This window comes from Cucumis melo, chromosome 12 (genome assembly GCF_025177605.1).
Source record: "Cucumis melo cultivar AY chromosome 12, USDA_Cmelo_AY_1.0, whole genome shotgun sequence".
Lineage (NCBI taxonomy): Eukaryota > Viridiplantae > Streptophyta > Magnoliopsida > Cucurbitales > Cucurbitaceae > Cucumis > Cucumis melo.
This window is the reverse complement of record NC_066868.1, coordinates 12,251,206-12,322,770: the sequence shown is the minus strand read 5'-3', so window position 1 is coordinate 12,322,770 and position 71,565 is coordinate 12,251,206. Positions and strand designations below refer to the sequence as shown.

Genomic DNA, 71,565 nt, shown 5'->3' with positions numbered 1-71,565 from the left:
TACTTTACCCTCAATGGGAAACCCCTTCTCGGTTCCACTACGTTTTCTCTTATTCCTCCTTTTTTCCCTTAATCTTAAGAACCAGGGTCCTTAGAGGTGGTGGCGATGGCGGTGCAACAGGGGCTGAGTCGCATGACTGCTACCTTAGTATGTACGCAGAGAAGAAACCCGTTAAGGCCGACCCTGACGAGCAGAGGTTGTCCAAGTGGGTGAATTGTGCTCTTTCTAACGAGCCTTTGAGGTAACCTTGTGTGATTGATTGGCTTGGAAATGTTTTCAATAAGGAATTGCTTGTTCTGGCTTTGTTTCAATATTCACCTCATCTAGGAAGTCAGACTTCAAGGAAACATTTTCTTGTAGATTTCTTCCACTCGGTCGAAACTGATTGGTGGTAAGAACTGCTTAGATGGGTTTGTGGCAATTCTTCTATTATTGTTTGTATTCGAACCTTCATTTTCAGCGACCTTCTGTGCTTATTGATTTATGTCTCATAGTTTCTAATTAATGTAAGATGTTAGTTTACACTTTACAGTCACCAACTGATGTTACTCTGTTGAATTGTTTTACATTTGTAGATGACTTAATATTGATGAAACACTTGTGCTGATCTCAATCCATTAACATTTAGTAGTACAACGTGGTAACAAACTGTTGACAAATTGGTACCATAAAACTCTTCTTCCAGGCTTTATCACATTAATCTGATGCCATTTGTGGATGAGTTAACATCTAGCAGTACAACGTGGTAACAAGCTAGTACCGTGAAACTCTTCTTCCAAGCTCTATCACATTAATTTGATACCATAATTGTCACTCTACTTTTGCTTGTATTTGTTCTTCAGGTGTGCAGTCTGTGGAAGCTGAGATTGATGCTAACAAATTTTCGGTATTTTAATTATACTAAATCTTTTACTCATTTTACATGTTGTGTTTGCTCTGTGTTTGATACATATGGTATGTTCTTGTAGAATTAGGTGAGTGGGATAATGTAATTGTAGATGTCAATGTATGACGACATGAACGTGCTATCCAATATCATAGTTTTGGTAAACATTCTGTGGTAAAAACTTGAAAGGAAAACTGTGTGAACTTATCTAAATTATTTGACTACATGAATTTTCCAAAATGTGTTTGTGCAGTAATGTATGTAAGATTACCTGTTTTAGATTGAAAGAGATGTCTGAAAATCAATGAACAAACGCGTTTGCCTGATGGAGTCTAGTCATTGCCCCTATGTAGTTTGACCTTATGCATGTGTTTAAGGGGCTGTTTTGGAGGAGAATGTTAGGAACCATAGAGTTACCTCCCACGTCGGTTTGAATGAGATGACCAATGGTACCTAAGTGGCTTGGCTCTCTAGTCTCACTTCAATAGCTCGTTTTTGGGATGTGGTTATTCAAGGTGTGTAATTTCGTCAACAATATCCCTTATCCATCTGCCCTCTCTCCTCTTATCATCATTCATATTGTTGGCGACATCCTTGACTTTCCTCTTCCTTTGAAATGGGTGCTTAATCTTGATGTTTAGATCTTCTTCCCCTTATTTTTCTTGTTTAAATATGATCCTATCGGGGGATAGATCATTGACAGAACCCACAGATCTCCATGTAAAATTTTCTGCTTGAATTGAATTTTTGTACGTGATTTTGAATTTTGAACTTGTATTATGATGATAATTCCTGGATTGTACTTTAGCTATTAAAAGGCTTTCTTGTTTTATAAATTTGTATTGCATTTCAACTAAATTGTAGGTTCGAACTTGCTCAGCAAAGATACAAGCTCTTTTAGGTGAGAATTAGTTGATAAAGTAACTCTTTTAGATTTTTCATTTGCTTTAGCCTATGTTCTCTTAAACAAGTTATTGATTTTGTTTAAAACAAAGTCTTTTTTTTCTAAAAAAGGCATCTAAGTACTATGACATTCCATGTGTTCTCTCTTATTCTTTTGATAGCTATGTGAGCAACCATCTACTAATTCTTAAAGTATGTTTGTAAGCTTCCAATACTTTATAGAGATCCTACATTTTGTTTTTATTTCAAGGATATAATTCTAGTGTCAAAGTTCTTAGACTTAAAAGTTAGAGTTCTTGGTTTTAATGTTGTTCTCATTTTGTTCATAGATTTCAAGGAGTTGATGATAACAATCGATGAGACTTTGAGTTTTGTGTTATCTAATAGTGTGGTGCTTTGAGGGTGATGTCTATGTTTCCTATTATTACATGTACTTATTGTTTTATGATTAAGAATGATGATCATATCTTGTTTTGTAATATGAATAAGGATGATGTTCATAGCTTTTCATAACATGATACTTGAAACATTTGCATAGCTTTGTAAGAAAATGTTCCATAGCCACAAGCAGTCTTAAACCTCTTCGTCCGAAGATAGAACAATCAATAAGAAACAATTTTTGCTATATTCCTCCTCATTTAAGGTATAATATATACCCTTCCTCATGGACCATAAATTATAAGCTCGTCAACCCTACCATCAGAATGGAGTTAAACCACATGTATACAATAGGTCTCATGGAATATTTGGGCTAGCAGAAAACATTTGAAATCATGGAAACATTTCCTTTACTTTCATAACATGTCAATAAATCATTCAACATAGCATAACTTTGAGAAAATCAGTTTAATAAACATTTATCATTAAACATTTCTTGATGATCAACTTGAATAGCTTAAAATCATGGTTAAATAATAGCTTTTACAACAATGTGTTACAGTACTTGAATGAATACTTTGTCGAGAATTTCCTTCACAACCTTCTTAATCTAAAAAATCCACATTTGATTCCCAATTAATCCTTTGATCATGAAAATATAAAAAAAATTCGTTTAAAATTTTCCAAAATACCAAAACAACCCAGAAATGGCACATCGAGGCTCACTAACATGGTGGATGGAGTTGGGCGTGGCCTGGGGACCTTACTGCGTGCTAACCTCTTAGTGAAGGGCAATGCCTACATCATGGTTGCATACCTAGTGTCCATTGTGTGCCTCGCTTTGTCAAGACACGTGGCAAGGTCATGCGCGCATGCCTTATCGCTTGGCTATGCCATGACCTTGCCACGTGTCTTGCAACATGTCAACTAACCTCTATGACCCAAAACGTCATGCCCATCACGCCTATACATAAATATCACACGACCACTACCCAAAACACTATTTTTAGCTTAGAATCATGACTTGACTTTAAATGCTTCTATCTTTAAATCTTCAACTCTTTTGGAAAAACTTCCTTCCACAAAGTTTCTCTAAATTTTCTTAAATTTCTTACCTCAACATTTTAGAACCAAATGCCCATGGACGTGCTCTGTAGCTCTCTTGAAGTACACCTTGCTCAAATTCTCTTCTAAAATGACATTTTCACCTTTTCTTGGTCAAAACGCCTATCTTCTCGCCTCCAATTTTTACCGCAACCCTCTTCTATAAAATAGACTCAATTACTAAACTTTTAAAAGTGGTTTGAGAGAAAGTGCACGAGTGAGTTGTGAGAAATCCTTATGTGAAGTTAATATTTATAGGAAGTCTTGCATAAAAATGAATTGACACTTAAACCTTATTTAATTCCACCCTTAAATTTCCTTAAGACATCTCCTGCTTCCATTCTAGCTCCAACTTGACCGTAAAAATACATGTAACATGTTTAAGATGCCTAGATCAGCCTTAAATCGATTGCCCTTAATTAGCCACATAGCTTGCCAAAACACCTAGCTAACCTCTAAAGCTTTCTTGCACAGCATAACCTCTATGGCCTTTTCGCATAGCCTTTCCTAAACGCCTAGCCTTCCTCTTTCTTTGCTTCTAGCCCACTAACCTCCATAACTCTTTTCTCATAGCCTTTCCACCCAACACATAACCTCATAATGCTTTTTCGTCAAGCACTTATTCAAGTCAAACTAACCTCTTATGCCTTCTCGCCTAGCACATGACCATCAAAACCAACCCTTCCTAACCTCTCTATCCATCATCTCACCTAGCATGTCCAAGATTGTCAAGCCATCCCAAAATGCCTAGACATGTCCTTGTAGGTTATTTCCTATGATTTTGGTCACCCAACACATGTCCTAAACGCATAGCTTAAAAATTCTCAACCTTCTTTTGCTGCTCAATGGGTGTCATTTAGAGATTATTTAGTGTCCATTGGCTGCCTATCCTAACCTCTAAACGCCTAATGTTTCTTTCTTTTACACTTAGCCAAATTTCTCTTTTCCAATAACCATGACACACTTTTTATGACACTTTTATCCTTAACTTCATTTAACACCTAAACTTCCAACCACTTCAAAGAACTTACATTTTCCAATGGTCTTAAAAAAATACGGGGTTTCACAGGTGTGACAGGGTTTCTTTAATTATAAGACTTGTCATTTTTAGCCTAAGCTTAATCCTAACGCCTGATTCTCTTCAAGAGAAGGAATCAAGCACTAATCGCCAACTACTTGAGAGAGTAAGTAGGAAAGACCTCGCTAAACACGCGAGAAGAGAGTTTAGAAACAAACTTCATTATGGTATTTTGTCTTCATCATTTGTGTCCCAAAAGGAGAATAAGTGTGGCATTTAGGCACCGAGAAGTTGCTCGCCTTAATTAGAGAGGAAACCTAGATATATATCGTGTGATTTATCTTCACCATTTATGTCTCGAAAGGAGAATAAGTGTGGTGTTTAGGCGTCGAGAGGTTGCTTGCCTTAATTAGAAGATGGTTAAACGATCTATAATGCATCAAGGAATCTCATATGGCTTTAATTGCCTGCAGTCCATAGACCTTCCTACATCTTTCTGTGATTCAAGTTAGTTCACATTCCACAATCATTCCATTTGCTACAAAAATCCTCGGTGTAAATAATAAAATTAAAATGCATTACATTTATAATGTATAGATTTATGCCACTTGAAGTTGAAGTAGGTATTATAACTGAGATTGATAAGAAATTTCTTGTGCTCGATCCTACCTTATCCAGGAAACCTCTCACTTCGCTTACACTCAGACAAGTGAGAAAAACTTGTACTCAAGCAGACTTAAAATAAGTAGCTAGCATGGCGAGGATATATACCTTTTATAGCATGATCCTCGCTTAGAGGCAAAGTTAGCACCTTTTATCGCGTAATCTTGTCTCCTCGTGTTACAAGTGGCATAATAGAACCTTTAACTGATAGATGGTTGTTGCATAATTTTCCATTAATAATATTGCTTCGAAGATATCTCATGCTAAACTCTAATTAAGTGACTTAGTAGGCGACTAAGATCGGATGGTGCGATAAAAGATGCATGTCCTACTTATACATTGCTAATTTCTTAATGTTATGCATGTAGTACAAGTTTTCCTCTCGATAGTCAAGTGTAAGCGATGAGAGGTTTTTCTGATAAGTCCAGTGTTGAAATTAGAAAATTAGTGTTCTAGTTGAGTTTATTGCACAGCTAACTCTATGTGGTATACTTTATACAATATAAGTATGCACAATATTGTTTTCCTACTTATATACACTAAGGTACAATGGCGATGCAAGAGGAAAATGACGACGAAATGTAATTTTGAATTGTGAACTCATATAGCAGACATATAATGAAAGAATATTTAACTAATTGATTGCAATGTATTGTATATTAACACTTCGAGGTGATACAAAACATCTGTTAACTTCATAATTAAGTCGAGCGTCCTTTTCGCTCCTTTGTCATACTTGCTCATCTCTCGAGATTCAAATACTAAAGTTAAGCTATAATTTGTACCTAATCAAATTGTGTGCACGATAAGCAATTTATCCTATTTTAAGGCGAGCATCCTTTTGATGCTTTTTGCCACACACATTGGACATTTATGTAACCTATACTAAGGATGAATTTGGCGATGAGATTTTGTTTCTACAATCTGTTGGTCATTCGATTAGTTAAATGCAAGCTTTCACGTGTCAAGTGATCACAGTCAATATACTTATCTTTCTTTCAAATAAAACAATGTATTGATATCTGCATTTAGCTAAGCAAAACTTATAATACATACATCAAGATTCTCTAATATGAATAACACATTACATTGTTTACTAACTAATTAAATGAGATGAAAGTGAGAAGTCAAAGAGATATGGGAAAATAGTAGAATAAATGTATTAATTTCATAACTAAAACTTTAGGCCTCTTAGCCATATAGTCAATATTACAACTTAATACAAAAGAAATATAAAATGGAATACAAAGAAATGAATCGAGCCTCAAAATATAATTTCTCATATTCTTTGGCTCTGATTTTTGCATGTTGTCATTTGTGGCATAATCCTTTCCCACAAAGACATTGTTTTTCATTAAAGTGAAAAAGATGCGCCTATGTTATCTGAGTAAAGCAAGGTTTGTCAAGGAGATAGCTCAAGATCAAATTTTTTATCTTTGAGTTTGTGCAAAACTTATTTTAGTGTGATGGTCTTTCTAAAGGTAAACCTAAGCTTCACTTCCTTAATACTAATAACCTTCATCAAGTGGTGATCTCCTAACATAATATTTTTATCTTTAATCTCATTTTAAGTTTTGAAAAGACAAAAGTAGTGACAGACATGACACGTAGCTCTAGTGTCTATTCACCGTCCTTTAGAATCACCAATCACATTTACTTCTGTGATCATGGCAAGTGACTATCCTTCTAACAAGTTTGTCTGACTAGTAGGACAATTCATGTTCCTACAGTTCTTAGTCGTATGTCTAGGTTTGTTACAATTATTCATGTTCCTACAGTTCTTAGTCGTATGTCTAGGTTTGTTACAATTATTCATGTTCCTATAGTTCTTAGTCGTATGTCTAGGTTTGTTACAGTTAGAACAAAGAAATTGTATCATTTCTCCTAAGGGGTGTTTCTATTTCTTCTAATTCTGTTGGCTACTGGACCCTCGGTTTTGGCCTTTCTTTTTTGTTTCCCTTATGCTTCTCTTCAAGTTTCACAGTAGCTAAAGCAGACCTCATGGGTACAAAGTTAACCTTTTACCTCTGGTATTGCTTCCGAGCTTCCTCCTCAGTCTTTAACTAGGTTATTAGACTTTCCATGGGAAATTTCTTGGTTTCGTGCCTCAATGTAGGATCTTGAGATCCTTCCACAAAAGAGGCAACTCGTCAATAATAACATCAATTTCAGACTATTCATCAAGGGACATACCTTCGTTAATTATTTCATGAGCTATCTTCTGCAATTCATGGACTGGAACTTCAATGAACGTCGTAGTTAACAGGTTCCATATCAAAAATTTAATTTCACCAATATATTGATATGAATTCTAACGTAGAGTTGATTGAGGGTAATTAAATTAAAAATTTAATTGTGTAATCACAATAAATTACCTAATTTAAGAGTAAAGGAAGAAATGAAAATTTTAATAATGTAATTGTACCAAATTCATAACTTAAAAACAAACTGTGTTTTTAAAATAAAAAGATTAAAATTAACTAAACTCATAAATATAGAAATTATAAATGAGAAGTAGTTCATTAAAGCTTTCTGAAACTACATAGAAGCATTTACATCAAACAATTGCATCATCAAACAATTACATCATAAAATCCTATAATACATCCTAAAATTAGTGTCTTGAAGAAGAAGATGCACGTTAAGGACAAGTACGTCTGTTGTGTCCTTCGACTTTACAGATAGTGCATCTGAGTGATTGACCAGACTCTTTCCAATCCATTTCATTATGGATCCTTATTGTTCTCGGTCGATTGAGTCCTTTAAGTAAGTCTGCATTTGGGCGAACTTCGGTGAATGACAACTCAGGCCAATAATCTGGGTGTTGGATTGGATGGAATCGACTGGCATATACAATAACCTAAAATCAATATATAACTAATAAATACAAATATATAAATATCTAAAAATAATATATAACTAATAAATAAATATATAAAACATAATAAAACTTACCTCACACTTTGATGGAGTTTGATGGAGAAGAAAGGTAGAGGAGATAGTTGAGGAGTAAAGGAGAAGAGGAAAATGGAGCAAAATTTCGGAAGATAGTGAAAAAAAAAGAAGAGAGGAGAGGGAAATTTGTTGAGAATGGAAGGAAGGATGAGGAAATGAAATCGGGTGGGGGGTATTTATAGGCGCGGAAGTCGTGTAAATGTACACGACTTCCTACATGAATGACACGTGGATGTTCACGTGAAGGAAGTCACGACTTCCGCACCCGGACAAATTGGCAGTCAACGTTACTGTTGACTGCCATTTGTCAGTCTGCACGTACGGAAATCGTGTACGTACACGATTTCCCTGCTAGCCGACAAACTGGCAGTCAACCTGACTGTTGACTGCCACCTGTACGAAAAACGTGTACGTGGTACATGACTACAGTCAGAAGTCGTGTACCGTGCACACGACTCCAGTCAATTGTCGTGGCCCGCGTTCACGACGCCGACCCGAATCGTGTACCACTCCCACGATTTTGTGGAAGTCGTATACCGGGTAACGACTTCACTACCCCATTTTTGACAATTCTTTTCGGTTGGCCCTATTTTTGATAATATTTTTATAAACTACATTATTTAAAAAAAAAATTCAAGGATCTATAAACGTGAATAGTTTATTATAGATAGATTTTTCTATATTTACAATTTTTTAAAATATTGTTTTATACTTAATTATTAACCTTAAAATTGTCACTAATTTTACTCATATTTAAATTTAGTGGGATATTTTTGTGAAAACAACCCATTGAAATTGAGTTTTTTTTTTAAATAATAAAAAAAATAAAAGAACGCTTTAAAGGAAAAAAGGATAAATATTTTATTAACTTTACTATTTTGACAATTTCCAGCTAAAAATTTTGTTCAGTGAGTGAAGGTCTCTCTCTGACTGCCACTTCTCTCCACTCTTGCTTGTGGTTTTTTTTTTTTTTTTTTCTCCTCCACTACTTTTCTCACTCTAAATTTTGATTTCTTTTTGCAAAAACAAATTAGATTTTGAATCAATTTTTTTACTAAAATAATAATTTGAAAAGGAGAAGAACAGATCTACCTTTTTGCTTTATTTTAATTTAATGTTTTAGGGCCTCTCACGATCTCTTCTCTTTTTGCATCCCTTTCCATCCACAATAGACCAAGCCAAAGGCTGTCAATGGAAACTATGACTTTCTGTTATCTATTTCAATTTTTTAAAAAACAATAATTAAGACAATTTTTTTTTTTTAAAAAAATAATAATAGGCCCTACCTTTACCCTAAAAAACAACACCATTTTTTCCTCCAAAAGCAGCTCCTTCCTCTTTTGAGGCTATGTCCTCAGATACCATAACAAAATCTTTCTAAGTTTTTTTTTTTTTTAGATAATAGAGGAAATAGTGAAAGATGGAGACAATTTCCAGATCAACATCCTTCTACGACTTGTTTAACACTCATTCACATAAAAATTCTCTTTCAAAACATTCCATGAATCAATTTCATTGGGATGAAAAATGCCTTCAAAATATTAAATTAGACATGAAATCACTTTTCACAAATTAAAAATGTCTTTTTAAACAAGTAAACTGCGATATTAAATATTTCAAAATTACTTTCATATTTGAAATATCTTCCTTTCAAATATTTTTTTATTTGTTTTTAGAAAAAAATTATTACGAATAGGAAAAAAAATGAAACTATTTACAAAATATAATAAAAAATTTAATAGACTATAAAAAGTTGATGAATGTTATTATATTTTGTAAATAATTTCAATACTCAGTTATTTATTAAAATGTACCAAAGATAATTGTGTTAAAAAAAGATATATATATATATATATATATTCATTTATTGTTCTTACAGAATTTGAAATAAAAGTATAATTGAAAAGTAAATCTTTGAAATACTTAAAGAAGATTGCAAAGAGTGATTTTTTTGTTTATGTTTTTGAAACTTGAAATAGAAAATAAATAGGAAAAAGAACATATTATTTTTAAAACATATTTTTGTTTTAGAAAAAATGAACCATGTATAGAAATATAGTTAAGGAATAGTTAAAACAAATGTTGGGGTTGAAACATGTCTAAACAACACATGTTGGTCCACAGAGATAATAATATTGCAGTTTAAAAATGGTTTAAAATAATTAAAAATATTGGTAAAGTCGTAATTAATTAAGTAAAAGAAAATGAAGCAGTGAGGTGACATTGAGGGAGAACAGTTTTGCTTATTTATTTTTCATTATGTTTTTGTTTGGGATGTATAAATTTTAGACAAAAAACATGTATTTCCAAGGGGAAAGGTTGTGGGAATAGAGGTAAAAAGATGGGAAAGAAAACCCTATGATTGGGGGTTTTTGCTTTTATGTTCCACATTCAAATCACCCATTTCTTAAATTCATTTTATTAAACCCCAACCCAAACAAAACCCTCATCTCTTTTTTCCCTTTTTTCTTTCACATCCTTTACTAGTTTTGTTGAAACATATTTTTTTATTATTGTATTCATCCCTTTTAATTTTGATTTCTTTTTTCTTTTTTTTTTTTACGTCTTTTATCATTTTTATTTTTATTTTTCAATTTTTTATAATTCATTTTTGCCTTTGAAGATTTTGAAAAGTGATCATTTTATTCCTTAAATATAAAATAAAAATAGAAATAGAAATAGAAATAGAAGAACAAAAATTAAAAACGAAGAATATTTTTGAAATTATAGAAACTAAAAAGTAAAAAAAAGAGAGAGGAGTGAAATAAAGATTTTGAAAATATAAAAAGCAAAAGAAAAAAACTAAAAAGGAGGAAAATAGTATTATGTATTTAGTTTTGACCCCCAAAATCATCATCCAATAAAACAGCTCAGGCGGTTAGATGAGAGAGAGAGAGAGAGAGTTGAGTGGAGTGGAGTTGGAGTCAGTGATATATATTCATATTCTAAGTGCCTTCCTCCAACTCCAACCAAGTGCCTCCCTCCCTCCCTCCCTCCCTCCCCAACTATTTTTTTATTTACTTCTTTCTCTTCTTTTCTTTCTATTCTTTATTATTTTATTTATTATATTACTATTTTGGACTTTATCCTCCTCTTCATTTCCTCGTTCTCCTAAAACATTCTTATTGCTCTAAAAAAATAAAATAAAAATTTAGATTGTTTTATTCCTTTGATCAATTAGGTTGGATGTTCAAATCAGTAAAACTTTTTCTTAAGTTAAATTAGTTGATGAGTTCAACTATAATAATTTGAACCAATCCACTATCGGAGTTGTTATTGTTTTTATAAACTATTTTTTTTCTTAGCTTAACACATACTATATATATATATATATATATGGATTAATTTTAATTTTAATTTATCTTCAATAACTTTTAAGAAAAATTATTGCTGAAAAGAAATTTTAGTTATTTTATGTAATGTTTCTTTTCTTTGACATATTTACACAAAAGTCATAGAGTTGCATATTATTTCGTTCACAGCTTTTCAATTTTAACTTTTGATCACTTTGACATTTTCACCATTATCTCGACATAAATTTTTTAATATTTAATTACTTTCAACATAATTTTTCTTTTATTTTTATACATTTATTTCCAAATTAACGTTTCTTTCTCGGTTTCACATATTTTACTCTCTACATTCCTAATTAGTCACCTCTCTGTTGACAAGTATATATCAAAAATACATATACTAGAAACTAGAAAGTGTAAATATATATGGCATATTACTTAATAAGGTTGTTTTAGTTGAAAGAAACTCACAAAACAATTGGATTGAATTTGTATAGAATGTTGAGTCCAATCACCCACATTTTTTGGTACTTTTAATTAAAATTTTGCACTCACATGTTGTCGAGAAAAACATTTTAAGGGAATCTTACTATATATATTCTTAGCCCCCCCCCCCCCCCCCCCCAAAAAAAAAAAAAAACATTTTAAGGAGCAAGATTTTACATTGAAACTAATATAAAATGTTTTCCATTCTAAATTTAGAGGTTTGTGTGTGTGTATTATTATATGTTAAAGACGAAGTTTCTCATCTTCCCTCTTTGTTATGATCTTGCAATTGCATATATAAACAGTTCCCTTTTTGGTGAATCGTGATCATTCTTTTAGATGTTGTTTTAATTAATTAGAAAATATTTAAGCAAAAATACATTTTTCTGAAATTTAAATTTGGAAATTGGGGGCATTAGGGTTTATGCTAATTTAGGAGATATGCATTTCAACATTTTTATTTATTCTACGTAAAGTATTTTTATTTTTTTATTTTCTTTTAAGATTATGTAAAAGTCTTTACGACCACATGATTATATATATAGCTACTCTTTTCATTAAAGTTTAGTCAACATTATTTAAAAATATTGATAGCATCTAATTGAATTAAATAACTGTTTATATATATATATAAGATTCACATGGATAATTTTGAAAATAAATTAAAAGGTCAAATTGAAACAAAATGGGGGCTTAAATAGTATAACTTATAGAAGAGTTATAAATTTAGTGGTTAAATAATTAAAATGGATGATTTCGATTATACCTTCCGATTTTTAAAATTTCCAAGTTTAAAGTTTTTTTTTCTTTTGAATCTTTTAAAATTTAAAATTTGTTTCAAAATAATATGAATAGACTTTTTTTAAAAAGAAAAATAGTATTCTAGTATAACTTGAGACCGAAAAATTATTAAATCCTGAACCTCTAGTTTTCGAGTACGAGTGTTAGTTGAACTGAACTCATGTTTGTTATCGGTAAACTTTTGCCAATAAATTAAAAGTTTATATCGACTTATATGGTTAAATTTAAACATACTAAATACATAATGCATATATGTGTAAACACTACTCCATTTTCGTTTTCCTCCATCCAATATTTTGACCAACTTTAACTATTAAAGTTTACTTATCATATCACATATGCATTTAGATTTGGCTATGTAGTTAACACCTATATATGTAGACACAACTCACACAATTTCAAGAGTTTAAAAGTATAAGGTACAATTTAGAACAAATATGTATCTCTTTAAACCTTAAATTCACACCTTTCAACATCACTTCTAGGAAGAAATCTTTGTGTAGAACTTAAAATTGTGTCAGCATTAGAATCATCCATATATTTATTCTAATAGTCCATTTTACACCATCAATATGGAAAAAATTTACATATGTTTGAAAATCAATACATTAATTGACTCGCATCACAAATTTCACTTCATAAAATAAGTTAAAAGAAAAGGGTAAATTGATACAGAAATTAAATAAAAACATATATAGGGTATATATTCAAATATAGAAAAATAGATAAATATATTTACAAAATATAACAAATTTCTTATTATCTACTAATATCTATCAACAGGAAGGATATGAATTTTTTTAAAAACTATTTAAGTCATAATATAATGGACAATAATTTTGCTTTTTCTTTTTTTCATTATCCTAAAAGTTGTATTTGTGTTGGAAAATTGTTAGTATGAAAGTGGCAGAAAGAGGCGTAGGACAGAGGATGAAACAAGTCGGCGAGGAAAAATTTGATGGTCGCCTTGGGATGAGTTTCAACTTTCAACACAGCAACAAAAATTTCCTTTGTTGTGGATAAAACATACACAAACATTTATAAATAAATTAACAAATATGTATACGATAAAATCATTCATAAGGTTTCTTCATCAAGAAGCACATTAATAAATTAAAAGAAAAAACCAATTGCACCAATATTAATTCATTTATTTTCCTAATAATAACAATAATACACAAAACCCCACAAATATATAATTAATTAATTCAAAATTTATGTATATATGTATATCTAAAGAAAATGACACCACCCACTTTCTTCTTCCTCCTCCTTGCATATATAAACAAATAAAAAGGGTTGTAAACTCTTCTACTTCTTCCCACTTCACCTCATAATTTAAAAACTCATAACAAACAATCCTCCTCTGTTTCTTCAAAATCTTCAAGAATGGAGTAACTTATTAAACCTCTGTGGCTATGGCCAATCAACACTCTGCAACTTTGCCAAATTTCCATGGAATAATTCATCATAATCCTTCTCTTCCTTTCATGTAAGTTCTCTACGATGAACAAAATTAACAGCTTCTTTTTCTTTTTTATTAATTTTTCTTTTTCTTTTTATAGAAATCCAGAAGGCTCAGCTTTTGATTTTGGAGAGCTGGAAGAAGCTATTGTTTTGCAGGGGGTTAAGCTTGGAAATGATGAACCCAAATCTCCAAGTAAAAAACAAAATTTTCTTTTTTTTTTTCTTTTTCCTATTGACAATTTACTGATGAGAGAGAGTTAGGAAGGGGAATTAAAGTTGCTATTTTTAAAGGGAAAATGATTTCAAAAGAGGGTATAGAGTTGAATTGCATGAGGCTACAAACAGAGTAAAAATTCTGACCCTATTCTGTTTCATCTCTCTACTAACTCCATAACTGCTCAAAAGTTGGATTAGGTTCATACACAAATAAATTCTTTTTCTTTTTCTTTTCTTTTAATTGTACAAAATAAACTTTATTAGTTATTATTTGGTTTTGATTTTCTTGATTTTGATTGCAGATTTTCTTACAGGAAGGCCTGCAGCTACTCTTGAAATGTTCCCTTCTTGGCCAATAAGGTTTCAACAAACCCCAACATTGGTATCACTTCATAATTTCCCCATTAGACAAACCATTTTTTTATAATTATACCCATTTCATGAAACTAAAAATAAAATTAACTCATTATGTTTTTTTTTTTATTTTTTTTTTTACTTTTGTATGATGAATTTGAATTCAGGGAGGAGGTTCAAAGTCAGAGAGCACAGATTCAGGATCAGCTAATATAAACAATACTCTCACAAGCAAAATAGAATTAGAAATGGAATCTGGATCACCAATAAATAGAAGAACGTGTTCTTCAAATCAAGGATTATTTGATCAAAATCATCATCATCATCATCATCTTCTTCATCTTCAACATCTTCAATCAGAATTTGAAGATGATGCTTTGAGAACAGAAGCATCGTCACAACAAAATCAATCTCCACTCAAAGAAAAGGTTCTTCTTTCTTCTTCTTCTTCTTTTTTTTTTTTTTTTTTTTTTAATTTTTCTTCTCTGATCCCTATGAAATCAAGAAATTGAATTGAGGGGCAGAGTTTTTTCTGACTTCTGACAGATTTTCTGACGATTATTTGATATGAAAACAGAGAGAGAGAGAGAAAGAATCTTTATTGCCATTGCTTCGGCATGATAAAATGACCAAACTTTTCTCATTTTTCAACACATACAAACTATGGAAGAAAACAATGTGTTTTGCTTCTCTTCTCAAGAACAATATCATAATCATAATTCTATTTCCCCTAAACAATCTGTCAGCAATCTTTTTTTTTTCTCAATATAATCTTGCTTTATTTTGCCAAAAATGGGTAGAATTTTAACATTGTTCTTCAATTTTTTTTACAGAGGAAAGGAGGTGGTTCAACTTCGGAGAGACAGCTTGATGCCAAGGTTCTATTTTTATTGCTTATGAAGTAATTTGAAGTTTAAAAATTTTCCTTTTATTCTTCTTCTTTGAGTTATGAAAAATTAAGTTAAAAAAAAAAAAAAACTTTTGTAGACACTGAGACGATTGGCTCAAAACAGAGAAGCGGCAAGAAAGAGCCGATTGAGGAAGAAGGTATGAATACATTGAGCAATTTCTTTTCCTTCTCAAAATTTATCAACCCATTGAAGAACTGGAGTTACGCACTTGAATTTTTTTTTAAAAACATATATATGCTTTAATTTTTTTTTCATTTCTGTGAACAGGCTTATATTCAGCAGCTAGAGTCTAGTAGAATCAAGCTCTCTCAGCTTGAACAAGACCTCCATAGAGCTCGTTCTCAGGTTTACTTAATGTTTACAGTATTTAATTTTGAAAATGAATTACTTTAAAAATGTTTTGGAAGAGCTTGCTTTTAACACACTGTAAAAGTTTATTTTAAAAGTTTATTCTTGTTAAAACAGTTTAAATAAAAATGACATTCTTTAAAAAAAAAAAAAAGAAAAGAAGATGAGTAACGTTATGTTATTGTATTTACTAATTTTCGAATAATTTTTGTTGAACAGGGATTGTTTGTAGGTGCTTGCGGTGGCGTAATGGGTGGCAATATCAGCTCTGGTATATACCCTTTATTTATATATTTTTTTTGTTTTTTTTTTTTTTGGCCTTTATTGAAATAATGGCTTGAATTATAGAAGGGGACAATTTGGTGGAAGGCCATTTTCTGATGAAAATGGGATTTTTATATTTAGAACTAGACAAAGTTGGCTCCTTTTATTTATTCAACACAATGTAGCAAAATGGTTCCTTTAAATTCTTCTTTACTTTGAATAGTTAAATATCAAAAGTGTTCAAAAAATGAACCATTTTGATCACAATGTAATATATGTTAGGAGCTGCAATATTTGACATGGAGTACGCACGGTGGCTAGACGAAGACCACCGTTTGATGGCAGAGCTACGGGCCGCACTACAGGGGCATCTCCCCGATGGCGATCTTCGGGCAATAGTAGACAGTTACATCTCTCACTACGACGAAATATTTCACCTGAAAGGCGTGGCAGCAAAATCGGACGTGTTTCATTTGATTACAGGAATGTGGATGACTCCAGCAGAGCGTTGTTTCCTGTGGATTGGCGGGTTTCGACCATCAAAACTCATAGAGGTGTAAAAAGAATTTGAAATGAAATAGTTAATGTTACTTTTGTGATAAAAGTTTGTGACTTTTTCCTTTTTGGTGTGTCAAACAGATGCTAATTCCACAAATAGACACATTAACGGAGCAACAAGCAATGGGAATATGTAATTTGCAAAGATCTTCACAAGAAACAGAGGATGCTCTTTATCAAGGCCTTGAGCAGTTGCAGCACTCTCTCATTATCACTATCGCCGGCACCGCCGTTGTCGACGGTATCAATCATATGGCTCTTGCCGCCGGCAAGCTCTCCAATCTTGAAGGCTTCATCCGCCAGGTTACTCTCACTTCTTCTCTCTTTCTCTCTCTCATAAATATTCTGTCATGTTTCGTTATAATTTGGTGTCTAAAAGTTTTCAATTTTATCTTTTATAATTTCATTAAATCTCTCAAAAAGTTCAACAATGTTTTTGGTTTCTTTTAACTTTCACGGATGTAACAATAATAATTACCGTTTGAACTAAAATTTGTAATAATTTTAGTGTCTTAATTCTAAGAATTAATGACTTGGTCCATATCATGATTTCTTCTTTTAGGATTTAATAAAAAAAATCATATTCATACCTTTTATAAACTATAGATAGTAAATTCTTATTTAACAAAAGTTTACATTTAATTTTAGAAATATTTGTTAGGATAAGAATTAAATCCTTAACTTAATCTTTGTTATACTTGGACTAATTTGATACAAATTTGAAAGTACATGAACTAAATTATCATCGACTTTAATTTAAAGACCGATAGAATAAAAATATTTTGTTTCTAGTAGAGAAGGAAATACAAAAGTCTCTATAAAGAGATGGTATTTGAATTTTGTAGTAAACTTAAAGATTACCTCACAATAATCAAGAAATATGGCTTTGCAAGAGAAAAGGTATTTGAATTAGAACACTAATGAGGTTTAGTAAAAAGAAAATTATCATTTTCTTTTCAAAATATATTGTGCGTTTTCTTTTCATTTTTTAACAAGGTATTAAACTTTTCAACCAGTAAATAAAAGTCATTTTTATAGGTTTAATTTTTAAGTACTAACAATGAAAAAGTTCGGATAGTTATTCAGGCAAAATTTAAAAGGAGAATGAGGAAACAGAAATTTAATCTACAATACGACAATTAAACCTAAAATAACTCACTCAAAGATCTTGCATCCAGTTGACCACAAACCCTTTTTAAATAAAAATCCAAAGTATGGTTATCCATTACAATTTCCAATATTAAAATCAATACTTGAAATAAATATGCAAATTATATTTAGGAAGGGATTAACCAAGTCTGTTTTGATGTTCAATAATGTAGCATTGATCAGTAAATGGTGAGTTCATAAATAATACATAAGAAACATTTCTCAGTGTTTAGAAATTTGCAAAGTCACAATCAATTGGTTGGGTGTAGAAAAGGATGTTTTGGGTGACCTATCAACTAAAATCTTAAAAAACAATAAAGATTTATCGTATAAAGTCTTGATATTGCAAATAAATATAAAGTAAGCAATAGTTTTTCTTTTTCTTTTTGTGTGTATGCATCTGCGTGGAAAATGATAGAAGTCGTGTGTAATCGAAGTGTACATCTAACTCATTTGAGTATTATATCACAGGCTGATATGTTGAGACAACAAACACTTCATCAGTTACATCGGATATTGACAGTACGACAGGCAGCTAGATGTTTTGTGGTAATTGGAGAGTATTATGGAAGACTTCGAGCTCTTAGTTCCTTGTGGGTGTCACGACCAAGAGAGTACGTATGACTCTTAACATTAGATAATTTGAGAATTTAATGTTATTTTGATAGTATATTTAAAAACTTTGGTTGATTGAATTAATAATGAACAGGAGCAGCTGCTTGAACGATGAAAGTTCATGCCAAACAACAACAGAGCTGCAAATGATTCAGAATTCCCACACCCATTTCCCAAACTTTTGATATATGTTTTGTTCAAAACCAAATCCATTTGGGGTTTAATTGCTATATCATATTTATCATCATTTAGAAGAAATATAACTTTTATTTTCTCTCTCCTCCTCCTTATCTTTTTACCATTTTATCCTCTTCCTGTACATCAATCCAGTGGGGAAAAAGGTAGTTCTCAAAAAAAAAAAAAAAAAAAAAAAAAAAAAAAAAAAAAAAAAGAAGAAGAAGAAGAAGAAGAAGAAGAAGAGAAAGAAAAAAAAAAGTATGGCTTATTTAAAAGTTCTCATTTCATTTTCCATACACATGTGCATTTTTTTAATTGGCCCTTTTTAGGTGGACCTTAGCTTAGGGAGTAACTATTGTAAATTTGGAGGGAAAATATAAAATTAAAATCTTTGATTGGGTTTATATTGGAATAATTAGAATTGAAAATTTTGGAACAATTCGAGTTTTGAAAACGATTTAGCTTCAACTTAGTTCTTTTCTTAACATTTAAGATTTTGCATTTGTCATTTGGTCAATCTTACATATTATTATTAAACCATTTTTTCAATGTGAAAATATATCTTTTAGCTTGGAACTTCCTATATATAGTTAGCTATGTAAAATATAAAGTGATTATATAGGAGTGAGATAAAATTATAGAAAATATTTTTTAATTTTATCTCTTACTTCAATTATAAGTCATATTTACTTCTAAAATATGAATGGTTAGTGTTAAGCTTTAAGGCAAGTTTATAAAATATCATTTATTATTAATGCTATAGATGTAAATTATTTGTAATAGTTTTAAGAATGCTTTTCAACTTTTAAAATAGACATCGATATCTTTAATATTTAAGAAACATCTTTATATCTCATTCCCCAGTTTTTTTTTCTGTCTCTTTGTTCTTTAATTATTTTTCTTTTGAGCATTTGCAAACACATTTACAAATTTTTATTTTATTAAACGATCATTTTTTTCGACGAAATAACCAATTTTCTGTGCAACGAAAACAAGACCTTAAACTTGAAGTTAAAATATCACATCCCATGCAAAGTTTCACGAAGCCCAAAAATCAAAATATTTCTTCAAAACACGCTAAATCGAAGATTCCTTGATACACAAAATGTTTGACTAAAGAATATATCATCTTTCACTATTAGAGAAGCTTTCTAAACTCACCCCAACAAACACATCTATTGTTATCAACAAAAAAAAAATCTTCATCTTGTAAATTTGGTAAGACACATTTTCTCTCTCTCTCTCTCTCTCTCTCTCTCCTATTATTATTCAGAACTATGACTAAAAGTTTGGACGTTTCTCATTTTATTTATTAAAATTAACCAAAAGTATGTTTGTAGATACTAAATGTAATTTATTAACCGTTATTATTCAGATGTTATTGTTGTAATTTTAGTAAGTGTTATTGATTATTTTGTTAATTTTCTCTTAGTGACCTAATTCAATAAATTAACATCCTAAACTATCTTATGAATCTTGAATGATATGTAAGACATACAAAAATCAAGGTTCAAGATGTATCTTAAAAAGTCTATATTATAAGGATAAGTTCAAGTATCTTAACCTAAGAACATTACGAATACGGTTCATTTTGTATTTGACACAAACGCAATGATCCAAAACATTCATGTAGGTGACATGTAAGTGGAGGTATTCCTATGTAATGAGTTTGCATAAGACTGAACGACAAAATAGTAACCCCTAAATATAACTCCATTGACTAGTTAGGTTTTTATTTCAATATTCACCTACATAACTTAGTTTTAATCCTTAGTGCATGATGATCAACTTCTGTTTGTCAGAGACTATCCTTTGATATGTACCGAGTGAGAGTGGTCAAATTGTCCACTCTATAACCCTACCATTTTGGGGATAAGACCGAATGAGGGGTTGCTAAAAACATAATCACATAAAAGGGGATTTACTCCTTCCAGACTTTAGAGTAAGTAGATGAGTGTTCTTTTAAATGATGTCATAGGGACTTGAACAAAGAGCCATACCCTCTCTATAACATCAGAAGAGTTTTTGCTCATTGGTTGAACCATAAATATGTGATTCATTAGAAGAATATATTTATAGATTAAAGAAGTAATTAACCCAAGGGTAAAACGATAATTTAACCCAACAGGTGTTACAATCATTCGTGAAGGACTAACTTGTTGTTATTAGTTTATATCCGAGGACACATAAATATATCTACAGTGAGAAGAGTTCAGTTGTGAGTCTTTAGTGAAGTGTACACACAGTTAAAGAATTTAAAGTGTTTCTTATGATAATGTGTTTCTCTTTTGTTGGAATTTAGTAAAAAAGATTTAATGAGATTTTCTTTTTTTTAATGAGTTATTTAGTTTAAAAAAGATAACAGATCTTCCTTTATTTTAGGAATTCTTTATCAATATATTTTTTTAGATTATTCTTGAAGAAGTATATATTTATATACTACGAAATTTGTGGGTTTTGTACGACTAATGAACGAAGAAAGCATTTGGTGCTGCTCGTCGAAACTATCGTTGCTGTAGCCGTAAGCGGAAGAAGGTAGTACAATTTACTATCTATGGTCTCAATGTGTTGATCTCTGATGAACTAAATGATGAGTAATCTGAATGATTAAGTAATGATCGAGAGATTATCTTCAATTAAGGGGAAGTATGAAGACATATTCAAGAAGATTCACTCATATGTTCAGGGGGAGCCTGAACTTTTAAGTTATTAAGTACTTTAATATAGTCATATTCTCGAGTTGAATATCACTTACTGTATTGATGTATATTGACTATTGTGAATCTTAATAATATTACTCATCTGAACTGGTTTACTAAAGTTTTCTGTGTTGTTTACTTTTACTGTCCTTCTAGCTAATACATCAGTCAATTACTTTAGAATTAACTAAAGGATATATTGATTATCTCATGACATTTTCATCTTTCTCCTCTCCTTTCAAGATTGCAACAATGCAAAGGGAATCTTATGCAAAGGGAATTCTCATTCAAGAAAACTAGTGGAGGTTACACTACAAGAGATGGGGGTACTCCCGACGCACAAATACGTCGGCAAAAATGCAAAGTACGTCGAGAAAGGATATCTCGACGTACAAAACGGCGTCGGGAAGAACGTCGGGAGAAATGCGTCGCGAGAGGCTTTCCCGATGCCGTACCAACACGGCATCGGAAAAGGTTTTCCCGACGTTGGGAGATGCGTCGGCATAGACGGCGTCGGAAAAACCTTATTCCCGACGCCGTCTATGCCGACGCATCCCCCGGCATCGGGAAAACCTCTTTTCCGACGTTTTTTTCCCGACGTAATGAACGTCGGGAAATCTTTTTTATATATATTTTTAAATATTTTATTTTTACTTTTTTCCTTATAATATTTCGCTCGAACATTCACAATGATGTTCGGATTGCTCAAAAAAATTTCGCGACGTTTTGGATTAAATTAAAATAAATTAATAAATATACAAACACAAATTAAAAAAATAGAATTAAAATTAATAATACGAAAAGTTGATTACAACAAAATATAGTTCTCAAAATAGAAAAAACATAAACATAATGAAAAGTCTCCCAACGAGGTGCGTATGCGCGTCATTCTACACCTTCGATCCTAAAAATGGTATAAAAATAACTAAGTTTAATACATAATCATATATTGCAAAAACTTAAGAATAATAGAGACATATACGACGTACCACAGAGCTAGGGATCATGTGGTGGTCCCTGTTGTGCACGAGTTAGTTCTTCTATCATCTTTTTCATAGCTTCCACTTGTGAAGCTAATGCTTGGTGATTTCTATATTGTACTTCAATCCGTTCCAAAGCTTCATGAAGTTTAGCTTGTAATTCAATCTCTTTTTCTGTGAACTGCGAATAAGATGTCGACGAACTGCTTGCACTTGTCGTTCTGCGGGCCTTCGGCTTGGGTCCCCAACCAAGGCCTTTTGAGTAGCCTGGTCGTCTACCCAACACCTGATCACATATCTCATCCTCAGAGAGTGGCTGACTACCCTCTGGGGTAGGCTGGGATTGGAGTTCCAGCATTTGATTCTGCAACAAATTTAAAAATTATGTTAGGTAACGCGCAAAAATATATAATAAAAGTGGATAATTAATAAGGGTATAACTTACATGCGCATCCTCGACGGCCTGCAACACGAATGTCCCAGCTCGAACGTGTGTTTCCCGGAATAATTCCACACGATCGACCGGCTGCCATCTTCTTTCAGTGAGCTCATACTGTCGTTGTAGAAACGACTTGGACCCGCTACTATGATTGTAAGGCTGCTTCTGTTTAGCAGCCTTGTTTGTCCGTGATTGCTCCTGCATTAAAACAATTATATTGTTTATTTCTTATACATATTAAAACTTGTTATCATAAGTAATCATGACAAATACCTGGAATGCACGGTTGATATAATGGTCGCAGAGGAAGTGCCAATCCTCATCACGTCCAACCAATGCGTTTGGTGGGTTGGCACGAGCCTCCTCCGGGTCGCTGTACTTTTTGAAATGTCTATGACAGTCGGTCCGAAACTCTTTAAAGGTCGTGAGCATCTGATGCTCAACAAACCTGTTCATTGCTTGATCATTGAAATCAAGCACAAACAATCGCTACACATTACAAACATAACACATTAGATTGGTTAAAGTTAGATATGTTTCAAATGAAATCATATATAAATGTGTAGTGCATTTAATTACCTGGAGGTCGCCCTTGACGACCTCAATGTATTCTCTCCCAAGGTCCGCCCACTTAAGACAACGAACGGGAAATGTCTTTCATATGCACACGCCTATCGCCTGGCTGAAGCGAACGGCGTGTGGAGAAATAGGCTTCTCCGCTCCAGGGGCGATCGTCATCGGAATGCACCCATTTATTGCAACGTGGCGCTCTAACTCCAAGAGTCAAGACTGCGCACGTCTCCTAGGAGTCGAAGTCGTTTGTTGAGAAGAAGACCCTGCTCAATAAATAGACAATAACATATAAAGTTAGAAACCCCCTACATGAAATATTTGTAAGTTAAAAATGAAGAAAATTCTTAGACTCATCCGTATTGTCGCCCACAGATGACGACCCTCCCGCAATGTTATCTAAATCATCCTCAAACTGGAGGAACATATCGTCCGTCTCCATAAAATTTGATCGTCGATATGACATAATGACTATGGACATATAGAAAACAAACATTCAATAACCAAATACGAACACATAGCTAGAATCAAAATATATAAACTAGATATAAATATGTGCATACGTGGTTTAATTTGTCACTATAATTCCTCATCGCTTGCATGTGACAAGTGTTTATCCACATCGTCGATGAAGTCGTCAGTGACATGACGCACAACCGGTCTTTCAATTATTGTGGGATCAACGTCATTTCTGCATAGAGTGTCATCCTCGATGTGGTCATCCACTTGGTGGTTTACAACAACTTCTATTATATTAATATGGTCATTCTAAACATCCTCCACTTCTGGCACGTCCCAAATACGCTTATTTTGGATGACTTGCAAATCAACAAACTCTTTCCAATACAATACACAGTCATACTTGCACGCGTGAATAGTCTCGTATCCCAAGTCCAAGTCACGAAGTTTTTGTTTTGCTTCATAAAATGAACTAGGAATAGTACTATTACACATTGGAAACGCTGCTCTTAAGAGTTCTAACAACATGTCGAACGACTTGTTACTCCAACCATTTAGAACTTTCACATGCATCAACTTAACCAAAAAATTTAACGACAAAAATTCAAAACAACCGGGGTACAACTCATTACGTGCTTGATTCAATAAGTCCCGAAATATATTATTTGTTGTATCTTCATCTATATTTACCCCAACATTCATCGCCATTTCATCTTCCAAACGAAATTCCTCTATTTCCTCTTCATGTTCAATAGGGGCTTGTAAATCATTTAGCATACCAAAGATATCACCTTCTTCATTAAATTGTGTACTACTAGTTCTTCATTAAAAGGATTACTACTAGTTCCTTCCTCAAAGTTTTCTGTACCTCTATAGCTTAATGACTCTCCATGATACACCCATTCTGTGTAGTAGGGGGATATTCCAATAGTCAGCAGATGTCGTTCCACACCCTCTAATGAGCTCCAATTTAAATTCAAACATCTCTTGCATGGACACCTCAATCGTCCGTAAGCATCAACGTGAAATTTGGAAAATTCTAAAAATTGGGTCACTCCATGTCTATACTCAAGGGATAACTTATTTCTAAGTTTCATCCAACCCTTATCCATCGTTTAAGTCCCTAAAACATAAATAGATTTGATTAGAAATATATGTCTCTCACTCTTTCACATCCATAACTTACTCCCCTGAATTTTCACTATTTTTCAATAACTAAGTTCAAACTATAGATGCTACCATAACTGCAGGATAGCCAACACAACCTAATTATTAACAACAAAATACTTGAAAATATCTTCGTATCCTACAAACCCCTCCAAACTACAGAGGCTACCATAACTGCAGGATAGCCAACACAACCTAATTATTAACAACAAAATACTTCAAACTATCCTACTACCACCCCTTGAAACCAGCAAATTCAAAACAAAAAAGGCTACCATAACTGCAGGATAGCCATCCCAAACATAAACAAATTCAAAACAAAAAAGCTACCATAACTGCAAGATAGTCATCTCAAATCAACAATAAAAATATTCAACACAAACAGGGTACCATAACTGCAGGATAGCCAAAACAAATCTTAACACACATATTACATTCCCCATTCAATTGAACTATTAACTCCCCCCCCCCCTCCCAATTTCAATTTTCAATTCAATTATAAATCCCCCCCCCCCCCCCAATTCAATTTAACTATTAACCCCCCTCCCCTCCAATTTCAATTTTCAATTCAAATATAAACCCCCGTCCCAATTCAATTTTCAATTTAACAATAAACCCCCTCCCCCAATTCAACCCCCATTCAATTTTCATTTAACTATAAAATCCCCCCTCTATTCAATTTTCTAAAACAAAAATCCTAAACCATTCAAATTTCAAATTTCAATTTCAATTCAACCACAAATTACACACACTCTATACAAAAATATGTTTAACAAACAAAAATCTATTCCAAAATAAAATCCTAAACTAATTTTCATAAAAAAAAACCCTAAAACATAAACTTAAACTAAATAAATTTTCATTTTCCACTTACCTAAAGTGGCAGACGGCGGCGAGGGACAACGGTGGAAGGGCGACGGAAATCGCGACGACGATCTCGGCTTCTCCTTTCTTTTCCCCTCTCGGTTTCGGTTCTGTAAAATACAGAACTGAAACGATTTTAAAGGGGATTTCTCGATGCAGTGACGTGGCGTTGGGAAATCCCTCAAAATGCATCGGAAAAAGGGGAATTCCCGACGCTCATTAAACGTTTTTCCCGACGTTTCATGCAGCGTCAGGAAAAACCCCTATTCCCGACGCCGCTTCCGACGCACTGTTCACGGCGTCGGGAATAGTTCGTTTTTTAAAATTAATTTACCCTTTTCCCGACGTATTCTTGCCGACGCCTTCGTGGTGCGTCGGAAAAGATTGTTTTCCCGACGCATCTCCCGACGCGTTGTTGACGGCGTCGGGAAAGCCCTTATTCCCGACATTCTTTATGCCGACGTCCTTTTCGGCGTCGGGAATGCTCCATTTTCTTGTAGTGTTACCAAGACTTGGCAAGACATAGGTATCTGATAGAAGTAATGCATCAGTCAATTTTTGAAACCATTCATATGCGGTTGAATGTTAGAATTATATTCTTTTTGGAAATGTTTGTATGAGGATGCCCATATAGTTCTCCTTGTTAACTTACAATCAATTTTCATGGAGTTGTAAGGTTTTGTATTTAACAAGGTCGAAAAAATGTTGAGTTTTGGAAATGTTTATATGATGGATGTTCACATGGTTGTTGAAATGTTGCAAAGTTTTGAAATTGTATTTGATGAATATCTATATATGCATAATGATGTGATTGTTGGACTACAGTACAGGAACAATACAGGAACGAATACATAAATAGTCTTTAGAGAAATATCCAAATTATAATTATAAAAAAACTCCAAAAAGATTTACATTTTTCAAATATCATCAACACCAATTCTTAACATTTTTTTTCGTATCAAGTATAAAACATCTTGACATCTTTTACATATTAACTAGAACAATTCTCGACATTTTTAAATAGTCAATTACAACACTAACATTCTTGGCATTTTTCACATATCAAGTACAAAACATATTGACATTTATCACTTATCAAGTAACATTTTTATTCTTGATGTTTTTACATGTCTTGAAGATCGATATTTTTTGACATTTTATAAATGTCCAAAATTCAATAGTTTTGAAGTTTATTCATGAACTTCGACATTTTTTACATTGGCTTTTAAGGACACTTTTAAAAAGGTCAAGTACAATAGTTCTTAACTTTTTGAAAATTGTCAATAGAGTTTGTTTTTGCAGTAGTGTATACAAAGAGTTTGTTTAAGATCGACCCACGAAATAATTAATCTCTTTTTCTAAATTTGTTAATTGATAAAATTAATATTTCATAGGATGATCATGAACTGTGACTCGATCTTAATACTAAGTGATCAATGAACTCGTGTATGTGACATATTGTCCTTTAATTTGCATACCCGAATGGTGGTCCTTGTTGCCGATTCAATATGTCTATCGTTTTGAGAGACTTGGCCAAATAGGGGTACCATATTTTAGAGATGAGGATGAGATCAGATAAAAGGAGAATATCAATAGCAGTAAAGAGGATGAGCCTTCAGTTAGTTAACAGTAGGAACAACAATATGAGCAGATAAAGAAGAGATAGTAAGAACATAGACTTTGGTAACCCAGTTCGATGATACTGCATCTACGTCTGAGAGATCCTCAACCTGTTATGAGAGATTTTATTATTTGATTAATAAATTATAAGTACAACCTTATGATGTCAAGTATAGAGTTTCTACATTCACATATTCACTATATACTATTAGTAATACAATTTTACTGAATTAAACCTATCACTAGCATGATACAAAGATCATCAAAATAAAACCTCCCTTTAATTATTTATCTCATTAATCAACTGATTAAGGATTTTTTTGGTAGAAATATCTCCCTTAATGGTAAATTCTATCAAGCATCTTAATGCTTGCATTGAACTTGTTCGTAAAACAGAGGTTATATGATCTTGCTATAGAAGATCTCCATATGCATTCTTCAATGAATCATCACAGATAAATATCAAGCAAGAATCATATGTTTTACTCGTAGAACATACTTGCTACACAAGTATATTTTTTATCACAAAAAATCTTCTTCGGTTGATCAGTTCACGCACACACACCACATTAGATGTCTCACATATATATAGCCTTAAGAATCTTTGTTTATCCCAAAGATATAAGCACTATAACATATACCTATATTAGTTTATAATATTCCACAATACTAGGAATAATATCTCACATAAGATATTTAAATAATTGAATATTTAATAATATTTTCAAAAGAAAAAAAAATCTTCAATTACAGATACCTTTTAGAAACAATATTCTCCTGAAAAAATATCTTTATAAATTTGAACTGGGCCAACAACATATCTAACAATCTCCCCCTTGAAACCGGCTTCCATTATTTGTTCAGACATGCATATCATACTAGAAAAATGCTTATTACTAATATCATTTCATAGAATGGTGAATGAGTATAGAGCATAAACCAACATAGTAAAACAACACTTTAGAAACCAACATAGTTCAAATGAGAAAAATATCAACCAATATCAATTGATAAAAAAAACTACAATCACTCTCAACTTACAAATCAACACAAAAAAACAGCCATCCGTCTCAAAGGAAATCTATCATCACCACCACCACTATCCTCCCTTACATGTGAACAAATAACTAGGTAGACGAAGAAGGATATTGAGTTTCAATTATATGCTGAACTGCATTCAACATTGAGTTAATTGCCACTCGTCCACTGATAAGGTTAGCCATTACCTCATTCATATCTTGAATGGTAGTAGTTAGAGACCGAGATTCATTTATTAAGAGATGAACCATACGAGTCGCTAACTCATGAGAGAGATGTAACCCAAAGGCAGGAATATTCAAATTTGTAGCTGTAGATTGAGAACTAAGTCGAGGAGGACGAAAACTTGGTGGAAGATGTGGAAGATAAGACCCTTGAAACAACTTGTAATTAAGCAATATTGTTTTAGGGGCAAGGCCGCTCACATCATATTTAGTCAAATATATCAGGATATTGAGATAACATAAAAGCACATAATAGTCTTGGAAAACAGATGAGAATGTTTATTCCAAATGTATCCACATGTCTCAGAACATGATGATACACAAGATCTCCTATATCAACATGTGGACCTGTTCCTATCAAATCTAACAGATTGGCTAGAGTAGTGGAGACAGTAGAAAGATGAGAGGTTGGATGCCAATTGCTAATACCAATTTTATGAAGAATGACATTCCTAATACTTAACTTCATAGTTAGAAATTGACCACCAGAAGACCATTGTCGAGCAAAGCCATTAGATAGTTTTAAAGCCAATTGTTTCGAAGATGGTCGAATAATTGAAACCTCAAATGGAAGAGTACTCTCTAGAAATGATTTTATAAGAGCAGGAGAAATAAAAAAACACTTGCCTCGTACATGAACTTTCTATAGTCCGGCATTCCATGGTTATTGAAATTAGGAGGAAGATTTACTATAAATTCTCTAACGAACTTGGGATAGAAAGCCCCAACATTAGTGACAGTAGGCATAAGACCAACAACATCAATGAGATCAATTACTGTAGAACATGAACAGTGTTGATCAAAGATTACAGCCTTATCTGCAATACGCCTTTGGACTACGTACATCCATTTGTGCACACAGTCTTTTAAGTGAAATGAAATGCCATCAATAGGTACAGTAGGCACATTAAAAGGAAGGTTACGTCTCCCTACTTTAGTAATCACTACTTTTTGACCTCTTATAGGCATTTTAAACTGCCTTTTGGACATCTTTGGAGCTAATTCGGAAGCTGTAGGAGGAGCATCAGTAGCAGTGTTCTTGTTAGAAGCTAAATGATCAGGAACAGATGGTTGATCTTGTGGAGTATCAGTAACTGTGGAAGGTGGAGGTGGAACAGAGTTAGGATCAAGTTCATTCGAAAAAGATTCTTGTGAAGCATTCAAGTCAGGCATATCAGAAGTTTGATAAAACTCAGTAAATAAGTCATCATTAGTCCAAGTAGGTTTGGATGAGAAGGGAACAAATGAATCCTTTGCTTTAATGGTGGTAGAATCATGATGACCTGGAGGGGGAACATAAAAAAGATCTTCATAAAGATCATCTGCATTAGATGACCTCCCAACCCTGGGCTTTTTAGAGGCCACTTCCTTACACATAGGAGTTTTACCATATGCTTTCCTCTTCAGAACATCAAACAATATCACATTGTCATCATCAGATGACTCAGATTCAACAGAAATTATCTTAGTAGACTCAGAATATGAAATTATAACTCAAGGCTTTCTTTGATAAGATAGATTAGCAAACCTAGAAAAAGGACTTTGAGTACCAGTTTCCATTGAGGGCTGTATGGGAGATTGCATGGTTGTTTTGCTAGTAGCAGCAATAAATTTTTCATGCATGGATTTATGAGATTCGGAGGAAGAAAATGATTTCAGAATTTCACTAGCACACCACAATCTTCTTCTTTAAGGATGGCGTGCAGGTATCATCTTGATTCTTCTAGGTTTTGAACCTTGTGGAATAAAGGAAGAAGGATTCGTCAATGGAGAAGGTTTAGAATGATACTGAGCTTGACGAGTGAATGCCTTTCAAGAAACTGTACACCTTATAAAGAGCTTGAGAGAAATATAAAACACCTGAACAAAAGGACGGGAATCGTGAAGGTGAAACAACGCCACCCAGAATTTTTCAAATTCAAATTTCTTCCTTGCAAACCAGGTAAATCTGACCAGGCCCAATAAGCAAACAACTCATATACCATAGACATTAATTTCTATTGCTGAAACTGACATACTCCAAGCCCAACTCTAAGTTTTTCAAATAACGTACTTCTAACAATTTTGTTAGAATATCTGCAAGCTAAACTGAGGTACGGACGTGTTGAAGAGAGATTTCTTTAGTTTCCACCAACTCTCGAATAAATTGAAGTCGAATATCAATATGTTTAGTGCGATTATATTGAACTGGATTTTTGGAAATATTAATTGTGTAGCGCGCCAAAGTAAGTAATTTTAAGTTTAATTATCCTAAGTTAAATTTTGGAAATTATTGAAATTATTTTTGGGTGTTATATGATTTAATTGTGGAAATCCTTGATTTGTAGAAATTAGAATTAATTAGATACTATGGAAAAATATTTAATTAATTGAATTTGGAATTAATGTTTGATTTGGTTTGCTTTTTAAGTAGTCTGTGCTGGGAGATTTGTATTTGAGAGAATTTTGAATAATTATATATAAGAGTATATAATTATTTGGATTTAAGGTTAAAATAATTGTATTGTGAAAATAATATAATTATTTGAGATTGGTTTATTTATTTTGGAAGGATAAAGTGATGTGATTGGTTGAGGGGAGAAAAGTATTGATTTTATTTTGGGGAAAAGTTAAAAAGAAGATAAAAAAAGATTTGATGGGTTTAAATGAAGAGAGAGGGTAGGAGATTTTATTTGAAAAATGAGTAAAGAAAGAGAAGATAAAATGATAATAATTTTTTTATTATTATTTTTATATTATTCTTATTTCATTAAATAGCTCCTTGGAAAACGTGGCACTATTCATCATCTTCTTCACAAACACTAATATCACAAAGATAGAAAAGAACCCGAGCTGCCCTCACCACCACCACCTTCCTCCGGTCGACAGCCACCATAGGTCGCCGTCGATTGTCGCGTCCCATCCCATTACGTCGATCGTCTGCATGAACCGAGCGGACAACAATCTTTCAGCCACGCTCTCCTTCGCGTTAACCGTTCTGTCGCGTCGTTCCATCTGTAGTCATCAATTGTCGTCTTCTGTCATTCCGTCGTCACAAGCCATTCATCTCCAATCAGCGTCGCGTCACTCCTCTATCGACACCGTTCGAAGAGCTGGTCATGCGCAATTCGAGCCTTGAATGCCCCAACCTGAGCCGCTGACCGGCGCAAGCCGCTTCTAACCTCAGTTGAGTCGTGCCTCTATAAGCTACCAAGTCGCCCTTCGCACGTGAGTCGCGTGCAAGCCTTCTCAGCTGATTTCCCTCTCTCAGTCGAGCCTCCTAGCCGATTGTTCTCCTGGCCAAGCCGTTTGAGCTGACAAGCTTGTTTTTAATCCTATCTAACCTATTTTTGGTAAGTTTTGATTGGGTTTTTGGTATACCCAACAAATTTTTGAGTTTGGATTTTAAATATTTAATTTCTAATTAAATTGGTTAGATTTTTAGTTGGAAATCATGAGCTGTGGAACTTTGCTCTAAATTAAGGTTGAGTTGGATCTTAACTCAACTTTGGGTAAATTGAATTACCTAAATTTTTAAATCCTAAATTAACTGCAAGTTAAGTTGTCATCTTAGTATTTTATCCTTACTATTTAGGATTTTCTTGAGAAGCTTGACTTTGCTGTCGGGAATGTATTTCTGTGAATTAAGCTAATCTCCAAGTAAGAGATTCTCCTGCTAGACCTTCGAATTGAAGTATGAGCTTGCATGTAACTTTTTCCATTATGCATTAATGTAGCAAATATGCATAACGTGTTTATGATTTATGATGATTGGTAGTCATGACTAGTCTATACTTACGATGACAGTTAGTTTGGACTGAGTTATGTTGATGATGACTGTTGATGTTGATGTTATGCATGAATTATTAATCTTATAATTAAGAATGCTATGGTTAATATTCATGACATGATTATGATATTATATTATGCTACATGCTATGGATAGGTCATACTATTAGCTTTATCTATTAGAGTCGTACCCACATGGGTGTCCCTCGGGATCACCATCTTTTTATGACTGTGTAGTCCGACGGGATCACCAATCAAGTATGAGATGATATATTATGAGTGACTCGATGGGGTCACTCACAGCCCGATTGTCTTACTGTTTCTTTCGAGATTCACTAAAGACCTGTTTGTCCTGGTGTTCCGTGTGTTCACTGAAAACCAGTTTTGTCCTAGGTGTTCCTTTTAGTTCACTAAAGACCAGAGATGTTCCTACGGGATCACAGATTGCGCGTGTTCGAGAACAGGCCAATTTAAGGGTTACCACTTTACAGGACTCTAATAGAAAGTTAACAGTCACCTAGCGGAACTAGTAGTAGGTCCCTTACTGAGTATATTTTTATACTCACACTTTTATGTTTAAATTTTTCAGGCAAAGGTAAAGAGAGAGGTAGAGGAAAGCTGGCAAATGATAAGAAGTGACCGTGGCATGCCATAGGGAACATGTTGCTTCCGCCATTATGATTTTAGTTTGTTTTAATATTTCTTGTACTTTCATTATTACTCTTTAAAACTAGATAGGGCCCAAACTAGGATTTTGTTATTTTGAGATTTATTTCTATTCGTTTATTTATTTATGATTTTAAATGATTTATTTATTTATTTATTTGAAGTTTTGATCATGAACATTTGTTTTACTTTCCAATTTAATTTAACAAATCTTATTTTCCTTTAAGTAGTAATAACCTCAGCTTAGTATAAAGAGTTGGATCTTTACAAATTGCCCTCATACTATCGGTAATATAGAATCATTGATTCCTGAAAATTATTGTATTCATACAACATCTGTTTCATCCATAATAACTGAGTACAACTACTACTTGTAGCTATGTATTTTTCCTTAGCTGTAAACAAAGATACACAATTTTATTTCTTAGTAAACCAAGCAATAATATTATTGCCTAGAAAGAAACATCCTTCAGAAGTACTCTTTCGATCTTCAGTGCATCCTGCCTAGTCAGCATCACAATACCCTACTAGAACTGAAGTAGTATCAAAGGAATACCAGAGATCGTAGTCTATTGTCCCTGATGCATATTTGAGAATGCGTTAGGTAGACCGTAAATGTGATTATCTAGGATCTGCTTGATATCTAGCACATACACCAACTGCAAAAGCAATATCAGCACAACTGGCTGTTAGATACAGTAGACTTCCTACAATACTTCAATACATACTTTCATCAACTACTTTGTCATGATTTTCTCGAGACACTTTGAGTTGAGTTGCTGCAAGAGTTCATTTTATTTTTTATTTTTCAAGGCCAAACTTTTTTATGATGTTTCGAGCGTATTTTTCTTGAGAGATGAAAATTTCAATCTTGCACTGTCTAATTTGAAAACCCAAGAAAAATGATTATTCTCCCACCATGCTCATCTCTAATTCAATCTTCATATGCTCCACAAAATCTGTTATTATAGTCTGAGGTTGACCTCCAAAGAATATATCATCTATATACATCTAAGCAACTAAGAACTCTTTAACCTTTTTCTTAATAAACATTTTCTTGTCAGTACCTCCTCGAAAGAAGCCTTGCTTTAATAAATATGTAGACAGTCTGTCATACCAGGCCCTAAAAGCCTATTTAAGTCCAATATAGAGCTTTACGTAGTCTATACATGTAATCTGGATTGGTAGGATCAACAAAGCCTTTGGGTTGTGCTACATAAACTTCCTCTGAGTATACCCATTAAGAAATGCACTTTTAACATCCATTGAAATAATGTAATTTTTTTCACACATGCGATACCTAGCAACAATCGAATAGCTTCTAGCCGTGCTACAGGAGAAAAATTCTCTCCAAAATCAACTCCTTCAATTTGAGCATATCCTTGAGCTACAAGACGAGCTTTCTAATAATATTCCATTTTTCATTAATCTTGTTCTTAAAAGTCTACTTTGTACGGATAATATTGACATCAGATGGTTTTGGTATTAATTCCCATAATTGATTTCATTCAAACTGAAGTAAATCCTCCTACATTTATTTTATCCATTGTTCGTCCTTTAGAGCTTCAGTAACACTAGTTGTTCTACTGTAAAAGTAAAACAAACATTGGCAATCATTTTAGCATAATCAGGTTTGTTCTTCTTTCTTATAGTAATTTCACAGCCAATGTCTCCTATAATACTAGTAGATGAATGATTTTTCTTGATACAAGCTGAGGGCATAAAACTTTGATCTTCAATGGATTATGTTTCAATAGAGTCAACATGCATGCTTGTGGAAGTACCTCTTGTATTAATACACTCCTCATTAGCGAAATTTTGATCAGTAGTAATAACTGATAGACTATCAAAATATTCTTTTTTCAAACTATTGCATCCAGAACATTCAGTGATCTCATCAGTTAGAGAAGATGATAGTCTTGAATCATCTTCTTCCTTCTTAATAAGGTCTCCAGTATCATAAACAATAATGTTCACATACTCCATAACAGTTTTAGTGCGTTTATTATATACTCGAAATACTCTACTATTGATAGAGTAGCCAAGGAAAGTACTTTCATTTGATCTGGGATCCCATTTTAGATGATATGGTCGGTCATTGAATATATATCCATGCTGCCAAATACATGAATTTAACATTAAGTTTACGACCCTTCCATAGCTGATAATTTGTATACACAGTTCCAGGACGAAGAGTAATCCAATTGTGTATATGGCATGCTATATTTACTGCTTCTGCCTAGAAACATAGAGGAAGAGACTTCACATGTATCATAACTCGGGTCATTTCTTGAATAGTTTTATTCTTTCTCTCAACTATCCCATTCTGCTGAGGGGTTAACAGTACTGAGAATTCATGAAAAATATCCTTAGTTTGACAAAACTCATTAAAACTAGCCTTTTCAAATTCTCGACCATGATTGCTTCTAATACGTTGAATCTTTTTTATCTTATTCTCGTTGTAAATGAACACGTAATTAATGATCAAAACATCTTGAACGATTCAGATTTTTCTCCAATAAATCGTACCCAAGTGAATCTAAAGTAGTCATCAACAACTACTAACACATATTTTTTTTTATCTCCAAAACTTTCCACGTGCATGGGACCCATTAAGTCTAAATGAAGCAATTCTAAGATTCATTTGTTCTAATATGGTCTCCAGTCTTATGAGATGATTTGATTTACTTCCTAATTGGACATTCTAAACACTGAATCTTAGTATTTTGTTTCAACGACACACCATGAACAACATCTGCGTTGATAGTCTTACAAATTTTAGATAAACTTATATGCTCAAGATGTTTATGCCATAGTATAGTTTCATCATATTTAGCCAAATTAAACTTAAGGTTATTGTCCCAATGATAACAATTTTCAGAAAGCCGTGTTCCAGTCATTACTACATTTTTGCCAAAATCTAGCACCAATTGTCTTTTGAGAACTGAACTTTGAACCCTCGATTGCACAATTGACTAATACTAATAAGATTTACAGACAAACCTTTAACTAATTTGACATCACGAAGATTTGGTGTACCTGACCGATCAATATGACCTTTACCAATAACTTTTTCCTGAACACCATCACCAATAGTTACTTATCCAGTTTTACTTTCTTTTAAATTAGTAAAAAAGAGAGATTTTCTGTCATGTGCCTTGGACACCCACTGTCAAAATACCACTCTTTATAATTTGAGTTATAGATTCAAGAAAAAGCCATATTACACGCGAGTGATCTTCCTGACTCTATCATTCTCAAACCTTTTTCACAATAGCGCTTGAGGACGCATTATATTTTCTGGACTTATGATTAGTCACTTTGCTGATCTCATGAAGCTTGTAGCAGTATGGTCTAATATGCTCAAGCTCATTGCAAAAGTGACATATCCATTTTGACTTTACACTGGACCTCTGCTTGACAGTAGTAACTTTACCTTATGTGGTTTCAGGGATATGATTTTGATTCGTGCCTTGTATAGCTTGAACAAACACATTAGATTTTCCTTTTGAGGAGGAACTAATTTTTTAGAAACCTATACCCTATTTGTCTTTCTTCAATTTTTCCCTACTTAGGATGTTATTAAGACTATCAGTTCCAGAGGACAAGTCATATTGATTTGGTTAAGGCCTCATAGTCATTTCAGGCACTTTTTAGTTCCTGATTTAATGTAACAATGGTAGTCATTAACCTATAATTATCTTCGCATAAGCTTATAATATGTTTTTGTTGCAGTCTTAGCACTTCTTGATCTTCCTTACGTAGCGATAATAATTCTTCAAAATCTAAAGTAGTTACCTTGACCAGTTTTTCACCAGATGAGGGTAACTTCTCACTATCTAACTCACGTTTTTCTTCAGAACCAACAATTAGATTATTATCATTAGATATTTCTTGCTCACAACTGATTAGAGCTCTACCAGATAATGTGATTGCAAGCCCCTTTTTCTTTCTTTTTAAATAAATAGCATACTCAGCTTGATGGTGCCTGAATCCTTCACACTCATGACATCTAACACTTTTATCAATCTGATCGGTATTTTGATAACTATCCTTCCGTCGAGACCCAACAATAGAACTTGGTGATCCTGTACAGAAAGTATTCATGTAGAATCTCTATTTGATTGACTTCCGAATGTTCCTGGATTTTTGTAAAACTTACTTTTAAATTTAGAGAATTGTTTTGACAGAAGAGAAACTACTTTAGACAGATCATCCTAAGGAAACTTTGAGGTAGACTTTGTCGTTTCCTCACTGACTCCCTGATAAGCAAGTGTAGATCTAGTGACAACTCGAATGTTCGCAAAGAATCAAACAACTCATCCAATCTTATGACTAGAATATCATTAGCTTCCTCTATAGTTGTGACTTTCATGTTAAACCGAGGAGGAAGAGATCTTTGCACTTTTCTCACCTGCTTTGTATTAGTAAGTTTTTCACTTAAGGCGAATGACTCATTAGCCAAATCCAGAACACGAACATTAAACTCTACTATGGTCTCATCTTCTATCAACTTAACTGCTTCGAATTTTGAAGACAAAATTTGAAGTTTGGATATCTTAACCTTAGAAGTTCCTTCATAAGCAGTTTCAAGAATATTCCAGGCCTCTTTTGCAAACAAACAAGTATTAATCCATTTGAAGATATTCTGATCAACACCATTGAAAATTGCATTTAAAGCTCTTGAATTTCCAAATGCAGCTTCATCTTTGTCTTTGGACCAAGTTATCTCTTGTTTAAGTGTCTCTTTTCCAGCAACATCTTTAGGGGAAGGATGTTTCAAACCAGCAATCATTGCTTTCCAACACTTACTGTCAATCGATTTTATAAATGCAATTATTCGAGCTTTCCAGTAGGCATAATTTGCTCCATCTAGAACAGGTGGTCTTGTTGTTGAGGATCCTTCACGAAGAGAATCCACTAAATACAGAAAACCTTGCATTGATACCAATTGATAAAATGAGAACATCAACAATAGTAGAGAGGATGAGTCTTTAGTTAGTTAATAGTAGGAACAACAATATGAGCAGATAAGGAGAGACAATAAGAACACAGACTTTGGTAACCCAGTTCGATGATAATGCATCTACGTTCGAGAGGTCTTTGACCCAATATGAGAGATTTTATTATTTGATTAATAAATCATAAGTACGATTTTATGATGTCAAGTATAGAGTTTCTACATTCACATATTCACTCTATACTATCAGTGATACAATTTTATTGTATTAAACTTATCAATATCACGATACAAAGATCATAAAAAAAAACCTCCCCCTTAATCATTTATCTCATTAATCAATTGATTAAGGATTTGTTGGTGGAAATCTCCCATTAATGGTAAATTCCATCAAGCATCTTAATGCTTGCGTTGAACTTGTTTCGCAAAATAGAGGTTATATGATCTTGCTATAGAAGATCTCCATATGCATTCTTCAAGAATCACCGCAGATAAATATCAAGCAAGAATCATATGTTTCACTCGTAGAACATACTTGCTACACAAGTATTTTCGATCACAATAATCTTCTTCGGTTGATCAGCTCACGCACATACACCACATTAGACGTCTCACATATATATAACTTTGAGAATCTTTGTTTATCTTGAAGATAGAGGCAATATAGAATATACCTATATTAATGTATAATAATTCCACAAGACTAGGAATAATATCTCTCAGAAGATATCTAAATAACTGAATATTTAATAATATCTTCAAAAGAAAAAATCTTCAACTGCAGACACCTTTTAGAAACAATATCGTACTAAGCAAATATCTTTATAAATTTGAACCAGGCCCACAGCAAGTCTAACAAGATCAATATAGGCAAATTTGGATGTTTCGAGAGTTTGTTAATTATGTACTTAGTTTTTAGTTAAATATACTCTCTTCTATTGATTAGGTTAGCAAAGAGAACAAAAAAAAAAAAAAACCTTTCTCTATGGTTTTTTTTTTTTTTTTTTTAGTTTTTTAGCACAATGAGAAGGGTATGAGTATTTTGATCCGCTACTAGTGCAGTTTCAAATAAGCCAAATGTTGTTTGATTTTTGTTTTATCCTAGAGATGATATAACAAGTTTTTTGAATTATTTTTATAGAGGACAAGACTTTGAAACACTTTAAAAAGAGCATGATCAACTTAAGTATTAACAAGCTCTTGTTTTGCAAGTGACCAAAGCGACCAACTTAAGGTGATCAACTCATCAAGAGACGAATTCGATTAGGTAATCAACTCAACAACGTGACCAGTTTCTAGGCAATCAATTAAGGCACGTTCCAGCTACCATCTCCACTCGATCAATACACTTACCCTTGTAAAAATGAGCTTTTGACCCATTTGCAATTGCAAATAACTATTGAAGGATCAACTTACATTTAGTGATAATTATATACACAGACACAACTTATCCTATAGTGTATAAGAGTCCAACTAGTAATCTATAGTGATTTTTTCAATGTTAATAAATGGAGGTGAATAAATTTAAAGGCTTAAATTAATCAATTAATCTCATATGAATAGAGTATATAATTAGTAGATCCATAAGATCTTCTGCTAGCTCATGACCAATCAACAAGGTCAAAGCATATTAAAAGAATAATTTGGTCAAAATGTTCGAATTAACGTGTTGAACTAAGGAAAAATATATTTAATTATTACATTAGTTACGATCAATATTAGTAGTATGGTGATACATTATTACTATTATACAAATGATCATGAATTAGATTTATATGAAAATTATATAATATTTAAGAATCAATTTATTTAGATATGATTCAAATAATTAATAATTTAGTATACATGAGATTTATATTAAAGATACTTTCTCTGATGTCGTCTCAACGCAACATTGGGAACTTTGTTACTAATGCTTTTTAGGGTGCGTCGAGAGTTCTCGATTTTCGATGTGTCTGATGCATCGGAAAATCATTTAAATATTTTTTTTATTATTTTTCTGAATTTTTTTATTTAATAGTATTATTTGTTTTCGATCCTAATACGATTTAAATTGAAGTAAATTACAGAAAATAAACAATAAATTAGTAAATAATTATATAGAATAGAAAATTCAAAATCAATTTTTCATATGTAACCGTTCCAAAAGGTACATAATACACCGAGGGAAATATAGTAAATGTTAAAAAGAATACATAGAAATCAGAAAACTACGTACGTCTTCTAACAAGTAGTGTACGTCATTCTACATTGATGGGACCTGCAATGATACAAAAGTAAGTTTAGTACATATGCATATCATCACTAAATAATGTAATTTAAAAAAATTAACAATGGAGACATATATACGTACTATAAGGGATCATGGTCCTCTTTGTGCCCAACTCATTCCTTCTATAAGCTTTTGTAACGCCCCGCCAAATTTGTCTTCCCTTTTTATCGTCTTAAGAGTAAAATTCTTGAAATTTCTTTCGAATTGAGGAAATTTTTACTCGTGATTAATGAAGATTTAGAGATTTTTGTGGGTGATTTAATTTGTTAAGTTGGTTGTTATTTGGACTAAAGTAGGAAGAAAAAAAAAAAAGGGGGGATAAAAGAAATAATATTTATGTTTTTTATTTAGTATTAATTCTTTTATAAAAGGGGGCTTTGGAAAGCGTGTAGTTCACCTCTTCCCCAAGAAGTGAAAAAAAAAAAAAAGAAGAAAACCCTAAATCCCAATCTCCCCCGCCGCCGCCGCCGCCGCCGCCGCTAGTCAACCGCCGTAGGTCACCACGCCGGTCTCCCAGCAGCGTCGAAGATCGGTCCACGTCGAGCCGCCGCGCGCCAAGGATCGAAGCCGCCGCACGCCAAGGATCGAAGCCGCCTTCAGTCGGGAGTCGCAAGCCGAAGCCGAAGCCCATCGCGTCTGCAAGCCGAATCGTGGCGGCCAGCCGAAGCCGAATCGCGTCGCTTCGTTTCGACGCCGAGCAGCCCCCGTCCGCAGCCGCCGAGCGAAGCCGCATTTAAGCCGGACCACCGCAACCCGTCGCGCAACCCGAGTCCGGAAGTCAGCGTCACTCTGCGCGAAGATCAGACCCGACCGAAGACCCGCTCCGCGACCCGAGCCAACGCGCGCCGTATTCCGGAAACCGACCCGCGCCCGCGTGCACCCGCGTGTGAGCCGCGCCGCGCGCTTCTGCGTAGCCGAGCCGCGTCTCCCTCCTGTTGCAAGCCGAGCCGCACGCGTAGTTCCTGTCCAAGCTGAGCCGCGCCTGTCTGCACCGCGAGCCGAGCCGATCTCCAGCCTCCAAGCCGAGCCGGTTCCTGCCCTATTTTCCAGCCGAGCCGCCAAGCTTATTTTGGCTCCTCCCACCTATTTTTGGTAAATTAAGTATTTATTTTGGGCATTTCCCCAATACGACCCAATGTTTTGGGCGCTAAATAATTTAATTTGGACTAAATTAAATTATTTTTCCTAAGGAACGTCTTGGACCGAGTAACTGCTGCAGCGGGAGATTTTCTTCAGTAGGGGCTCAACCACTGCAACCTTTTCTGGGGTAAGTTATTTCAACCGAGTTTTAACCGTTAGCCGTTGGTGACTTATTTACGAACTTTGGCGTTATTAAATATTTAGGATCCCGTTGCTTGGAAAGCACACGTGTCTTGCGGTTAGGACTCGTCGAGTGAATCTCCAGGTAAGAGATTCTACTACTAGTTTCATGTTTGAAGTATGAGACTGTGTATGCCCTATGTTGCATATTGAGGATTTGACAGTATGATGCCTGAAATAAACGCTAGTATGATGCAAATGACGATATAGTTGTGCTATAGCCTGTTATGTGTGGCAAGATCCATTATGGTTACGACGAATGTCGGGACGGAGAATGTAGAAATGATTATGTGACATGTTATATGCTGATGCCATGTGTATGTATACTGCAATTAGGGTACCTGTTAGCTTGATTCTGTTAGAGTCGTACCTGCATGGGTGTCCTTCGGGATCACCACCTATTGAGGACTGTGTGGTCCGACGGGACGCCAGTCTAGCATGATATAGACATGACTCGAGTGACTCGACGGGGTCCTCGCATCCCGACTGTCCTAGGTGTCCCCGGGCACCGAAGACCAGAGTTACGTTCCTACGGGAGCGCATGATTGCACGTGTTCGGGAACGTGCCAGAGATTGGGTACCAGTTATCAGGACTCTAACAGGAAGTTAACAGGCACCTAGTGGGACTAGTAGTGGGTCCCTTACTGAGTATTTTTATACTCATTCTCTCCATTTTATGTTTTCAGGTAGAGGACGAGGCAAGGGCAAGGGCAAACTGGCGAGCGACCCGAAGTGAGACCGAGGAGGGCCATAGGGACTACCGCTTCCGCTTATTTCTTATTTCAGATTTTAGCATTTGAGTTTGAGTACTTTTTTTATTTTTCACTATCTTTTATGTAGATAGGGCCCGAGTAGGATTTCAGAACGTTTTTACATTTTTGCACGACTACCTTGTTTATGCTTTTATAAATGAATTTCTTGAACCGTATGCTTTTAATAAAATTTTATGACTTAAACCACTTGTTCTATATTGAGTAATGACTTCGATTCAGTATAAGGAGTTGGGTCGTTACAGTTGGTATCAGAGCACAGTGTTTTAGGTTCTGTAGACTGACCTACGATGTAAGTCATTTTTGTTTTTGGTTTTACTTCACCCTATGGCTATACGGTCCTTCGGCACTCGCCAGGTATGTCTAAAGCCTTGCTAATGTTAAGATTACAATTTTGCCTGAATAGTCTAAGACCTAGATATAGGGTGTTAAGTTCTTGTGGTGAGAAGTTTGTTGGTGAATTTTAGGGAGAATGCCGCCACGTAGAGGTACACGCCGAGGAGGTGGTAGGGGAGGCAGAGGAGCCGGTCGTGGCCAGCCGGAGGCGCCACCTGTTGCACCGGCAGTCGACCCAAACGCACCGGTCACCCAGGCGGATCTCGCCGCAATGGAGCAGCGTTATCAGGACATGCTGCAAGCTGCTTTGGCGCCTTTCCTTGCCGCCCAGCAGAACCAGGCCGCCCCTGTTCAGGCCGAGGCCGCCCCTGCTCAGGCCCAGGCCGCCCCTGTTCAGGCCGTCACTTCATGTACCTTTGACGGATCCATGGACAACCCCACAAAGGCCCAAATGTGGTTGACGTCCATAGAGACGTCAAAGGTCTTGGGATTATACTTCCTGAAATCCCGTAAGTGTTTCGCCTCGGCCGACAGTTGAACTGGTACTGGTTGAGCTTCCTCAGGGGCTGGAGGAGTCCAAAATTCAAGCGCTCACTCTAATTCTAATTCCCTTTATCTCCTTAACAGTAGAGCCACTCCCATTGAGGCTGAGTAAAGAACTGAAGCTAGCTGCTTGCTCCCCTAGGCCCACAGTAGTACATTTTCTTCTTGCAAGTCTTTGTTCACGTATTAGATATTCAAATCTAGTCTAGAGTATGGTAGACATCAATCTAATTATGTACTGACTCTTGGTCGAGTGCATAGGGAAGAAGAAGGAAAGGTCTAATAGTAGAAAAAAGACAAGAAAATCAGCCAGAAAGAGAAAGCCTACCAAGAACATCGATCAGTCCCTAGGGTGAGATTTCTGACTTGATGATGGAAGGCTTGAAGCCTCATTACCTGGAGTTGACTCCCTTGAAGCTACTATAGATGCTTCCGTTGAATCTTCTGAACCTGGGGTTGATGGTATTTCCCTTATCCTTTGACTCCTTTCCTTTCGCCCTAGGCGAAGGCTACGTGGCTTTCTTTCTTTGTGTCTAGTAAGAGGAAAGCGCCAGCTTTTAGTGGTCCGAAGTCCTATTAGTCTCATTAGATAATGAGACCCTCCGGACCGCGTAGAAGGAGTCTGATTCCACTAAAAATCATTCATTCCACTAAAAGAACCTCCCCATCTTTTCTTATGTCAAAGGAGTTCTAGCTTTAGGCGCGTCCCTCTTGTCGACTTTGTCCCTCTTTTCAATGAGTTAGTGAGAGATGGAGATCTTGATCTTTTTTATAAGCTTCTTTCAACTTCTACGACAAGAACTGAAACAAGAAGAGATACGGATTCAAAGTAGGAGGGCACGGCGTACTAATTAAGCTAGCACGGACCGGGAGAGTGGAATCTTTGATATTCTCTTATCTGGGGGTCCGACTAGAAACTGAAAGCACGGAGCGGTGTGGGGTTGGGTTCCTGTCCTTCGTAGCTTTTTCTTCGTCTGACGGACAGTAAGCAGTAAAGCGGCTTCCTTCGCTCCTCTCCGTCTCGCCTATATATATCTTCTCCCTCGAGACGGCTTTTCTCCTGATTCCTTTCCAAGCTTCGTGGTCTTGATTCAAGTCGTATTAATCCGCGATCGCCCGGTCGAGCCGCTCGGCGGGGCCTCTTGTATAGCTTCTTTATTCATTAATGAATTGAGAATGAATTTCAGGAATCGAGTTCTTTCCTAGTTATCTATACAAATAATCTGAGCTTAGCTTATATATCAGAAATGAGGACTGATCCTGCAAGAAAAGCGACTGAAACCTCCACTGGTAGAACCGCTACTCTTTTGATGATTTACGAGACTATTACAAACTTGACTCAGGGCTAGAACTACTGCTGAAAGAAAAAGATCAAGCTCGGACTCGTCCGCCCTTTTATGCCCTAGCTTAAACAAAGGGGTACTTCAGATTCCCCTGCCCTTCTCCTAATAGGGGGAGGGGTTTAGTCGAGGGCCCCTTCTTCTTCTGCCTTATGCTTCTTCTGCTCTTTCTGCCTGATTCTTAGAGATAGAACTCCCATCCGGTCAATCCAGTCTCTCTTCTTTCGCCTATCTGGCTCCTTCTAGAACTCCATATTTTGAGTTCGCGCGCGGTCTGACCTTTCTTCCTCTTCAACCCCAACCCCAAAGGGATCCTTATCATACCTAACCGATACGGGCCGCCTCTTGAAAGAGATCTTCTCTCCTGAGAATGACTGTAATATGACTATGAAGATCTAAAGATTCCTAATCTGATACTGGGCCTAGCCTGGTCCCCTTACCCTCGTCTGATCGGGAAAGCACCTGTATGAAAGCTCGGCAGCTATTACTTCGAAGCTATTACCGCTCCTTGTTCGCAAATTCTTTCCGCCTTCTTCATTGACTTTCTTTCTCAACAGCACTTCTCAGAATCCCAGAATCAAACCTTTCTTCTACTCTCGATCCAGTATCTCTCGCAGTGTCTGACTCGAACTCATGAAACTCTTAGTTATGAAATTCCCCTACCCACTACGCGGTACTCCCCAACTAAGTCAGACGAGGGGACAGCCGACTCCCTAGCTTCGGATCCTTATCCTTTGAGTATGATACCTCTTCCGCAAGACTAAGATCAAGCTCGGACTCTTGGCGGGCTAGTCCTACTCATCTAAGTTAGGTGGAATCTCTCTCTCTCTCTTTCGTAAACCTTGCACAAGATCTCCCCTTCTTCTCAATTCCTTCTCTCCTCTGATCGACTTCTTTCTTACCTCTCCTTTCTGATAACCTTGCCGGTCAGCAGAGTAGGATCCAGCTTATCCATCAACGGATGCCTCGGGTACCAAGAATTGAGAAGACTTTCAGGCTGGGCGGGCTAACTAGTTGAATTGACCTCCGAACCAGAGAAAGAATGCAATGAAAAGAATCGGTCGGATCGTGTAGAAACTCAATTTAGTGGCAGTGGGGTCATGAGAGATCTTCCTTCCCTTTGTACCGATTCTTGGTCCTATTCTAAGCGAGAGAACTAGGCATATTCAAACTTCTCCGCCAAGTACCAGTGTGATGACGGTATTTCATGAATCAGAGTTCGTATGAGCAATGGCACTTTGTATATTCCGTCGGACTGATTTTGATCCATATTCACTTCCTTCCTTTTTCTATTTCTCATCAGAAAATCAGGATCAGCCGCATCTTTGACGAGGCTCCGTAGGAGTTGAGAGAGCATGAAGATCGAAACTAAGCGACTTCTGCCTCTGAGATCCGGCCTACCTCTGTGGGATCTGATGCTAGACCGCTGCTCAATATTGTGTCCATCCACCCTAGAACATAAGTGATGATCTTATATATATAAGAAGACAAAATCTCAAGCCTAGGCCAAAAACCTGACTAATTGATCTTGACGGTGGTTCACCTTCTTAAGACCAGAGGTTCAGTCTCGACCAGCTCTTCTTTACTCTCAATCGGCAGTCTAAGAGTCAGACGGACGGGAGGTACTACTTTAAGCAGCATTCTCCTCCATAGAGGACAAAGGAAAGCGCTCGGCTTGAGAGGAAGTCTTTTGCACTAGAAAATAGGGTGTAGTAGGACGCGCGCGCTCTCATCTCTTTATTATCTCTCTCTACTATACCGGAATGAATAACTGGAGTCTGAGCTCTTTCGGAATCAGTTTGAGAAGAAAGAGATGTTGCCGGGATCATCAGTCTAAGCAGTACGAGTAGAAGGACCACAAGGAGGCACCGAAGGTGATAGGGGATTGATCGGGCGAGGAAAGCCTCAATATATAGAGCAGCTTCCCCCAATAACGATTTTTTCGTATTCTCTCTTACAGATTCTCCAAAAGATGAATATGGTAGATTGAATAATTAAGCTACTGAGGCCCGACTGAAAGGCGAGGAGCGAAGGTACTCTACGAAAAAAATATAGGAGAGGATCAAAGAATTTGAGACTGAGGTTAGGAAGGAGAGGAGCGAAGGTACTCTACGAAAAAAATATAGGAGAGGAGCAAAGAATTTGCGAACCGGACGAGTTGTGAATAAAGGGTGAAAATCAGATTTCAGAATCAGGCTCCGTAGGAGTTGCGAACCCGTCCTCCAGACCTCTTTGATCCGAAGCAAAAAGAAAGGCGCAAAGAATTTGCGAACAAGGACCATGAAATTAGTCCTTCGGACTGATCGATGAACAAGGGGAAAGAGAGTATATGATAGAATAGAGTCTTCGTCTTCGATCGATCGGATCGCTCCTTATAAGGCGGGCCTACAACTTTCTTTATCCCATTTCTGACTCGTCTTAGTCGATGCGATCTTTACTTATTTCACTTCCATCTTCAACCCCCCTTTCCTCCTCCTTCACAGGAAAACTAGAAAAAGAGCAAGGGGGCGAATCGAAAAATGGATCCTTCCCAGCTCGTCGAGCAGCGTCTTTGACCATTACATATGTGTTTACAAGGGTCAGCCTGAAATACGGGGAAAATGGAATGAATTCACGTCTTTGATTCTCATTCAATCATTCTCCATCTCTCTCCTCCATCTGAATGGGACTGAAGAAGAAGGTTCCGCTCTCAAGAGAAAAGGAAGGATAAGCGATCGGAGACCTACGCTACAGGATCGGTTTTCCGGGAACACAGAAGGTTAGGAAGCCCGGTAAGACCCCTAAACTAAATAAGAGAAAGTCGAGGAGAGGAATGAAATGGCTCGACTGAAAGGAGAGGAGCAGTTCCTCTTTTAGAAGTTCTTGTCCCAGATGAGCTACTTTGTCCTGGCTGTTGACGCCCACTCCGTAGTCTTCTTCCATATTCACTTCCTTGCCGTAGGTTCCGATTTCTCAGAATCAGATCGATGAACAAGGGCTCGACTGAATCAATGAAGAAAGTCTCTCATTCACGAGAAAAGCAAAATTCACTCGATTTTCATCAGTGACCAAAAAAGAAATTGAGAAATGTCAGGGCAAAGTCAAAGACTTTCTTCGCGGAGTGGGAATCGCTAGGCTTGATCTTTAGCTCAAATGAAAAAAATGCTAGGTTTTGACTACTTTCTTCAGTGGATAGTCGGACTTTCAACCAAGAATATTGATCTTAGATTCAAGCCTATCCAACTGACCACACCGAGGGACAGGGACTAATATGAATGAGACTGAATGAAGCCACTGAACTTGCTTCACACCAATGGAAGCTGTCAAGCCTGCTGAAGAAGGGAGAGGAGAAAGGAAAGACACAGAGTTTACGAGAAAGAGGAAGAAAGATCAGTCAATGAACAAGGGCAATTCACAAGGCTCGACTAAATGAAAGACGTTCGGACTCAGAAGAGCTTTTCTTTTAGTGGTGATAAGGCGCAAAGAATTTGCGAAAAGAGGCGATCAGAATTTGGACTAATTAAGCTACGTAGAACCAAAAACAAAGGCGATCAGAATTTGAGAAAAAAGGCTTCGGACGCGTAAGCAAAGAATTTGCGAAAGAGATTTTCCACTCATAATTAAACTACTGAGGCCGAATGAATATGAGTTCCTTCCTTCTCATATAACAATGTATAAAAGATGGAACTCAAAGAATAGGAGCGGAGTGCGAGAGAAAGAAGCGAAGCGACTGATCGATGTTCTTGGCTGGAGCGGAGTTCTGATTTTGGAAAGAAGAAAAGGTAGATCTCGATTTCTAAGGCTAGCTTAGCCCCACTCAATCAAGCCCTTGCTCACTCCCCCATGTATCCGGTAGGCGCCACTGGATCAGAGGTTCGAAAGGAAAGAGGAGAGGGCCCGCCCCTTGTTCTCGCATCCGTCGTCGTCTTCTTCGAGACCAAGTAGCTATCCAGGAGGCAAACTCCAACTATCTTCGGTGCGATAAGGATCGGAAGCGAGAAGTCTCACTTCAATCAATAGTCAGCGAAGCGCCGCCCAATTCAAGGTCTTCCGGTGTGCGCTTTCTAGGTAATGCACTGCGCCTTGCTTGAAACTCTTTTTCATGGTAGGCTTTCCTTCCGCCTGAAATGAGAAATTCATGGATAGGGCTCTGAGGCCTTATTTAGTAGGTCAACTTGCACTCCTTAACAGTCGCTTCGCTTCGCGCCTTACTCCGCCTCTACCTCTAAAGGAAAGGCCATGGGCCCTTAAATATGAGAATCACATGATGGGCGGCAAACCCACTCTTTCTTTGATTCCAGAATTAGGCGAGACCACCCATAGTGCCTATGAGATAATTGCTCCTTTTCTTCTCGATTCATTGACTGACGGCTTTCCTTTTCTTGGACCTCTTCTTGTGCCACCTCAATTCCAAACTCCGTCTTCCTGGGAGGCACACATAGGAAAGATCAAGGTCTCTATCGCGCGAACATAGGAGGGATCAGTGCGGGTTAGGGGGCATTGTCCTTCTTACCAACCGGAACTCTTCCACCGACAATCCCATTTCCGGGGGGTTTTCTTTCTTATATAGAGATCTGACTTCGATCATTCTTTGAACCACCTCTTTTTCATGAAAAGTGAGAAAGGTGAGAAGGAGTTCGAGTTAGTTATATAACGAAGTCGAGATCAGAAGCTTTACCCACCGCGGAGTGGGAATTACTTGAAAGATAAAGACAAAGAGAAAAAGGACTTAGAGGAGATTTCTCATTCTTTGAATTGAGTTCTCGTATTAGTATTATCTTAGAAGGAGAGATGGAAGGAGACCTACGGGAGAGTTCTTTCAGTTTCGACTCCGTTTATGGCCTTCTCCTAATCTCTGATTTATGGTAGTCCGGAGGACGGGAAGAAAGTGAAAATGGAATGATAATCATAGGCTTGAATCTTTTTAGTAGGTTTTTAATAAGGAAGAGTGAAATGAAAGGAAAGTTCAGTCAGAAGAAGAATAAAGGCAAAGGTTTTCAGACTACTCCGAAGGAGGGACGGAAGTAGCTCGACCATAGGAAGAGGGGGCGGAAGAAAGTCCGCGGAGTGGGCCCTCATTGAGGTCCCCTATCTTTTTATGGCCTTCTCCTAATCTCTGATTTATGGTAGTCCGGAGGACGGGAAGAAGGTCAATGAAATCAAGAAGGCAGGCTCTGCAGCAAGAAAAGGAGCTACTGCAACCACTGACGAAGAAAGAAAAGCCAGAGAAAGGGCTCCTGCCTCTCCAGCAACTGCGACTACTGGTGTCGAGCCTTTATCCTCTGAATCTGCTTCAACTGAGAACCGTCCGAAGGCATCAAAAAAGAATATGATCCTTCCACTTTGAATTTCTTGGACTGATTTATGGAATTGAATTGCATCAATCATATTTCATTGATCCTTCCTCGATCATTCTTTTTTCCTTGTTCTTGGACTTGTTCGAATTCCACTAAATCCAGAGAAGAGGATATAAGAAGACGAAAGCAGGGAGACAAGACTCCTCCGCTACTTTCAGTGGATAGGTCGGACTCATTCATGGAAGTCAAACTTATCAACTCTAAAAGAGAAATTAGGAAAGAAAGTCAGAAAATAATGGGAAAGCAATGAAAGGAAGAGGTTAAAGAAAATAAAGAAGACAAGAGATAATAAAGAAGAAAGCTCATTCAACTCCTCTCAAAGTCTTTGACTTTATTCTCATTGAGGCGGTATGAAAAGTCGGAAAGAGAAAGCCTAGCGAAGCGACTTAAGAGGAGTGCTGGAGTCCGGACGGTTTTCATTGAATTTGAAGGAATAAAAAGAAGACGAAGAAGGCGCAAAGAAAGCCACGTAGCGGGGAAAGCAGTTCAATCAATGAAGAAGGTTCATTTTGATGCCTTCTACGGCCGAGCAATATTCCGAAAGCCTAGCCTACTTATCCAGTTAGGAAAGCAGAGTGAAGAGCTTCACGTCCTACGAGCTTCAGTTCTCAAACTAGAGAAAGTTGGAGAGGAAAGCCTAGGGTAAACTAAGAAGTTGAGCTGCGGGGTTACGATCCGGTGATGACTCTTTCGAGAAAAGTAGTATATTGAATATGTTCTCGCATATTGAATAACCTGCTGGTCGAGCTTCTTTTCTTCAACGACCTCTTTCTAAAGGGAGAAGTCTCGGTCCTAGAACTCTGGCACCCGTCTTGAGGGAAGCAGCAGAGTTGGAGGCCTCACCCGAATATAGGGGAAGGACTTGGAGCCCTTGCCCTTGAGTCGTCTGCTTCGAAAGTTCTTGTTCTTCGATCGGATCACTACTAAACCCTTCTTCGATCGATTGGTAAGCTCTTTTCCTATCTCTCTTTCGCTCATCAAAGCCCTACGTAGGGCATGATCTCTTTACTTTTCGATTAGTAAATCGGTTGATTGTATCAAATCAAAGGAAATTGAGTTCAGTGAAAAGGCTTGATATTTGCCTCTCCGCTCATTCCGAACAAGAGAGGGATTCAACCCTCCAGTTCGAAAGAGACTGATTACACGAGAAAGCAGAAACCTATTCCGCAGTTCCTATTGTTGATTCGTAGCTACCCTTCTCCTACTGAATTCTCGTATAAGAAAGGTTCAGTGGAGAACATCTATTAATAGTGGGTCCCTCTTTCTTCAAGTTCGGGATCTCCTCTTTGAGTTCGCCGATAGAGTCGAGTGGCTGATTATCATTCCCTTTCTGCGGAAAGAGATCAATGAACAAGGAAACCTAAAAAAGACTGAATCAAGCCTATCCAACAAGAGAAAGCTTAGAGAAGGAAAGCCTAGCCGAGTCAAATATTCTAGGATCAACCCCTTTCTTATGGCGGAAGGAAAGACACGAAGGGCTACGTGGGAAAAGCCTAAGTCAGAAAGCCTATCCTTCGGGGAGCCATAGGCTTGATCTTTCTTTTCTCGTCTAATTAAACTACCACGGACCGGTGCTCAAGATTCATCGTCGTAAGCCCTTCTTCGAGGATAGTCGTCTACACTTGAAAGGAAAGAAGGGATGCGAGGATGTATTCCATATCTTCTCTTTTCCAAACCAAGTCTGAATTTCTTTATGCTTCAAGTCCGAACGTCTTTCATTTAGTCGAGCCCTCATTTCTTCATTCTTTCTTCTGTCTTCTCATTGGGCTTAGGAGAGAGAACTAGTCTTGCACTTTCAGACCGGTCCGTCGGGCAAAGAGAACTTGGCAACCTTCACTCCCTCCACTGCCTTGAAAGAGTCAGCCCCACTTTCAGTTTCTAGTCGGACCCCTCCTATATATTAGTTCCATGAATGAGTCCTCTCAATATTCTTTGAGCCTTCGATCATTCTTTGAGCCTTGAAAGACGCTTTCAATTCTATTAAGAGGTCGAGCAGCCTCTTTGCCTCTACTCCTTTTAATGAGAATTTGACTTGTTCCAGGGTTGAGGGAAGTTTGAAGGTGTAATCATTTGAACGTCTAATAGCAGTAGACTAAGAAAGTCAGACATGTATGGACCAGACAATGAATCATCTATTTATTAGCCGACGAATGAGAATGAAAGAGATGACGTCTCCCTAATCCCAATGGTCATTATAACCTCTCAATGCCCACTACGCGGGTACCTTTCATCTGTACAAGACCAGAAGTCGCTTGAATTTGAGGCAGTTCCTTACTGGGCATTAGAGGCTCCTCTTTCATAAGTTGATGTGCCCCCCCTTTGTCCCTTCGTTCGGGGAACCGAGAGATGGTCTGATCCTTATATCATCAGGGAGATTGCATCCCAGAAAGGTTGACTTAGCCAAAGCAATGACCACCCAGGAAGAAGCAAGAAGGAAGGAACTAACTAATTCAAGAGCTGATTCAGTCGCTACGCGTAGGGAAAGCAGATTCAGTAGCTAGGCGTAGGGGCAATCCAAGCAGATGAAGGAAGTCGCTCCGCTCCCTCTGGCTCCGGGCAGATTCAGTCGCTACGCTCTGGCCAGCGAGGGAAGGTATGAAATTGCTTTTCTCATATATGAATTTCTTCAAAGGATGTCTGCCCGAAACCGAAGACTAATCGTTCGCGACTAGGGGTGGACAAAGGGCATCAATCGGTAGGCTCTTTCTGGAGCCCAGAGATCCTGGGTGGCTGTCGGAAAACTGTGTCTCAGTCTACCGCCATTAACTGGGTGGAGACCCGGTCTAATGGCACGCTGATGAAAGCGAGGGTGGCTCCATACCCCTAATCAGTAGAGCAGAGGAGAGAAAGTCTTCCCTCTCTCTACTAGGGGGAGGTGAACCAGAGCAGGGAAGCCCGTAGGGGGTAAAGCCATGTTTTTGAACAGGCCTTCCTGGGTTCCCCGGAGGGGCCATTATATGATTCGAATTCCGGCCTCTTTTATGAGCTCATATCGATCCGGCTGCCTTGTTGTTCGCCCTTACTTACGAAAGGAGGGAAGGAGCTCGAGTGTAGAAGGAGAAGGAGGGAAAGCAGCTTGACCCACGAGAGCTAACGGATGCATTTGAATAAAAGAAGGAAGTCAAGAGGTTCTATAATATAGAAAGAAGACTGGGAAAGGAGTTAGCCAGGGCGAGGTAAAGAGAGGTAGGGTGCAGGTGCGGAGGAAAGATGGGTGCAGGGGTGTGCCTACTCGAAGGAGACAGCGATAGGCACGAGAGGAGTTCGGAGAGCATGTAATTTCAGAAAAAGGGGTGCAATCTCTCTTCTATCTTTCGGAATGAGACTAGCCCGCCCTTGTATTTCCAGAGGGAGGTATCGGATCGACCCCACGGAGAGGTTGAAGGAAGAAAGGGGAAAGTTTCGACCGAGGCGATCAGAATATTGAGAAGGACTTTAGCTGCCACGGTGGGAAGTAGAGGACTCTTTCTTTCGATAGGTTGCACATTCATGCCCAGAATAGAATCTGCTGCTTTTTCTGCTCATATCCCTTGCTGTAACGACCCAACTCCTTATACTGAATCGAAGTCATTACTCAATATAGAACAAGTGGTTTAAGTCATAAAATTTTATTAAAAGCATACGGTTCAAGAAATTCATTTATTGTAACGCCCCGCCAAATTTGTCTTCCCTTTTTATCGTCTTAAGAGTAAAATTCTTGAAATTTCTTTCGAATTGAGGAAATTTTTACTTGTGATTAATGAAGATTTAGAGATTTTTGTGGGTGATTTAATTTGTTAAGTTGGTTGTTATTTGGACTAAAGTAGGAAGAAAAAAAAAGGGGGGGATAAAAGAAATAATATTTATGTTTTTTATTTAGTATTAATTCTTTTATAAAAGGGGGCTTTGGAAAGCGTGTAGTTCACCTCTTCCCCAAGAAGTGAAAAAAAAAAAAAGAAGAAAACCCTAAATCCCAATCTCCCCCGCCGCCGCCGCCGCCGCCGCCGCTAGTCAACCGCCGTAGGTCACCACGCCGGTCTCCCAGCAGCGTCGAAGATCGGTCCACGTCGAGCCGCCGCGCGCCAAGGATCGAAGCCGCCGCACGCCAAGGATCGAAGCCGCCTTCAGTCGGGAGTCGCAAGCCGAAGCCGAAGCCCATCGCGTCTGCAAGCCGAATCGTGGCGGCCAGCCGAAGCCGAATCGCGTCGCTTCGTTTCGACGCCGAGCAGCCCCCGTCCGCAGCCGCCGAGCGAAGCCGCATTTAAGCCGGACCACCGCAACCCGTCGCGCAACCCGAGTCCGGAAGTCAGCGTCACTCTGCGCGAAGATCAGACCCGACCGAAGACCCGCTCCGCGACCCGAGCCAACGCGCGCCGTATTCCGGAAACCGACCCGCGCCCGCGTGCACCCGCGTGTGAGCCGCGCCGCGCGCTTCTGCGTAGCCGAGCCGCGTCTCCCTCCTGTTGCAAGCCGAGCCGCACGCGTAGTTCCTGTCCAAGCTGAGCCGCGCCTGTCTGCACCGCGAGCCGAGCCGATCTCCAGCCTCCAAGCCGAGCCGGTTCCTGCCCTATTTTCCAGCCGAGCCGCCAAGCTTATTTTGGCTCCTCCCACCTATTTTTGGTAAATTAAGTATTTATTTTGGGCATTTCCCCAATACGACCCAATGTTTTGGGCGCTAAATAATTTAATTTGGACTAAATTAAATTATTTTTCCTAAGGAACGTCTTGGACCGAGTAACTGCTGCAGCGGGAGATTTTCTTCAGTAGGGGCTCAACCACTGCAACCTTTTCTGGGGTAAGTTATTTCAACCGAGTTTTAACCGTTAGCCGTTGGTGACTTATTTACGAACTTTGGCGTTATTAAATATTTAGGATCCCGTTGCTTGGAAAGCACACGTGTCTTGCGGTTAGGACTCGTCGAGTGAATCTCCAGGTAAGAGATTCTACTACTAGTTTCATGTTTGAAGTATGAGACTGTGTATGCCCTATGTTGCATATTGAGGATTTGACAGTATGATGCCTGAAATAAACGCTAGTATGATGCAAATGACGATATAGTTGTGCTATAGCCTGTTATGTGTGGCAAGATCCATTATGGTTACGACGAATGTCGGGACGGAGAATGTAGAAATGATTATGTGACATGTTATATGCTGATGCCATGTGTATGTATACTGCAATTAGGGTACCTGTTAGCTTGATTCTGTTAGAGTCGTACCTGCATGGGTGTCCTTCGGGATCACCACCTATTGAGGACTGTGTGGTCCGACGGGACGCCAGTCTAGCATGATATAGACATGACTCGAGTGACTCGACGGGGTCCTCGCATCCCGACTGTCCTAGGTGTCCCCGGGCACCGAAGACCAGAGTTACGTTCCTACGGGAGCGCATGATTGCACGTGTTCGGGAACGTGCCAGAGATTGGGTACCAGTTATCAGGACTCTAACAGGAAGTTAACAGGCACCTAGTGGGACTAGTAGTGGGTCCCTTACTGAGTATTTTTATACTCATTCTCTCCATTTTATGTTTTCAGGTAGAGGACGAGGCAAGGGCAAGGGCAAACTGGCGAGCGACCCGAAGTGAGACCGAGGAGGGCCATAGGGACTACCGCTTCCGCTTATTTCTTATTTCAGATTTTAGCATTTGAGTTTGAGTACTTTTTTATTTTTCACTATCTTTTATGTAGATAGGGCCCGAGTAGGATTTCAGAACGTTTTTACATTTTTGCACGACTACCTTGTTTATGCTTTTATAAATGAATTTCTTGAACCGTATGCTTTTAATAAAATTTTATGACTTAAACCACTTGTTCTATATTGAGTAATGACTTCGATTCAGTATAAGGAGTTGGGTAATTACAGTTGGTATCAGAGCACAGTGTTTTAGGTTCTGTAGACTGACCTACGATGTAAGTCATTTTTGTTTTTGGTTTTACTTCACCCTATGGCTATACGGTCCTTCGGCACTCGCCAGGTATGTCTAAAGCCTTGCTAATGTTAAGATTACAATTTTGCCTGAATAGTCTAAGACCTAGATATAGGGTGTTAAGTTCTTGTGGTGAGAAGTTTGTTGGTGAATTTTAGGGAGAATGCCGCCACGTAGAGGTACACGCCGAGGAGGTGGTAGGGGAGGCAGAGGAGCCGGTCGTGGCCAGCCGGAGGCGCCACCTGTTGCACCGGCAGTCGACCCAAACGCACCGGTCACCCAGGCGGATCTCGCCGCAATGGAGCAGCGTTATCAGGACATGCTGCAAGCTGCTTTGGCGCCTTTCCTTGCCGCCCAGCAGAACCAGGCCGCCCCTGTTCAGGCCGAGGCCGCCCCTGCTCAGGCCCAGGCCGCCCCTGTTCAGGCTCAGGCCGTCGCTCCTCCAGCCCCTGAGGAAGCTCAACCAGTACCAGTTCAACTGTCGGCCGAGGCGAAACACTTACGGGATTTCAGGAAGTATAATCCCAAGACCTTTGACGGATCCATGGACAACCCCACAAAGGCCCAAATGTGGTTGACGTCCATAGAGACTATTTTCCGGTACATGAAGTGCCCAGAAGACCAGAAGGTGCAGTGTGCAGTCTTCTTCTTGGAGGACAGGGGCACCGCCTGGTGGGAGACCGCGGAGAGAATGCTAGGGGGCGATGTAAGCAAAATAACATGGGAGCAGTTCAAGGAGAACTTCTATGCTAAGTTTTTCTCCGCCAATGTGAAGCACGCCAAGCTGCAAGAGTTCCTAAACTTGGAGCAAGGCGACATGACGGTGGAGCAGTACGACGCCGAGTTCGATATGCTGTCCCGCTTTGCTCCCGATATGGTAAGAGATGAGGCTGCCAGGACGGAGAAATTTGTTAGAGGACTCAGGCTAGACCTTCAGGGCATTGTCAGAGCCCTCCGCCCAGCCACGCATGCTGATGCACTACGTATAGCACTGGATTTGAGCCTGCCTGAGAGAGCCGATGCGTCTAAGGCTGCCGGCAGAGGGTCAGCCTTGGGACAGAAGAGAAAGGTTGAGACGCAGCCTGACGTAGCACCGCAGCGAACACTGAGGTCAGGAGGTGTCTTCCAGAGACACCGACGGGAGCTTGCAGCAGCCGGGAGGACTCTGAGAGAGCTACCCGCTTGTACTACCTGCGGGAGAGTCCACGGAGGTCGTTGCTTGGCTGGAAGTGGAGTCTGCCTTAGGTGCAGACAGCCGGGGCACACTGCTGATATGTGTCCTCGGAAACCCTTTGAGACGACACCGCCCCAGCCTTCTGCGGCCCAGCAGGGGAGAGTTTTCGCCACTACCCGGCAGGAGGCCGAGCGAGCTGGCACTGTGGTGACAGGTACGCTCCCAATTTTGGGGCACTATGCTTTTGTGCTATTTGACTCTGGGTCATCCCACTCGTTTATATCCTCCGTTTTCGTTCAGCATGTGGGTTTAGAGGTAGAGCCTTTGGGTAGTGTTTTGTCGGTTTCTACTCCATCTGGGGAGGTCCTGTTGTCCAAAGAACAAATAAAGGCATGTCGGGTAGAGATAGCGAATCGTATGTTAGACGTGACCTTGCTAGTGTTAGACATGCAGGATTTTGATGTGATACTAGGCATGGATTGGCTGTCAGCCAACCATGCCAATATAGACTGTTATGGCAAGGAAGTTGTTTTCAACCCTCCCTCCGAGGCTAGTTTCAAATTCAGGGGGGCAGGTATGGTATGTATACCCAAGGTCATCTCAGCCATGAAGGCCAGTAAACTACTCAGCCAGGGTACTTGGGGTATTTTGGCAAGCGTAGTGGATGTGAGAGAGCCAGAAGTTTCCCTATCCTCCGAACCCGTGGTAAGAGAGTACCCCGACGTTTTCCCAGACGAACTCCCAGGACTTCCGCCCCCCAGAGAGGTAGACTTCGCCATCGAGTTAGAGCCGGGCACTGCTCCTATCTCGAGGGCCCCTTACAGAATGGCTCCAGCCGAACTAAAGGAGTTGAAGGTCCAATTACAGGAGTTGCTGGACAAAGGCTTCATCCGGCCCAGTGTGTCGCCTTGGGGAGCCCCAGTATTGTTCGTGAAGAAGAAGGATGGGTCAATGCGCCTTTGTATTGACTACCGAGAGCTGAACAAGGTGACAGTCAAAAACCGCTACCCCTTGCCCAGGATTGATGACCTGTTCGATCAGTTGCAGGGAGCCACCGTCTTCTCCAAGATCGACCTGCGATCAGGCTATCACCAGTTGAGGATTAGGGACGGTGACATCCCCAAGACGGCCTTTCGATCGAGGTACGGACATTACGAATTCGTTGTGATGTCTTTCGGCTTGACTAACGCTCCTGCAGTATTCATGGATCTGATGAACAGGGTGTTTAAGGAGTTTCTAGACTCGTTCGTCATAGTCTTCATTGACGACATCCTCATTTACTCAAAAACTGAGGCTGAGCACGAGGAGCACTTACACCAAGTTTTGGAGACCCTTCGAGCCAACAAGTTGTATGCCAAGTTCTCCAAGTGTGAATTCTGGTTAAGGAAGGTGACATTTCTTGGCCACGTGGTTTCCAGTGAGGGAGTTTCAGTAGATCCCGCAAAGATTGAAGCGGTGACCAACTGGACTCGACCGTCCACGGTTAGTGAAATTCGAAGTTTTCTGGGCTTGGCGGGTTACTACAGGAGGTTCGTGGAAGACTTCTCACGTATAGCCAGCCCGTTGACCCAGTTGACCAGGAAGGGAACCCCTTTTGTCTGGAGCCCAGCTTGCGAGAAGAGCTTTCAGGAGCTCAAACAGAAGCTAGTGACTGCACCGGTCCTGACAGTGCCCGATGGTTCGGGAAACTTTGTAATCTATAGTGACGCCTCCAAGAAGGGACTAGGTTGTGTCCTGATGCAGCAGGGTAAGGTAGTTGCTTATGCCTCCCGCCAGTTGAAGATCCATGAGCAGAACTACCCTACCCATGACTTGGAGTTGGCAGCTGTAGTCTTTGCACTGAAGATATGGAGGCACTATCTGTACGGTGAGAAGATTCAGATTTACACCGATCATAAGAGCCTGAAGTACTTCTTCACCCAGAAGGAGTTGAACATGAGGCAGAGGAGGTGGCTTGAGTTGGTGAAAGACTACGACTGCGAGATCCTATACCACCCAGGTAAAGCGAATGTAGTGGCTGATGCGCTAAGTAGGAAAGTTGCACATTCAGCAGCGCTAATCACCAAGCAGACCCCCTTACTCAGGGACTTTGAGAGGGCAGAGATTGCAGTCTCAGTAGGTGAGGTTACCGCACAGTTGGCGCAGTTGACAGTCCAGCCAACCTTGAGGCAAAAGATCATTGCTGCTCAGCTGAATGATCCTTATCTGGCAGAGAAGCGTCGCGTGGTAGAGACAGAGCAAGGTGAAGGCTTCTCCATATCCTCTGACGATGGCCTTATGTTTGAAGGACGCCTCTGTGTGCCGGAAGACAGCGCAGTTAAGACGGAGCTTTTGACTGAGGCTCACAGTTCCCCGTTTACCATGCACCCTGGGAGTACGAAGATGTACCAGGACTTAAGGAGTGTCTATTGGTGGAGGGGCATGAAGAGGGATGTGGCAGAATTTGTCAGTAGATGCTTGGTGTGCCAGCAGGTGAAGGCACCTAGGCAGCATCCAGCAGGGTTGTTGCAACCCTTGAGTGTGCCAGGGTGGAAGTGGGAGAGTGTGTCGATGGATTTTATTACGGGACTGCCCAAGACCCTAAGGGGCTACACGGTGATCTGGGTCGTGGTCGACAGACTCACGAAGTCGGCCCATTTCGTGCCAGGGAAATCCACTTACACTGCCAGTAAGTGGGGGCAGCTATATATGACAGAGATTGTGAGACTACATGGAGTACCCGTATCCATCATTTCAGACAGAGACGCCCGTTTCACATCGAAGTTCTGGAAAGGACTTCAACTTGCATTAGGTACGAGGTTGGACTTCAGCACGGCATTCCACCCTCAGACTGATGGTCAGACAGAGAGATTGAACCAGATTTTAGAAGACATGTTGCGAGCCTGCGTACTAGAGTTTTCAGGAAGTTGGGACTCCCATCTGCATCTGATGGAGTTTGCCTATAACAACAGCTACCAGGCTACTATCGGTATGGCACCGTTCGAGGCTCTGTATGGCAAGTGCTGTAGATCCCCTGTCTGCTGGGGCGAGGTTGGAGAGCAGAGGATGCTAGGCCCCGAATTAGTGCAGACGACCAACGCAGCCATACAGAAGATCCGAGCTCGTATGCTGACAGCACAGAGCAGACAGAAGAGTTATGCTGATGTACGACGTAAGGATCTCGAGTTCGAAGTAGGAGATATGGTCTTTCTGAAGGTTGCACCCATGAAGGGTGTTCTGAGGTTCGCGAAGAAGGGGAAGCTGAGTCCACGCTTCGTAGGGCCGTTCGAGATACTGGAGCGGATTGGCCCCGTGGCTTATCGCTTGGCGCTACCCCCATCCCTTGCTGCAGTGCACGACGTATTTCATATCTCCATGCTGAGGAAATATGTCGCAGACCCAACACACGTGGTGGACTTCGAGCCACTACAGTTTAGCGAGAACTTGAGCTACGAGGAGCAGCCTGTCGAGGTCTTGGCAAGAGAGGTCAAGAAGCTTCGCAGTCGAGAAATCCCACTGGTCAAGATCCTTTGGCAGAACCATGGAGTGGAAGAGGCCACGTGGGAGAAAGAAGAGGACATGAGAGCCCAGTACCCCGAGCTGTTCGAGGATTAGAACTTTCGAGGACGAAAGTTTTCTAAGGAGGGGAGATTGTAACGCCCCGCCAAATTTGTCTTCCCTTTTTATCGTCTTAAGAGTAAAATTCTTGAAATTTCTTTCGAATTGAGGAAATTTTTACTCGTGATTAATGAAGATTTAGAGATTTTTGTGGGTGATTTAATTTGTTAAGTTGGTTGTTATTTGGACTAAAGTAGGAAGAAAAAAAAAAAGGGGGGATAAAAGAAATAATATTTATGTTTTTTATTTAGTATTAATTCTTTTATAAAAGGGGGCTTTGGAAAGCGTGTAGTTCACCTCTTCCCCAAGAAGTGAAAAAAAAAAAAAAGAAGAAAACCCTAAATCCCAATCTCCCCCGCCGCCGCCGCCGCCGCCGCCGCTAGTCAACCGCCGTAGGTCACCACGCCGGTCTCCCAGCAGCGTCGAAGATCGGTCCACGTCGAGCCGCCGCGCGCCAAGGATCGAAGCCGCCGCACGCCAAGGATCGAAGCCGCCTTCAGTCGGGAGTCGCAAGCCGAAGCCGAAGCCCATCGCGTCTGCAAGCCGAATCGTGGCGGCCAGCCGAAGCCGAATCGCGTCGCTTCGTTTCGACGCCGAGCAGCCCCCGTCCGCAGCCGCCGAGCGAAGCCGCATTTAAGCCGGACCACCGCAACCCGTCGCGCAACCCGAGTCCGGAAGTCAGCGTCACTCTGCGCGAAGATCAGACCCGACCGAAGACCCGCTCCGCGACCCGAGCCAACGCGCGCCGTATTCCGGAAACCGACCCGCGCCCGCGTGCACCCGCGTGTGAGCCGCGCCGCGCGCTTCTGCGTAGCCGAGCCGCGTCTCCCTCCTGTTGCAAGCCGAGCCGCACGCGTAGTTCCTGTCCAAGCTGAGCCGCGCCTGTCTGCACCGCGAGCCGAGCCGATCTCCAGCCTCCAAGCCGAGCCGGTTCCTGCCCTATTTTCCAGCCGAGCCGCCAAGCTTATTTTGGCTCCTCCCACCTATTTTTGGTAAATTAAGTATTTATTTTGGGCATTTCCCCAATACGACCCAATGTTTTGGGCGCTAAATAATTTAATTTGGACTAAATTAAATTATTTTTCCTAAGGAACGTCTTGGACCGAGTAACTGCTGCAGCGGGAGATTTTCTTCAGTAGGGGCTCAACCACTGCAACCTTTTCTGGGGTAAGTTATTTCAACCGAGTTTTAACCGTTAGCCGTTGGTGACTTATTTACGAACTTTGGCGTTATTAAATATTTAGGATCCCGTTGCTTGGAAAGCACACGTGTCTTGCGGTTAGGACTCGTCGAGTGAATCTCCAGGTAAGAGATTCTACTACTAGTTTCATGTTTGAAGTATGAGACTGTGTATGCCCTATGTTGCATATTGAGGATTTGACAGTATGATGCCTGAAATAAACGCTAGTATGATGCAAATGACGATATAGTTGTGCTATAGCCTGTTATGTGTGGCAAGATCCATTATGGTTACGACGAATGTCGGGACGGAGAATGTAGAAATGATTATGTGACATGTTATATGCTGATGCCATGTGTATGTATACTGCAATTAGGGTACCTGTTAGCTTGATTCTGTTAGAGTCGTACCTGCATGGGTGTCCTTCGGGATCACCACCTATTGAGGACTGTGTGGTCCGACGGGACGCCAGTCTAGCATGATATAGACATGACTCGAGTGACTCGACGGGGTCCTCGCATCCCGACTGTCCTAGGTGTCCCCGGGCACCGAAGACCAGAGTTACGTTCCTACGGGAGCGCATGATTGCACGTGTTCGGGAACGTGCCAGAGATTGGGTACCAGTTATCAGGACTCTAACAGGAAGTTAACAGGCACCTAGTGGGACTAGTAGTGGGTCCCTTACTGAGTATTTTTATACTCATTCTCTCCATTTTATGTTTTCAGGTAGAGGACGAGGCAAGGGCAAGGGCAAACTGGCGAGCGACCCGAAGTGAGACCGAGGAGGGCCATAGGGACTACCGCTTCCGCTTATTTCTTATTTCAGATTTTAGCATTTGAGTTTGAGTACTTTTTTTATTTTTCACTATCTTTTATGTAGATAGGGCCCGAGTAGGATTTCAGAACGTTTTTACATTTTTGCACGACTACCTTGTTTATGCTTTTATAAATGAATTTCTTGAACCGTATGCTTTTAATAAAATTTTATGACTTAAACCACTTGTTCTATATTGAGTAATGACTTCGATTCAGTATAAGGAGTTGGGTCGTTACAGCTTTCCCATTTGTTCCACTTGTGAAGCCAACATCTCTAATGTCTTTCTTTGTTCTTCAATCGCTCGTTTAGTTTCATCAAGCTCGATCCGTAATTCATACTCCCTGGATTGCGAATACGTGGTCAAGGAACTACTAGCACTGCCCGTCGTCTTGCGGGACTTAGGCTACCATAACTATTAAGAAATAAACAACTAAATTTAAACTAAAGGATACCATAACTATAGGATAGTCAAAACAAATCACAACCATAAATTACAAAATCTTTAAAACAATAATAGTCATTGCCCCTATAAAGTTTTCAATACGACCTCCCCCTTGAATTTTTCAATTTCACCCCTTCCCCCCTCAATTTTTCGACCCTAACCCCCTCAAATTTTCAATTGAAACGCCCCACCTCCTTCCTACACCTAATTAAACCCCCCACCCCCTTCAAAATTTCAATTCAACCCCCTCCCTCTCAACGATATGATTCAAACTTCAATTTTTCAAATACCCCCTAAATTTTCAACCCACACATTCAAAATTTCAACTTAAAAACCAAAATCTATTCAAAAGAAATATCCTAAAACTATTTTTTTTTAAAAAAAAAAACTAAACTAATTAAACTAACCTAACCTAAACTAACATTTAAGAGTTTTTAAACTTACCGAAATAGGGATGAGAGACGACAGACAACGGTAGGGGCACGACGGCGACCATAAACTCTCTTCCTCTTCTCCTTCTTTTCATTTTCGCTCCGAATGTCTCTGATCTCTTTCTCTTTGTTTCGATTATGTAATTGAAACATGTTTATATAAGGGAACTCCCGATGAACCATGAAAACATCGGGAGATTCCCCCTATTCTTAACACCATTAATGATTCGTCGAAAATAACCAGAAACATTCCCGACAAATCACTAATGGCATCAAGAAACCCCAAATCCATTCCCAATGCCATGTATGGGACATCTAGAATCGTGATCTGACATAATTAATTTTTGAACATTTCTGACCCATGCACGGAGTCAAGAACAGAGATGACTATTCCCGACGCATTACGAGTGCCGTCGGAAACAGGGGTTCCCATTCTCGCACCATCCATGGGGCGTCGGAAACAGGGTTACTTATTCCCGATGCCATGCATGGACCGTCGAGAGAAAAGCTATAAATTATTTTATTGCTAACTATTTCCAGCGCACTACATGATGAAAATGTTGGGAATGGGTTCTTGTTTGCCGATGACACATTGACGACATCGGAACATGTTAATAATTAAATATTTTGATTGTCGTTTTCCGACATGTACAAAACATCGTTGGGGAGAGGTCTTTGTCCCAACGTATTTTCTTCCGATGTCGTTTTGTGCGTCAAGAACATTCCAATTTCTTGTAGTAAAATCTATTATTTTCTTTTTGAGTTATAAGTTAAACTTCTAAACAATTCAGTTAATTCAGGTATATGGATACTCTAAGATTTTATATTTTGAGCAAATGCTGGTTCATTTCGTTATTTTTTTATTTTGACTTTTACATTTTATTGAGTTTATAAGTTGAATTGGTCACTTTAATTTAACACATTAGTGAAGTATTAATGAGACGGAGAGAGTAGTAATGTGTAGTATTAATGAGACGGAGAGAGTAGGAAAAATAATTAATCCTTTCAAGTATTCCATACTTACATCATTTTCATCATCAAAAGATAAAAAATATAAGCTTTTTCAAATGAGTCCACTTTTCCCAAACATAAACTTCAACGGGTTCAATTTGTTAATTTTTCGACCATAAAAGATAATGGATGGTTAAGAATGCACTCGCAAATCTCCATCCTTTGAAAGATTTCTAATCTCTTTTCTCACTTTGTTGCTTATTTATTTATTTATTTATCTACGTTAATAAAATAAAAGATTGTAGTGGACTTGATACACCTGATATATCGTATATACATTTGATACACACTTAAAATATTTGATATATATTTGATACACCTGATACATTGATGCACATATTTACATACATAAATTATAACAATAAAAAAATCTAAGATATTTTTGTTATTTAATTATCTTGAATAATCATTTATCGTTAGATTATTATAGGTGGTAGATTAATTGGAATTGGAAGTTAATGAGTTCATTTAGGTAACGTGTTAGATTAATTAATTAAAGATTTTGAAATTTGGTGCAGAATGTTATTTGGTTATATAGTAAATAAGTTGAATATTGATGATCATATATTGGAATATAATAATTAGTAAAAGAAATGTAACATCCCAAAATTTTAGGAATTATTTATTAATTATCTTAAATTATTTGGATGTTATGTTGAAGATTGAAGCTAAAATTGAATTATTGGGTTAAGTTAATTCATATTGAAATTTATGAAATTTTAAAATAAGACTTATTGGAGAAGATTTGGCTAATTAAAAGAATTGAGAATTTGATGTCTTAAAAGGAAAAATTGGTTTTGGTAGAATTTGAATTAATTAAGTACATATATGGGTATGTATTTTTCATTAAGAATTTGGATTTTGGGTGGAATATGATACTAACTAGTGAATTATCAAAAATAAAACATTTGACAAAATATTTAGACTTCATAGAAAAATCAATTGTATTAGATTTTGTCTTTTAGTGGTTTTGTTCTATGAAGTGTAAATAGTTTGTCAAATTTTCTATTTTAGAAAAAAAAAACCTATTAGTTATTTGGTTTTATATAAATAATTAATATGGAAAAGTAAAGTTCATTAGTGAAATTTAGATAAATAATGTAACTTTTGAAATATTGTAGTTCTAAAAATATTTATAAAAATGTGGTAATTTTCTCTCTCCAATGTCTTGGGACAGAAGTCTTAGGTTGAATCTAAGACATTGTTTTCTCTCTCCAATGTCTATGGTTGAACCCAAGACATTGCCATTTTTTTTATTGCTTTTAATTTTGTTATTGTTTTTTACATGCATGCTTGTTCTCTCTCCATTTATCTTCCTTTTAATACTTTTGTCAAAATTTAAATTTTGTTATTTCCTTCCTCCTTCCAATATGAGAAATTTTGATAAATAATTCTAAATAATTAGATTAAACCATATTGAAATTTCAATTCATTTATAGATTATATGTTTTATCTTTCATTCATCTGTCATTAACTTTATGAAAATTTATAATTGTATTTTTAATTATTAAAAAATATTATTCTTTGAACTGTTTTTTAATAATGACCTGTAATTGAAAAAAATAAATGTAAATTAAAATATTTTTTTAATAACCAAATTACATTCATTTAAAAGATAAGAGAAAATCAATATATTCCACAACTCGAACGTCGTCGATTTCGAGCTGGTTGTCGCCGTCAATTCTAAACTCTATGTTGTTCTAACTCCTCTTGTTCTCTGGTTCTTGTTAGTACTCTTGTCGATCTTATACCTCTGCAGGTGCTTCATAGTACAAATATTTATTATGTTCTCCATGACCACGTCTGTGTCCACCCTGTACAAAGACGATGGACCGACCCTAAATCATAATATCATGTACTGACCTTAGAATGACAATATCTTGCTCCAAATGTTGGTATCATCATCATCGAACCACCATAATCAGTTTGGCTCTGTGTCTGTGTCATAGGTGGCACTTCTTCCACATTATGGTAAACTTCTTCAAGTTCAACTTCTTCCACTCGAACACGTCCCTATGAACTGGTGGAGGTACAATAGATAGACCATACATATTACGTATCTTCTCCATGTACCTCTCATTATTATTACATATATCAAGGCCTTATTGTGAATCATCTGCAACATCACGAAGTCTTGTGTTGTTCATCTCTGTGAATTGTAAAAAAAATGGAAATATTTAATTGAGTAAATAATTTAAGTAATTATACAATATTTAAATATGTACCAGATGATCCATAGTTATTCCTGGTCGAGTGATATAAAGCCTCGTAATATTATTATACTAATAAATGTATTCTTGAGTCACATTTATATCAAATTGTTGAATCAAAACTCCTATCGCCATAAATCTTCTATGAGATTGTCATCGCACTACCAAATGTGCAACCTTGTTTGACCAATTTGTAACTCTCAAGTCACAGCTGTTTGCATCGTCGGTCTATCGTTCCCCTCTGTCGTCACCGCTCACGAATTTTGGTTAAGATTGGTGAGTTAGGTGAGTATTTTAGGTATTTATTGTGGGATTTTAATACACATATATTAAATGTTAATTGAGACTCTAAATTAAGTCTATTATTGGAATTGATTTTGGTTGCATGTATTTAGAAGGTCCCTTTGGTAAAACTTGAGAAGTTAAGTGGTGAATTTTTCCATTAAGGTTGAGAGGATTTTTCAACCTCCATTTGGGTAAGTTTGGTAAACTAAGGTAATTAAATTAGTAATTTGTTGGCAAAAATTGTTAATTTAATTTTCGTTATGCATAAGTGGAATTGTGGTTTCGTTTGCAGTAAGGAACATAATATAATCTAAGGGAAGGGCTCTATTGGATCCCCAAATGAGGGTTGAACTACTGGGTGATAATGATGATGCAACTATATGCATAATCAGTGATATGTTTGTAATGCTGAATTATCTGTATAACCTAATGTAACGCCCCGACGTTCGAGGTAAAATTTTTAGCATTTTTTTTAAGTAAATTGTTCGGAAATTTGAGTTTTGGTAAAACGGTAAAATAATAATATAATATTGATTATATTATTATTATCGGAAATTATTATTATTATTTTAATGTTAATTTGTTTTCCTTTATTTTATTTAAAATAAATATTAATATTCTTATTTAATATTATTATAATAATATATATTAATATTCTATTATAAATTTATATTAATTTTATTATATATATATATATATATATATCATTATTATTTTTGTTTATATTTTTATTATAATTAAGATTATTATTATTATTATTATTATTAGTTATTTTATTACATATATATATATATTATTATTTATATATATATATATATATATATATTTATTACAAAAAAAAAAAAAAAGAAAAACCCTAAAGACGCGCCGCGCAGCCCCCCCCCGATTTCGTCTTCTCCTTCTTCATCAACCCGCGCGCCGCCTCCGATTTCCTCTTCTCCTCCGCCTCCGCTTTTCGCTTTCTCTTCCGTTTCCGTCTGTCTCTTCATCTCCGTCTCCGTCCTCTGCCCTATCTCCATCTCCGTCGGTGTGCGTGGCCTCGCCGGACGTTCGCCGCAGCCACCATCCGCGAGCCGCAACCCGTCTCTTCGTCGTCATCCGTCGAGCCCCAGCCAACGCCACCGCCGCTCGTCGCCGCTCCACGAAGCAGCCACCCGCATCCCTCGTGTGTCGTCCGCGAAACGCCGCCGCCGTCGCTCGCCGGGAAAAATCGATCACCGTGGCTGCCGTTTTCATCAACCCGACCCGGTTCAAAGCTGACCCGACCCGAACCCGTTTCCAGTCCGAGCCACACAGATCCGGGTGAGCCGAGTTGGGCAAGCCGAGCCGCGAGCCGTACCCGAGCCGCCATCCTTGTCCGAGCCGAGCCCTAAGCCGAGCGAGCCGCGAGCCGAGCCGCGAGCCGAGCCGCGAGCCGAGTGAGCCGAGCCGCGAGCCGAGTGAGCCGAGCCGTGAGCCGAGTTGAGCCGAGCCGAGAACCAAGCCGAGCCGAGCCGAGCCGAGCTGAGCCGAGCCGAGCCGAGCCGAGCCGAGCCGAGCCACCTAAGCCTTCCTTCCTTCATTTCGGTTCACGGTGAGTTTTCGGTAAGGATTGTTCCGATGAATTCTCTAATGTTGCTACATCTGATTAGAGCTTGAATATTGGAATAAGTATGGCCCTACTTTTCTCCCTTGAAGGTAGTTCAGATTTGACACTTGGGTTCTCGGGTCTCGCGGTAGGCCTGGTTGGAGATAGCTTCCTTTCCTTGGGTAAGTCAACGGATGACCTTTTAAATCAACTGCTACTAAGGCCATCCACTAAAACCTTCGTGTTTCGTTTAGGTGGATCTGTTGAGCGTAGTTTTCGATCGAGGGGCATAACCGACTATCAGGTAAGGGTTTTCCTACTACTGGACCCCGAGTCCAGGCCAAAACCGTAGTAATCCACAGAGGATTACACGTTAGTGACTGTACTGAATATCTGTATGCGTGTTGACTGTTAAGTACTGATATTATATTTTGTCTGATGAAATTGTACTGTGACTGCTATTTGTGGATTGAAATTACATGTTGATGGACCTTAAAGTTACGGTTTGGTATGTATTAAACGCTGTTCTGGATGTGGTTCATGGAGTTTGGACGGGGAAGGACAGTGAGTCCGGTTTTGGTTGGTTAGTCGATTGGACCTAGGGTTTCCCTATTGGTGTGCGAATCGGTAATGCATAAAGCAACTGAGGGTGTAGATGTTAAACCTATACTATCTGACTGACAAAGTCTATGGCGGGACTGTAATATGAATGCCGTTGAGATGTGACTGATGTAGACGGTTTAGTGAGGGCTGAGGGGTAACGGTTAGCTTCATCTATGGGGTAGTGTGCCTTACTGATACGTGCATCCTTCGGGAGCACTAGACTGATACGTGCATCCTTCGGGAGCACTCGACTGATATGTGCATCCTTCGGGAGCACTCGACTGATATGTGCATCCTTCGGGAGCACTCGACTGATATGTGCATCCTTCGGGAGCACTAGACTGATATGTGCATCCTTCGGGAGCACTAGACTGATATGTGTATCCTTCGGGAGCACTAGACTGATATAGTGCTCCCACGGAACCACTAGACGGTTATGTAGGGTACCCCCGAATAGGAAGTTAACTGTTGTTCCCTAACGGGCCCAGTAGTGGGTCCCTTACTGGGTATGTTTATACTCACCCTTTCTCTTCTTTAACTTTTCAGGTAGGGGTACAGCGAGGGGCAGATCGACGAGAGGCAGGAAGGGTGCGTGAAGGCCATATGGACGCGTCTGGTTTTCTTTTCGCTTCCGCTATGTATTTTGTCAGAATATTTTGACTGTGATTTTTGGACTGGTGACTTGACATTTTATTTTGTGACTTTTTGAATTATTTAAAATAGGGCCCGAAACTGTCTTTTGTAAGGTTTATACTGTTTTAATGAATCGTATCTGGTCCGTTTTAAATTTTACGTTTAATGGTCGAGTTTTGGTATTTGGTAGTGACCTCAGCTTAGTCCGGAAAAGTTGGGTCGTTACAGTTGGTATCAGAGCCTAAGTTTTAGGTTCTGTAGACTGACTTATAATGTGAGTCTGTGTTTTGTGTCCTTATGGCTGAAACGATCCTTGCCGCTCGTCAGGTACGCTCTCATGAAAGTATATGTATAACTCTACATGCATTACCTTACCTAAGTTAAACTGCAAATTCAATTACCAATTTATGACTAAAGGAATCGTTGGTGGTTGTTAGGGAAATGCCACCAAGGAGAGGTGCACGTAGGGGTGGCCGAGGAGGCCGAGGAAGGGGAGCAGGACGCGTTCAGCCTGAGGTGCAGCCTGTAGCCCAAGCCCCTGACCCGGCTGCGCCAGTTACTCATGCGGACCTAGCCGCCATGGAGCAGAGGTTTAGAGATATGATTATGCAGATGCGGGAGCAGCAGAAGCCTGCCTCGCCAACTCCGGCGCCAGCTCCAGCGCCAGCTCCAGCACCAATTCCTGCTCCAGCTCCGGCTCCGGTACCAGTTGCACCCCAGTTTGTGCCGGATCAGTTGTCGGCAGAGGCTAAGAACCTGAGGGATTTCAGGAAGTATAATCCCACGACGTTTGATGGGTCTTTGGAGGACCCCACCAGGGCTCAGATGTGGTTATCATCCTTGGAAACCATATTCTGTTACATGAAATGCCCTGAGGATCAGAAAGTTCAGTGTGCTGTTTTTATGTTGACTGACAGAGGTACTGCCTGGTGGGAGACTACAGAGAGGATGCTAGGTGGTGATGTGAGTCAGATCACGTGGCAGCAGTTCAAGGAGAGTTTCTATGCGAAATTCTTCTCTGCCAGTTTGAGAGATGCCAAGCGGCAGGAGTTCCTGAACTTAGAGCAGGGTGACATGACAGTGGAGCAGTATGATGCGGAGTTTGACATGTTATCCCGCTTCGCTCCCGAGATGATAGCGACCGAGGCGGCCAGAGCTGACAAGTTTGTTAGAGGCCTCAGACTGGACATTCAGGGTTTGGTCCGAGCTTTCAGACCCGCTACTCATGCCGATGCACTGCGCCTGGCAGTGGATCTCAGTTTACAGGAGAGGGCCAACTCGTCTAAGACCGCTGGTAGAGGTTCGACGTCGGGACAGAAGAGGAAGGCTGAGCAGCAGCCTGTTCCAGTACCACAGCGGAATTTCAGACCAGGTGGTGAGTTTCGCAGCTTCCAGCAGAAACCTTTTGAGTCAGGGGAGGCTGCCAGAGGAAAGTCATTGTGTACCACTTGTGGGAAGCACCATCTGGGCCGTTGCTTATTCGGGACCAGGACCTGCTTTAAGTGCAGGCAAGAGGGTCATACAGCTGATAGATGCCCGTTGAGAGTCACGGGGATCGCGCAGAATCAGAGAGCAGGTGCTCCACATCAGGGTAGAGTCTTTGCTACCAACAGAACTGAGGCTGAGAAGGCAGGCACAGTAGTGACAGGTACGCTCCCAGTGTTGGGGCATTACGCCTTAGTTTTGTTTGATTCGGGTTCGTCACATTCTTTTATCTCTTCCGCATTTGTGTCGCATGCCCGCTTAGAGGTAGAGCCCTTACACCATGTTCTGTCAGTATCTACTCCTTCCGG

At 38.3% G+C, this 71,565-nt stretch overlaps 4 protein-coding genes and 1 long non-coding RNA gene across 13 annotated transcripts in view; 3 read left to right on the top strand and 2 right to left on the bottom strand.

Moving 5' to 3' along the window:
• Positions 1-2,318, top strand: part of LOC103502052 (uncharacterized) — a 2,637-nt gene extending 319 nt beyond the window's left edge. The window contains exons 1-6 of one of the 4 annotated variants that reach the window (XR_007815792.1): positions 1-241; positions 328-391; positions 576-745; positions 843-886; positions 1,751-1,787; positions 2,119-2,318. The exon at positions 1-241 is cut by the window's left edge and continues 319 nt beyond it. This is a non-coding gene — a long non-coding RNA (uncharacterized LOC103502052). Of the gene's footprint in view, positions 392-575; positions 746-842; positions 887-1,750; positions 1,788-2,118 lie in introns of all 4 variants that reach the window. The other 3 variants (XR_007815789.1, XR_007815791.1, XR_007815790.1) reach the window with 3 other exon arrangements.
• An 11,455-nt stretch (positions 2,319-13,773) lies between these two features.
• On the top strand, positions 13,774-18,649 carry LOC103500099 (transcription factor TGA9-like). The gene is made up of 12 exons (XM_008463308.3): positions 13,774-13,979; positions 14,053-14,147; positions 14,473-14,552; positions 14,692-14,952; positions 15,358-15,402; positions 15,512-15,571; positions 15,703-15,780; positions 16,003-16,054; positions 16,330-16,601; positions 16,687-16,908; positions 18,226-18,368; positions 18,464-18,649. The coding sequence occupies exons 1-12, from the start codon at positions 13,906-13,908 to the stop codon at positions 18,552-18,554; spliced, it is 1,473 nt and encodes a 490-aa protein (XP_008461530.1). The 5' UTR covers positions 13,774-13,905; the 3' UTR covers positions 18,555-18,649.
• A 2,449-nt stretch (positions 18,650-21,098) lies between these two features.
• On the bottom strand, positions 21,099-23,127 carry LOC127144151 (uncharacterized). Its single transcript, XM_051079714.1, has 3 exons — positions 22,938-23,127; positions 22,740-22,862; positions 21,099-21,176 (listed from the first exon to the last, which is right to left on the bottom strand). The coding sequence occupies exons 1-3, from the start codon at positions 23,118-23,120 to the stop codon at positions 21,099-21,101; spliced, it is 384 nt and encodes a 127-aa protein (XP_050935671.1). The 5' UTR covers positions 23,121-23,127.
• Positions 23,128-35,184: 12,057 nt separating this feature from the next.
• LOC103502061 (uncharacterized) lies at positions 35,185-37,982 on the bottom strand. Its single transcript, XM_051079713.1, has 4 exons — positions 37,268-37,982; positions 36,839-37,128; positions 36,044-36,116; positions 35,185-35,279 (listed from the first exon to the last, which is right to left on the bottom strand). The coding sequence occupies exons 1-4, from the start codon at positions 37,980-37,982 to the stop codon at positions 35,185-35,187; spliced, it is 1,173 nt and encodes a 390-aa protein (XP_050935670.1).
• A 2,517-nt stretch (positions 37,983-40,499) lies between these two features.
• On the top strand, positions 40,500-62,738 carry LOC127144419 (uncharacterized). Of its 6 annotated transcripts, none has more exons than XM_051080329.1 (4): positions 40,500-41,539; positions 54,769-54,829; positions 55,431-57,210; positions 62,500-62,738. In XM_051080329.1, exons 3-4 carry the CDS (start codon positions 55,986-55,988, stop codon positions 62,547-62,549), a joined length of 1,275 nt encoding a protein of 424 aa, XP_050936286.1. In that variant the 5' UTR covers positions 40,500-41,539; positions 54,769-54,829; positions 55,431-55,985; the 3' UTR covers positions 62,550-62,738. The 6 variants fall into 6 exon arrangements, with proteins under 6 accessions (XP_050936286.1, XP_050936287.1, XP_050936283.1 ...); XM_051080330.1 differs by lacking the exon at positions 54,769-54,829 and adding an exon at positions 41,617-41,677; XM_051080328.1 differs by lacking the exon at positions 40,500-41,539 and adding an exon at positions 53,728-54,691.
• Positions 62,739-71,565: the final 8,827 nt, after the last annotated feature.

Bases quoted from the DNA above. Each gene is read 5' to 3' on its own strand.
- LOC103500099 (XM_008463308.3), top strand. From the start codon at position 13,906: ATGGCCAATCAACACTCTGCAACTTTGCCAAATTTCCATGGAATAATT. The intron at 15,572-15,702 runs GTATGAATACAT...TTCTGTGAACAG, and splicing joins AGAGCCGATTGAGGAAGAAG to GCTTATATTCAGCAGCTAGA. The intron at 16,055-16,329 runs GTATATACCCTT...AATATATGTTAG, and splicing joins GGGTGGCAATATCAGCTCTG to GAGCTGCAATATTTGACATG.
- LOC127144151 (XM_051079714.1), bottom strand. From the start codon at position 23,120: ATGAACAGGTTTGTTGAGCATCAGATGCTCACGACCTTTAAAGAGTTT. The intron at 22,863-22,937 runs GTATTTGTCATG...GTTTTAATGCAG, and splicing joins ATATCAACCGTGCATTCCAG to GAGCAATCACGGACAAACAA. The intron at 21,177-22,739 runs GTGGAATTATTC...CCTTAATTGAAG, and splicing joins GATGGCAGCCGGTCGATCGT to ATAATCTCTCGATCATTACT.
- LOC103502061 (XM_051079713.1), bottom strand. From the start codon at position 37,982: ATGCAAGGTTTTCTGTATTTAGTGGATTCTCTTCGTGAAGGATCCTCA. The intron at 37,129-37,267 runs GTTTCCTTAGGA...CTTTCTGTACAG, and splicing joins ACGACAAAGTCTACCTCAAA to GATCACCAAGTTCTATTGTT. The intron at 36,117-36,838 runs GTAACTACTTTA...GATGGTGTTCAG, and splicing joins CTGGTGAAAAACTGGTCAAG to GAAAAAGTTATTGGTAAAGG.
- LOC127144419 (XM_051080329.1), top strand. From the start codon at position 55,986: ATGCCGCCACGTAGAGGTACACGCCGAGGAGGTGGTAGGGGAGGCAGA. The intron at 57,211-62,499 runs GTACGCTCCCAA...TTATGTTTTCAG, and splicing joins AGCTGGCACTGTGGTGACAG to GTAGAGGACGAGGCAAGGGC.